This window comes from Nicotiana tomentosiformis, chromosome 4 (genome assembly GCF_000390325.3).
Source record: "Nicotiana tomentosiformis chromosome 4, ASM39032v3, whole genome shotgun sequence".
Taxonomy (NCBI): domain Eukaryota; kingdom Viridiplantae; phylum Streptophyta; class Magnoliopsida; order Solanales; family Solanaceae; genus Nicotiana; species Nicotiana tomentosiformis.
This window is the reverse complement of record NC_090815.1, coordinates 80,715,698-80,787,786: the sequence shown is the minus strand read 5'-3', so window position 1 is coordinate 80,787,786 and position 72,089 is coordinate 80,715,698. Positions and strand designations below refer to the sequence as shown.

The window sequence follows — 72,089 nt, the reverse complement described above, 5'->3', positions numbered from 1 at the left end:
TGTTTGGCGTCCGTTGACCTTGTCTCTCTTTCCTTCAGTTATTGTACTGTTCTTTATTTTCAGACAGTGGTTTTTATCAGTCAATCATTGTACTCATATTAGATGCTCATGTACTCAGTGACACCGAATTTTGGGAGTGTTATATTTGAAATTGTGAGATTTTTTCCGCTGAATTTAATTATTTTATTTTCAAATTTAAAAGAAATGGTGGTTTATTGAGATTTTCGGCTTGCCTAGTATTGAGATAGGCGCCATCACGACAGGTGAGATTTTGGGTCGTCACAAGTAAGAACCTGAATCTAAAGGCCTACAAAAAGTTCTTCACATTGCTCTCTGCATAAGACTGTAGGAGTATAAAAAGATAATAGGAGAACTACCTATAGCGTTTCATGAATTCTTGCAAGGTATACGTTATAATTCTGACGTTGTCTGTTAACAGACCATTTCTACTTTTACTACAAGTCAATCTCCTCGCTCAGTTTCTCTCATCTCTAATGTAGTTATTTGAAATTTAATTTTGCAAAATTACATATATTTTTTTATTGAATGATGTGACAAAGCGAATGTCTTCAAATGTGTCAAATGACATGATTTTTCGGGCTCAAATGATGTTATTTCTAGTCGTTGCTCGGAGAGATCGGAGCAGTTTGAGAAAAATAAATACAGGTTTCTCATTGAACTTATAATTTATTTTTATATTAATATTTACCATTTGTTATTTATGAAATTTATTTTGTACAAGTGCTATAGTATATATTTATTATGTTATGATTTTGAAATATATTAATTTGCAGGCATGTGATGACTGGAAATAACATATGTTTATAAATTAATTTCGTTTTTCTTCTGCCAAATAAAATTGATTAATTAATATATAATTTGTAATCATGCATAAAATATTATGGATGATTATTTTCAAGGTTGAATATATAAATTAAGCTTAAATTAATATTTAAAAATATTCTTGAGATCATGAGAAAAATTAAAGTTTACATAAATATTATTTATCAATTAGTGACCTGTTATCATAAATTTGATGTTTCTTGAGAGAAGCATAACATATGAATATTTAATGTATTATGCTCGACAACAAAAAATAAGAACAATTTAAAATTTGTGATCCACATTGATCATTTAAAACTATTGAATTTTAGTCTTATTTAGTTAAATATGTCGCATTTAGTTAAATGGAATGAAAAAGGAAATCACCTTACCATGTTAAACTAATGTGAAGAAAGGGGTTTGATAACCAGTGGAAGATATAAAGCTCTAAGAGTTTATTTAAGAAGACGAAATTGAATACTTTTGAATAGTACATAGAATATAGAATTTTGCCCTTAATTGTATCTTACTTGATTATGTAACAATCCGACCGGTCATTTTGTGTAATTGCGCTCCGTTACCCCTTTTATGCTTCACACGTGTATTTATGATTTTATGACTTGCGGGACTGGTTAGTTTCGTTCCGGAAAGCTTTCGGGTTGATTTGGGCCCTTTAATTCTTGACATAGAAGCCTAAGTTAGAAATGTTGACCAAACTTTGAATTTTATGAAAATGATCCGGAACGGTATTTTGATGGCTCTGATAGCTTTGTATCGTGATTTCGGACTTGAGCGTATGCCCGAAATTGATTTCGGAAGTCCGTAGGTAGATTTGAGTAGTTTTGCCAAATTTTGGCAATTTGAAGTTGAAAAATTTGACTGTAGGTTGACTTTTAGCTATCGAGCTCGGAATTTAATTTTGGAACTTGGAATAGGTCTTTTATGCTATTTAGAACTTATCTGCAAAATTTGATATCATTTGGAGTTGATTTTATAGATTCGGACGTTTAGTTGTAATTTTTGAGATTCTTCAACTTTACTTTGAAACTTATGTGTTTTAGTGTTCGATTCGTAGTTTTAGATATTATTTTTTTGTTTTGATTGAGCGAGCGAGTTCGTATAATTTTTTAGACTTGTGTGGATGTTTGGTTTGGAGCCCGAGGGCTCGGATGAGTTTCGGTCATGTTTCTGAATGGATTGAATTGAAATTGAATTGATGGTGTTCCTGGTGCTCAGTTATCGCAATTGCGAAGGTGACAGTGGGGGCAAAGATGTCGCAATTGCTACTTCCCCAGTAGGATTTTGGTTTGGTTCGCATTTGCGAACATTTGTTCGCTTTTGCGAGGTTTCCAGCTTCGCAATTGCGATGATGATTGAGGTTGTCATGGTTCGCAAATGCGAACCATGGTCTACAATTGCGAGGGTTCGCAAATGCGAACCCTGTGTCGCAAATGCGACAACTGCAGCTGGTACAACGGGTTGGGAGAGGGATTTTTCAACACATTCTCTCACTTTAGAACCCTAGACTCGGTAGGAGGCGATTTGGAGACAAAATTTTCATCTACAAACTTTGGGTAAGTGATTCTAATCTACTTCTTATCATATTCTATCAATATATCTTAGATTTTAACATCAAAATCATGTGAATCAAAGTGAAAAATTGTGAAACCTTGTCAAGTTTTTGAAAAATAAAAAATTGAGTTTTATGAGTCGATTTAGACTCAGATTTTGAAACTAATCATATAAATGAACTTGTGGGATCATGGGTAGTTGGAATCTACCATTGGACCCGAATTTTGATAGGGCGGGCCCTGGGTTAAACTTTGGTGACTTTTTGAGAAAAATATAAAGATCATACCTTTATCTATTGTAATTAATTTTCCTTGAATTGTTTGATGATTTTAAGTCGATTTTTATTAGATTTGAGCTGTGTGGAGGCGAATTTTAGGGGAAACGCTATTTTCGAGGGTTGAATTGGCCTAGTTGAGGTAAGTATCTTGCCTATCTTTGTGTGGGGGAGCTACCCCTTAGGATTTGGGATCGATTATGTCATTGTGTTATGTGCAAGCCGTGTACGCAAGGTGACGAGTGGGTACACGGGTTGTATGTAGTAATTGAATGGTTTTGGCTACTTAGACTCTTTTTAATACTTTAATTGAATTGTTATATCATGTTCTAAGTTCTTATAGTCAATCTATTCTTACTTGTGTTGGTCTATCTTTACATGCCTTAAATAACTTGTTTAACACTTGTTCTACCTCCTACTTGATCCTTTCATGCTTAAGTTGAATTTGTTGCTCCTTTTATTGTACATGTTATCTCTTTCATTGTTGATATCATTATTTGAAGTCGTTGTACATGTTATCTCTTTCATCGTTGATATCATTATTTGAAGTCATTGTACATATTATCTCTTTCATTGTTGATTACCATTATTTGAAGTCATTGTTACACGTTATCTCTTTCATTGTGAGTTATTCTTATTTAATATCATGGTCACACATTACTTTTCTCATAGTTGAGTTATTAGTGTTGAAGTTGTGAAAGACGTTATCATGTTGAGGCAAAGTTATTATTTGTTGAGATATCTTTCTTGTTGAGAATTTACATTCATTGTCATTATTGATATTCTTGCGCACGTTGTGGTGGAGCATGGGCTATTATTGTGGAAATATTGATATTGTTGATTATTGGCAAGCTATAACATATGGACACTTGTGGTGCGAATTGTTATTGTGATGTGACATTGATGTTACACCCCATATTTTCATAAATGCGATGTTGCATCCCGCATTTTCGTACGTTAAAGTTTCATCGTAAGTTAATCGACGTAAGTTCGGGAATGAGATTATTTTGAGATTATAAGTATTGTGCTATTTCAAACAAGTGATAAGTAAATTCGTGAAGGTGAGAGGGTGAGCGAATCGAAGAAAATGAGTTTCGTCGAAGTTTGACATTTTGGGATATTTTGCACCCTATGGTTTCTAGGTATCGAGAAATCTAATTAAGAGAGTAAAGAAGAGTTAGAGACGATGTGATGTCACGCTTGATGTTCCGGGATGACACAAGGAAATCTATGATGCAAGTAAGTTGAAGGAAGGTTGCGAGTAGTATAAATAGATATGTGTAGGTCGCAAGCTAAAGTATGGTAAAGTGACAAGGTTTTAGGAAGACATGAGTAAGGATAAGAAAGGGCGAGTGAGAAGGTAACGAGAATGGATAATTCCTCGTGGTTAAGCCCATGAAAACAAGAGAGCTGATGGTTTCTCTAAGTTATAGAAAGCTCAGTATAGCCTGAATGAAATCAAATGAGTCTAAGACTAATAGCATTTAGAAGAGATGGGATGCTGCCCTGGTAATAGAATAAGGGTATAATTGTGATAGATAAAGAATGTCGTTCGGGCCTTCGATTGAGTAATGATTTGAAGAAAAAAAAGGGACTTCATGGACGGCACATGATTAAAATACCCATGTAAAATAAATCACATTGGGATGTTATGAAATACGGTTATGAAAGTATGGTATCGCTCCCAGGTGGATCAGGAAAATTACTTCAAATGTTCCTCGATGCAACGTGAGCCCTAGTGATTACGTAAGAAGTTTTAAGTTATCAGTGGTAAATTGTAGATCAACATTGAGGTGAATCAACAATGGATGGATAAAAGTTACAAAGCATGAGATGAGATTAGGCCGTCATTCTTAAGATGAACAGTAATGAGAAAGCATTAAAGGATTTAGATTTATACATATGGGATAAGCAACGAGAGTAACCTAGAGTTTGGTAGCAGACCTCAGTAACAATAAACCTAAGTAAGAGTTATGGTATAGTGTGACCTATTTAGATGTAGTAAAGCCATACACGCTCAGAGGTACAACTTGTCATAATTCTGTTTATGTTCACAAAGTGAGGTTAGAGATTAGCTAAAAGCTGGATGAAAAATGAGAGAAGAGTCGTATAGGCGCACATACAAGAATAAAGTCGTACATACTGCATGATAGAAGGTAGCAACAGTTACGAGATTGGAAACATTCCGACCACAAGTCGTGGTGTGAGAAAGAGACCTAAAGGGGGAAATGCCCTGGCCTTTGGATTTATTCACAGAACAGTTGCCTAGATGGCAAGGAGAGTACTAAAGTATTCGCAAGAGCTATAGATTATGATTATGATAAGTGCATCAGTCAACATTTGAGGATGAATGTTCCAAGGGGGAAATGATATTACATCCCATGTTTTCGTAAATGCGATGTTGCATCCCACATTTTCGTACGTTAAAGTTTCGTTGTAAGTTAATCGACTTAAGTTCGGAATGAGATTATTTTGAGATTATAAGTATTTTGCTATTTCACACAAGTGATAAGTAAATTCGTGAAGGTGAGAGGGTGAACGAATCGAAGAAAATGAGTTTCGTCGAAGTTTGACATTTTAGGATAAAATACGGTCTAAGCTATAATACCCGGTATTTATGGACTAGTGCCATACAAGGTACCACATGACCATGATAGTAAGGTATATAAAGTGTGTTAAAAGTGAGTAGTATTTTAAGTAATTTGAGATAATTCTTAATTATGTAGATAATTGATTAATTGTGGGGGATAATTATGATATTAAACTATAAGTTTGTGGATAATTATTAAGTGAGATTTTGGATAATCATTAGGGAACAACACATGCACGTGGGATTGTAGAATTGTGGCAGCAAATTGCCATCTAATTAGGTGCTTAAGGAGGTGGTGACAAGAATTTAAAGATATGTGCACCTTATCTAATTCTTGTTGAAGAATTCTATTAAAAGACCTCTCTTTAGGTCACAAAATGGAAGGGAGATGTTTTACATCTACTAAGTAACGGGTGAGGCTTCAGCAAAGAATTCATACGAGATTATCATGTAAATTGCTTAAGCAACTTATACAAAATGATAGCAACGTGAATTGCTACAAATTTCATACGAGACTACTTAATATTATAGCAGCGTGAAATTGAGATTCTAAGGGAGTACGGTACAATCTTTCTCAAGAATATCATACGGATTTTCCCCTACCTCGATCTGCTGTTACATGTGTTGTCGCTATTAACGTGTGTAAGAGGGATTGTCAAGAGAATCGGTTCAGGTATGTTAAGGCTATCCCTTCTTTCCTTTTGGCATGGTCTATATGATACAAATGAAACGAGCAAATGTGCAACTTTCATAAATGACTCTATTCATAGAAGTACTAGAAGTTCCTATGTTCTTGATTTCCCATGTGTCCTATTATTCTATCATCTGTTCATGGGTCTCAGAAAATACGTAAGTTGATAAAGTTTATTTTCTGATATTAATCAAAGGCATATTGATCTTATGACATTCTGAGAAATCTTATTAACGCACTTCTTATGCATTTCATGCATTTATACATGTACATTGACCCATGAACAGATTGAGTTATATACACGTATATTATATGTATATGGGATATTTTAAAAGGTTATGGCGTTATATACACATCACCACCTGATCAGCTGGTATACGTTGATGATTTGCCCACAGTGGCCGATATGATATGATGGGATGCCCTCAGAGGCTTGATGATGTTATGAACGCATATACCTATGCATGGTATGACATTTATATGCATATGCATGACATTATAAATATAAAATGATTCACAGAGCTATTCAGACTTACATGTTAAGTATTTTACTCCATGTTTCTCTATGTCTTTTATTTACTGATTTTCATTCCTTACATACTCGGTACATTATTGGTACTGACATCCCTTTTGCCTGGGGATGCTGCGTTTCATGCTCGCATATCCCGATAGACAGGCTGAGAGTCCTCCAAGTAGGCTATCAGCTCAGCGAAAGATGTTGGTGCACTCCATTTGCTCCGGAGTTGCTTATTTGGTAAGTATAATTTGGTCGTGTATTGATTAGTATGGCGGGGCCCTGTCCCGACCTTTATGATATTTATATACTCTTAGAGGCTTGTAGACATATGTTATTTACGTGAAAGATTGTATGGCCTTGTCGGCCTATGTTCAGTGTACGAGTGATCATTTTGGTCTTATAGGTTTGTATGTCATATGTATAAGTTTGTATTACATGTTGGGTCGTCCAATGTTGAGTAGTTCCTCATGCTTTATTCTACTTATCTCACGGTAGCCTTTCCATCTCATTTACCTATAATAGTATGATACGAAAAGATATGTTACGTTGGTACTCGGTTGAGTAAGGTACCGGGTGCCCGTCGCGGCCCATCAGCTTGGGTCGTGACAAAAGTGATATCAGAGCAGTTCTGTCCTAAGGAGTCTACAAGCCGTGTCAAGTATAGTCTTGTTTATGGGTGTGTTGTGTACCACACTTATAAGCAGGAGGCTACAGGGCATTTAGTATTGTCACTCTTTCTTCTTACTCTTGATCGTGTGGTAGAGCTTAGTTATAAGAACTCAATTTCCTAAACTCTATCTTATTCGTAATACAACGATACATACAACCAAAAGACAGTTGGTAAAAGGTTGCATGTATCGGTGAAAGAGTTGAGTCAGAGGAACTCGATTTTGCATGATGCTTATGATGAGTAAATGTAAGGTCTTCAGCAGATCATGTGTGTACTAAGACGTATAAGCTTCTCTTGATAAGGAGCCGTAAGGCATGAATATCTATCCACCCTTATGGTAAAAAGCAATGAGAGAATTAGAAGGTAGATATAAGTTTCAACAACTAAAAGAAGCAAGGTAAAGAAAGGTACGAGGCGCCCAGTTAATGAAGATTATCAGTATTTACAATTCAGGAAGATAAATATAAGCCTTTTGAGTTACCTTCAACAATAACAGATGTATGTACAATCGGCCACACCTATCTCAGTTATGCCCTACGGGAGCTAACATATATGGTTTAAGAGAAGAACGGGATATCAGGATCCGGCTGGGGTTAGAGTAACCCAAAATGGTGGACGATTGTCTGCGTTAGTTGACATTTCCGAAGGATATTGTAAATGTGCTAATAGATCTCCTTGTGAGACACCCAGATGGTGACTCTAGAATAGTATAACTAGATATGAATACTAGAATGTTCATAAAAATACAAATATAGGCACTGGAATCCTGGAAGGGATAAATATTACCTTAGTGTGGCTCCCGTCCCTAGTAGAGAAAGAATGTTAGGCAACCCGAAGAGCCAATAGATGGAGCAAGGGGAGCTAAAAGCAAAAGAATGTTTTGTTGAAGTTTTCAGAATAAAGTGATAGACGGAAATGTTAGCAGGGAAATAAGAAGAGAGTTAATGAAGCATTATGAGTAAGATGTGATACATGGATGACAACGGTAGATAAAAAAAATGACAGTATTACAGAGTCTATAGTCAAGTGAAGGAAAAGATAAGAGGTGTCAGGCCTTGAGACAACAAAAGAGTATAGGCCATAAAGTCATACCCTCATTTCGAGAAATAAGTTCGTAACTATAACGTGATTACCAGAAGGAACATTTAGACCCCAGAGTAATACAAATCAGTATGGGCTGGTGAATAAGGTAAACTAAACATGAATTAGGGACTAAGTAACGTGATAATAGTTGGCATCATGAGAATTTCAGATTGCGTTCTGACGATAATAGAATGGACGACAGAAGAATAACCTTTAAAGGTCATTCAGGAAGACGCTTCCCTAAAGCAAGCAGTGTGAGCAAAGTTAAGCTTAAGGGACTATGTGTGCCAGTTATACCAGGTGTCACCCTCGTGAGTAAGGAATTTTGTTATCCTTGGTACGGAAGGATTTCCGCAAGGCAAGTAAGGGTCATCGATGATGTGAAAACACGCCAAAGATGAAGCGGTAAAACATCTATACGTAGATTGTCGTAGCACTAAATCTTAGTACTCCCCTAAAGAGAGAATATGAAGTGATGTGGCATTAAGTCAGAATTAAGCGGTTCTAGTAACTATGGAATGGTAAAGGAAGAATGTGATAAAAATGAAAAGGGGATGAGATTGTACTTATTCAAATCTTATAGATATGCTACGATTCCAGAACATTATACAAACACGACGTCAAGGAGAGGAAGTAAGGGTTCCGGCCCGGGATGTTATTGATAGATAAGGAGCCAGTACAAGACGTAAGTTAAGACAAAGAAAATGACCCAAGAAAGATTACACGGAATATTGATATGAGAATGGGTGAACGAGTAGTTAGTAGTTGATTCGGGAAGATCCTAGTTATGGCTAGACAAGAGGATACAGACAAATCAACAGATCGTGTAGGATAAACATAGTGAACCCCAACATGGGGGATTCGGTCTCGCAGATATAACATCATGACCCTTGAGAAATATTCAGATAGGAGTTGGGATAGTTAAAAGTACCGTATGAATTTTACGGAAATAAAAGAGAGTGCCACTAGAAGAAAGTCAAAATAACAGTTCAGAAGCAACCCTACAAATACAAGGACGTGGAGGGTAAAGGATAGTTATAGGCGAGGAAGGACATCAAAAAATCCGTTGAGTATACGATACAATAAGCTCGCAGCTTTACAAAAGTCAGAAGGTCTTCCCTAAGTACTACAAGGAAAGACTAGCTGAGGAAATAAGGAAGAAGATTTCAACCTAAGCACAATAACCTAAAGAGAAAATGGTCTTGTAACAACAGTCTCACAACAACAATGTATGCACTCCATAAGAAAGTGGCAGCTATCGTGGCTAATGAACGGGAAGAAGAAAAAAAAAATCAAAAGGTGATATTCAAGATCATATGGGTTGTATGGAATTCCAATATGTGTGGACACTAAGATAAGACAAGTATTCGTGCAACAAGTGGCAAAACGACTAGGAAAAGTAATTACTTACATTTAAAGGAAGTTGAGAAGGAACGAAAGGAATTATTCGATCAATGATCCAGAGTTAGTTACGTTATGGACGCACTTAAGATTTCAGAGTATTATCCATGCAGCATATATGTTGATAAAAGTGGTTGTAGAAGACTCCGGTATAAGTTAAAAGAAAGAATTGAGTCCAGGTCATATATAAAGGATTGAATTGTTAGAAGATTGTATCATGGATATTCCATAGCGCCCATGAAAAGCTAAAGTAATAACTAATACCAGGAGCCGCAGATTGGAAGATAGTTTAAGCTTACATGAAGGTTGATCAGAAGGAAGAGGAAACTAAAGAGTTACATCAACGAAGTAAACCAGGAGTCAGATTATTGGACCCAAAAAATTATAGAAATCGTGATTGAGAACATTGCAGGATCACTCTTAATATCAGAGGTACAAGAGAGATAGTACAATAACCATATTCTATAACGGCTCTACAATAAAGCCAGTTAGAAGAGTACCGACCTCATAAGAAGTCAGTATGAAGCTCCTACCGGAATGTGTACATAATAGAGGTGAAAGTATTATAATAGAGCTTCAAGATGTGGTTGTGAATAATACTTATGTGGAAGGGATGTCATGAAAGGGATAGAAGATGTGATGCGAGATTTTAAGGTAAGTAAGGTAAAGGAGAACAACGTACGATATACTCAAATGCAGAAGGTTGTGAATAGTCCATAATTTAGATAGAAGTCTAGAAGCGCTGAGATTCAGTATTCAGGAATGATAGCGTCGTCGTCAATGGCATATTTTCCAGCCTATGGTTTCTAGGTATCGAGAAGTCTAATTAAGAAAGTAAAGAAGAGTTAGAGACGATGTGATGTCTCGCTTGATGTTCCAGGATGACACAAGGAAATCTATGATGCAAGCAAGTTAAAGGAAGGTTGCGAGTAGTATAAATAGATATGTGTAGGTCGCAAGCTAAAGTATGGTAAAGTGATAAGGTTTTAGGAAGACATGAGTAAGGATAAGAAAGGGCGAGTGAGAAGGTGACGAGAATGGATAAGTTCTCGGGATTAAGCCCATGAAAACAAGAGAGCTGATGGTTTCTCTAAGTTATAGAAAGCTGAGTATAGCCTGAATGAACTCAAATGAGTCTAAGACTAATAGCATTTAGAAGAGATGGAATGCTGCCATGTTAATTGAATAAGGGTGTAATTGTGATAGATAAAGGATGACGTTCAGGCCTTCGATTGAGTAATGATTTGAAGAAAAAAAGGGGATTTCACGGACGACACATGATTAAAACACCCACGTAAGGTAAATCACATTGGGATGTTATGAAATATGGTTATGGAAGTATGGTATCGCCCCCAGGTGGATCAGGAAAATCACTTCAAATGTTCCTCGATGCAACATGAGCCCTAGTGATTATGTAAGAAGTTCCAAGTTATCAGTGGTAAATTATAGATCAACATTAAGGTGAATCAACAATGGATGGATAAAAGTTACAAAGCATGAGATGAGATTAGGCCGTCATTCTTAAGATGAACAGTAATGAGGAAGCATTAAAGGACTTAGATTTATACATATGGGATAAGCAATGAGAGTAACCTGGAGTTTGGTAGCAGACCTTAGTAACATTAAACCGAAGTAAGAGTTATAGTATAGTATGACCTATTTAGATGTAGTAAAGCCATACACGCTCAGAGGTACAACTTGTCATAATTTTGTATATATTCACAAAGTGAGGCTTAGAGATTAGCTAAAAGCTGGATGAAAAATGAGAGAAGAGTCGCATAGGCGCACATACAAGGACAAAGTCATACATACTGCATGATAGAAGGTAGCAACAGTTACGAGATTGGAAAATTTCTGACCACAAGTTGTGGTGTGAGAAAGAGACCTAAAGGGGGAAATGCCCTGGCCTTTGAATTTACTCACAGAATAGTTGCCTTGATGGCAAGGTGAGTACTAAAGTATTCGCAAGGGCTATAGGTTATGATTATGATAAGTGCATCAGTCAACATTCGAGGAACATTCGAGGACGGATGTTCCAAAGGGGGGAATGATATTACACCCCATGTTTTCGTAAATGCGATGTTGCATCCCACATTTTCGTACGTTAAAGTTTCGTCATAAGTTAATCTACTTAAGTTCGGAATGAGATTATTTTGAGATTATAAGTATTTTGCTATTTCACACAAGTGATAAGTAAATTCGTGAAGGTGAGAGGGTGAGCGAATTGAAAAAAATAGGTTTCGTCGAAGTTTGACATTTTGGGATAAAATACGCTCTAATCTATAATACCCAGTATTTATGGACTAATGACATACAAGATACCACATGACCATGATAGTAAGGTATATAAAGTATGTTAAAAGTGAGTAGTATTTTAAGTAATTTGAGATAATTCTTAATTATGTGGATAATTGATTAATTGTGGGGGATAATTATGATATTAAATTATAAGTTTGTGGATAATTATTAAGTGAGATTTTTTATAATTATTACGTTGGTACTCGGTTGAGTAAGGTAACGGGTGCCCATCGCGGCCCATCAGTTTGGGTCGTGACAATTGACGCGCATGCGGAGGTATCGGGCTAGGGGTTAATGTGCATGCGACGGCATAAGGTGGGACTTAGGTGCGTGTTACTTGTAAGGGAATTACGTGAAGCCACACGGCGTCATAAGGTGGGCTAAAGTGCGAGTAGCTATTTCGAAAAAACTGTTTTCAAAAACTATTTAAATGTAAGGCTCACGTGGCAGTATAAGAAATGATTGTGATTGAGATTGTGAATTGTGAATACGAGGCGGTACCTCGGTTGTGATTCTTATTATACACGAGGCGGTACCTCATTGTGATTCTTGTTGTTTATCTCATGTTGCAAAGAGTTTTGGTAGGAACACTTCTTGTTGTTTTGTTCTTCCTTGTTCTATCAGCCATTGTCTGTATATGATCATTGTGGTTCTCTTTAATTGATTTCTTTATGTTATTTCCATGCTTACAATTCTGATATTAGTTCATGCTATTAACTTGTTTCGTATCAGTTATTTCTCCGCCTTCCATTATTTATCCTTATTATATTTTCATACTCTTTATTTATATCCTAGTAGGTGTCTGACCTTGCCTCGTCACTATTCTACCGAGGTTAGGCTTGATACTTACTGGGTACCGTTGTGGTGTACTCATACTATGCTTCCACACATCTTTTTTTAGATCCAGGTACGTCTATTCGTGCCGGACGTTAGTGATCGACTATTAGCTGCTTACGGAGACTTCAAGGTATGCCTGCTTGACGTACGCAGGCCTCGGAGTCACATTCCTTTACCTTTACTCATGTAGCATTTTTCTTTCAAACAATGATGTAGTAGACATTTTAGCTTACTCAGTAGAGATTATGACTCAATTCTACTGGTTTTGGGGGAAAGTGTTTGTTGAATTATGTTTCAGGAGATTTTATGAGTTTATTAGACTTATTTTAGTATTTTTGTTAATTATTTCTGTCAAGCTATTATTGAATGTTAGGCTTACCTAGTCGTAGAGCTTAAGTGCTATCATGAAATCATATAGAGGGAAATTGGGGTCGTGACAAGTTGGTATCAGAGATCTAGGTTCATAGGTGTTACGAGTCATAAGTAGATTTAGTAGAGTCTTGCGGATCGGTACGGAGACATCTGTAATTATCTTCGAGAGGTTACAGAACTATTAGGAAATTTCACTCCTTTGGTTCCTTATCGTGCGAATTGGTTGACTTTGAAAACTGAATCTTTGACTATCTATTCTCTCACAGATGGTGAGGACACACATTGCTGGATCCGACGATCAGACACCCGTGCCCCCTGCTAGATCCACGAGAGGTCGGGACCATGGCAAAGACCAGGGAGGGGCACGTGGTGCAGCTAGAGCACCTGCCCGAGCTGCATCAGAAGAGCCACTAGTAGCTCTAGGTTGGGGCAGGCACCCGAGGCGCATGCACCCCTGCACTTCAGGAGACCCTCGCACAGCTCTTGAGCATGTTTGGTACTCTAGCTCAGGCATGGTTGATTCCACTTGCACCAGCCATATCTCAAGCTGGGGGAGGAGCTCATACTCCTGTGGCCCATACCCCAGAGCAGCGGGTCTATGTTGATCAGGTCCTAGAGGTTATACTAGTACAACCTATTATTCCGGTTCAGCCCGAGGCTAGGGCAGCAACATCTGAGGAGAATCATCTTAGACTTGAGAGGTTTAAGAAGTATCATCCTCCTATTTTTAGTGGTTTGGACTTAGAGGATACACATGATTTTCTACAGGAGTGCCACCGTATTATCCGCACCATGGATATTATGGAGGCGAGCAGAGTTGCTTTCACTACTTTTCAGCTGTCAGGAGCAACATATCAGTGGTGGCGGGTTTACAAGGAGGGTAGCCCAGTCGATGCAGCTTCACTTATATGGACTTGATTTTCAGAGTTGTTCTTGAGAGAGTTTGTTCCTCAAACCCTTAGGGATACATGGCACGTGGAGTTCGAACAGCTGCGCCAGGGTACTATGACAATGTTAGAGTATATTGTTCGATTCAATGATTTGTCCAGACATGCACCTGCCTTAGTTTCTACAGTTAAAGAGCTAGTCCGTCGATTTATCGAGGGGCTCAACTATGGTATTAGATTCAGTATGTCTTGAGAGTTGGATATAGATACCCCATATCAGTAGGTGGTAGAGATTGCATGGAGGTTGGAGGGTATGCGGGGCCGTGAGAAAGAGAGAGGACAAGGAGGCCAAGAGACCTCGAGGTACTGGAGGATTTAGGGGTTGTCATGCTGCAACTACAACCCGTCATGTCAAGAGATATGTGAGCCGTCCAGTTCACTCAACACTTCCAACTTCTAGTGGTGCTCCGGTTATTCTGAGGTCTCAGGTTGCACACTTTGCTCAGCCACTTTCTAGTGTGCCTCATGTATGGGGTGCCTTCGGTGATCAGTGCAGCCGACCAGGCTCGAGCCAGTCTCAACAGCCATGCCCACCGAGAGCTTGCTTTGAGTGTGGTGATACCCACCACATGGTTAAAGACTGCCCCAAACTCAGGAGGGGTGCACCTCTAAAGATTACTCAGGCTCCATAAATTCAGTCAAGTCCACAGACTTCTCAGGCCATGATTGCTTCCCCAGTTGCTGCTACACCGCACATCCAGCTAGGGGTGGGAGATGGGCGGGTAGAGGTCACCCTAGAGGGGGAGGCTAGGTGAGATTCTATGCTTTTTGGGATAGGACAAAAGCAGTCGCTTAAGACGCAGTCATTATAGGTGTGGTTCAGGTTTTCCATAGAGATGTATCAATCTTATTTGATCCGTGATCCACTTATTCATATGTGTCATCTTACTTTTCCCATATTTGGATATATCTCGTGATTCTTTGAGTTCTCTTATTTATGTGTCCACGCCTGTGGGAGATTCTATTATTGTGGACCATATGTATCGGTCGTGTTTAGTTGTTATTGGGGGTTTTGAGACCAGAGTTGATCTGTTGTTACTTAGTATGGTAGACTTTGATGTTATTTTGGGCATGGATTGGTTGTCGCCCTATCATTCTATTCTAGATTGTTATGCCAAGACTGTGACGTTAGCTATGCCAGGTTTGCCACGGTTAAAGTGGAGGGGTGCATTGGATTATGTTCCTAGCAGGTTTATGTCATTTCTAAAGGCTCACCAGATGGTTGAGAAGGAGTGTGATACTTATCTAGCCTTTGTGAGAGATGTCAGTGCTGATACTCTTACCGTTGAGTTAGTTCTAATAGTGAGAGACTTCTCAGATGTATTTCCAGTGGATCTTCCGGGCATGCCGCCCGATAGGGATATCGATTTTGGTATTGACTTGTTGCAGGACACTCAACCCATTTCTATTTCACCATATCGTATGGCCCTAGCGGAGTTGAAGGAGTTAAAGGATCAATTGCAAGAGTTGCTTGATAAGGGTTTCATTCGGCCTAGTGTGTCGTCATGGGGTGCTCCGGTCTTGTTTGTGAAGAAGAAGGATGGTTCTATGCACATGTGTATTGATTATCGGGAGTTGAACATGGTTATAGTGAAGAACAGGTATCCATTGCCGCGCATTGATGACTTATTTGATCAACTACAGAGTGTCATAGTGTTCTCAAAGATTGATTTGCAGTCTAGTTACCATCAGCTAAAGATTCGGGATCTGGATATCCCGAAGATTGCCTTTAGGACTCGGTATGGTCACTACGAGTTCCTTGTGATGTTATTTGGGCTGACCAATGCCCCAACAATATTTATGCACCTGATGAAGTGTATTCCAGCCATATATTGATTCATTCGTCATTATGTTTATTGACGATATCTTGGTGTACTCCCGCAGCTGGGAAAATCATGAGCAGCACCTGAGGATTGTGCTTCAGACCTTGAGAGAGAAGAAGTTGTATGCAAAATTCTCAAAGTGTGAATTCTAGCTTGATTCAATGGTGTTTTTAGGTCATGTGGTATCGAGTGAGGGGATCAAGGTAGATCCGAAGAAGATTGAAGCAGTGTAGAGTTGGACTAGATCGTCCTCAACTACTAAGATTCGGCATTTCCTTGGTTTGACCGGGTATTATCATTATTTCATAGAAGGTTTCTCATCTATTACTGCACTTATGACCAGATTGACCCAGAAGGGTGCTCCTTTCAGGTGGCCCTATGAGTGTGAGTCAAGCTTTCAAAAGCTCAAGACTACTTTTACTACAGCCCCAGTGTTGGTGTTGCCTACATGTTTGGGGTCTTACACTGTGTACTATGATGTGCCACGTGTTGGTCTTGGCGCGGTGTTGATGTAAAAAGGTAGGGTGATTGCCTACGCGTCTCGGCAGTTGAAGACCCATGAGAAGAATCATCCGATCCACGACTTAGAGTTGACAACCATTGTTCATGCATTGAAGATTTGGAGACACTATTTTTACGGTGTCCCTTGTGAGGTCCTTACCGACCACCGGAGTCTACAACATCTGTTCAAATAGAAAGATCTTAACTTGCATCATCGGAAATTGTTAGAGTTACTTAAGGACTATGATATCACTATTCTATATCATCCTGAGAAGGCCAATGTGGTGGCCGATGCCTTGAGTCGAAAGGCAAAGAGTTTGGGTAGTTTAGCATATCTACCGGCAACAGATAGGCCACTAGCCATGGATGTTCAGGCCTTGGTCAACCAGTTTGTTAGATTGGATGTTTCGGAGCCCAGTCAAGTTCTTGCGTGGTTTCTCAGTCTTCTCTATATGATCGTATCAGAGAGCGTCAGTATCACAACCCTCATTTGCTTGTCCTTAGGGACACGGTTCAGCATGGCAATGCCAAAGAGGTTTCTATTAGAGATGACAGTGTGTTGTGGATGCAGGTCCGATTATGCGTGCCCAATGTGGATGGGTTGCGTGAGTTGATTCTTGAGGAGGCCCACAGTTCACGGTACTCCATTCATCCGGGTGCCGCTAAGATGTATCAGGATTTGAGGCAACACTATTGGCGGAGGAGAATAAAGAAAGACATAGTGGGGTATATAGCTCGGTGCCTAAATGTTTTAGCATGTGAAGTATGAGCATCAGCGGTCGGGTGTTTTTGCTTCAGAGACTTGAGATTTCTGAGTGGAAATGGGAGCGTGTTACCATGGATTTTGTTGTTGGGATGCCACAGACTTAGAAGAAATTTGACGCGGTATAGGTGATTGTGGATAGGTTAACCAAGTTGGCTCATTTCATTCCGGTAGTGACTACCTACTCTTTAGAGCAGCTAGCTCAGATCTATACCCTTGAGATTGTCAGACTTCATGGCGTGCCGATATCCATCATCTCTGACCGGGGTACGTAGTTCACATCGTATTTTTGGAGAGTTGTACAACGTGAGTTAGGCACATGGGTTGAATTGAGTACAACATTTCACCCCCAGAAGGACGGACAATCTGAGCGCACCATTCAGATATTGGAGGATATGCTTCATTCCTGTGTTATAGATTTCGGGGGTTCTTGGGATCAGTTCTTGCCGCTTGCGAAGTTTGCCTACAACAACAGTTACCAATCGAGTATTCAGATGGCTCCTTATGAGGCCCTATATGGGAGACGGTGTCGTTCTCCACTTGGTTGGTTTGAGCTGGGAGAGTCTAAGTTATTAGGCACAGATTTGGTTCGAGATGCTTGGAGAAGGTTAAGTTGATCCATGATCGGCTTCGTACAACCCAATATAGACAGAAGAGTTATGAGGATCGAAAGATTCGTGATGTTGCATTCATGGTTGGAGAGCGAGTCTTGCTCTGGGTTTCACCCATGAAGTGTGTGATGAGGTTCGGGAAGAAGGGCAAGTTGAGCCTTAGGTATATCAGACCTTTTGAGATCCTTGAGAGGATTGGTGAGGTGGCCTACAAGCTTGCATTGCTACCTAGTTTTTCTACGGTTCATCTGGTGTTCCATGTTTCTATGCTTCGGAAGTATTATGGTGATCCGTCTCATATTTTAGACTTCAGCTCTGTCCAATTGGATAAAGATTTGACTTATATTGAAGAGTCGATGGTTATCTTGGATAGACAGGTCCAAAAGTTGAGATCAAAGAACATTGCTTCAGTGAAGGTTCAATGCAGGGGTTATCTGGTCTAAGAGGCGACCCGGGAGACCGAGCACGACATGCAGAGTCGTTATCCTCATCTATTCATCACTTCAGGTATGTCCTTATATATGTTCGAGGATGAACGTTTATTTTAAGAAGGGGAGAATATAACGATCCGACTGGTCGTTTTGTGTAATTGCGCTCTGTTACCCCTTTTATGCTTCACACATGTGTGTTTATGATTTTATGACTTGCGGGGTTAGTTAGTTTCGTTCTGGGAAGCTTTCGGGGTTGATTTGGACCCTTTGATTCTTGACTTAGAAGCTTAAGTTGAAAATATTGACCAAACTTTGACTTTTGTGAAAAACGACCCCAGAACGGTATTTTGATGGGTTCTATAGCTTCGTATCGTGATTTTGGACTAGGGCGTATGCCCAAAATTGATTTCGAAAGTCCGTAGTTTGATTTATATTGTTTTGCCAAAATTTAGCAATTTGAAGTTGAAAAGTTTGACTGTAAGTTGACTTTTAGCTATAGAGCTTGGAATTTGATTTTGGGACTTAGAATAGGTCCGTCAGGCTATTTAGAACTTGTCTGCAAAATTTTATGTCATTTGGAGTTAGTTTGATAGAATTCAGACGTTTAGTTGTAATTTTAGAGATTCTTCAGCTTTACTTTGAAACTTGAGCATTTTAGTGTTCGATTCGTAGTTTTAGATGTTATTTTTTTATTTTGATTGAGCAAGCGAGTTTGTATGATTTTTTAAACTTGTGTGGATATTTGGTTTGGAGCCCCGAGGGCTCGGATGAGTTTCGATCAAGTTTCGGAATGGATTGAATTGAAATTGAATTGCTGGTGTTGCTGGTGCCCAATTATTGCAATTGCGAGCACCAGCCTCGCAATCGTGAAGGTGACAGTGGGGGCATATATGTCGCAATTGCGACTTCCCCTTCGCATTTGCGAAGTCAGTAGGATTTTGGCTTGGTTCGCATTTGCGAACATTTGTTCGCTTTCACGAGGTTCCTAGCTTCGTAATTGTGAAGCCTTTTGTCGCAATTGCGATGATGATTGAGGCTACAGGGTTCACAAATGCGAGCCTAGTCCGCAATTGCGAATGTCGCAAATGCGACAACTGCAACTGGTACAAAGGGCTGGGAGAAGGGATTTTTCAACACATTCTCTCACTTTAGAACCGTAGACTCGGTATGAGGCGATTTGGAGAGGGAATTTTCATCTACAAACTTTGGGTAAGTGATTCTATTCTACTTCTAATCATATTCCATCAAATATATCTTCGATTTTAATATCAAAATCATGTGAATCAAAGTGAAAAATTGTGAAACCTTGTCAAGTTTTTTAGAAATAAGAAAATGAGTTTTGAGAGTCGATTTGGACTCGGATTTTGAAACCAATCACATATATAAACTCGTGGGGTCATGGGTAGTCGGAATCTACCATTAGACCCGGATTTTGACCGGGCGGGCCCCGGGTTGAACTTTATTGACTTTTTGAGAAAAGTGTAAAGATCATAGCTTTATCTATTATAATTAATTTCCTTTGCATTGTTCGATAATATTAAATCGATTTTGGTTAGATTTGAGTTGTTGGAGGCGAATTTTTGGGGAAAAGATATTTTCGAGGCTTGAATTGGCCTAGTTGAGATAAATATCTTGCCTAACTTTATGTGGGAAAACTACCCCTTAGGATTTGGGATCGATTCTGTCATTGTGTAATGTGAAAGTCGTGTATGCAAGGTGACGAGTGGGTACACAGTTTGTACGTGGTAATTGACCGGTTTTAAGACTACTTAGACTCTTTCCATGCTTTAATTGAATTGTCATATCATGTTCTAAGTTCTTATAGTCAATCTATTCTTACTTTATTCTATCCTTACATGCCTTAAATGACTTGTTTAACACTTATTCTACCTCCTACTTGATCCTTTCATGCTTTAGCTGAACTTTGTGCTGCTTTCATTTTACATGTTATCTCTTTCATTGTTGATATCATTATTTGAAGTCGTTGTACATGTTATCTCTTTCATCGTTGATATCATTATTTGAAGTCATTGTACATGTTATCTCTTTCATTCTTGATTACCATTATTTGAAGTCATTGTTATACACTATCTCTTTCATTGTAGTTATTCTTATTTAATGTCGTAGTCACATATTACTTTTCTCATTATTGAGTTATTAGTGTTGAAGTTGTAAAAGTCGTTATCACGTTGAGGCGAAGTTGTATTTGTTGAGACATCTTTCTTGTTGAGAATTTACATTCATTGTCATTATTGATATTCTTGCACACGTTGTGGTGGAGCCATGGCTATTGTTGTGGAAATATTGATATTGTTGATTATTAGCAAATTGTGACATATGGGCACTTGTGGTGCGAGTTGTTATTGTGATGTGATATTGACGCGCATGCGGCAGTATAAGGCTAGGGGTAATGTTCATGCGGCGACATAAGGTGGGATTTAGGTGCGTGTTGCTTGTAAGGGAATTACGTGAAGCCACGCGACGTCATAAGGTGGACTAAAGTGCGTGTAGCTATTTCGAAAAAATTATTTTCAAAAACTATTTAAATGTAAGGCTCACGCGGCGGTATAAGGAAAGATTGTGATTTGGATTATGAATTGTGAATACGAGGTGGTACCTCAGTTGTGATTCTTGATATATACACGAGGCGATACCTCGGTTGTGATTCTTATTGTACTCAAGGTGGTACCTCGTTGTGATTCTTGTGGTTTATGTCATGTTGCAAAGAGTTTTGGTAGGAACACTTCTTGTTGTTTTGTTCTTCCTTGTTCTATAAGTCATTGTCCGTATATGATCATTGTGGTTCTCTTTAATTGATTTCTTTTTGTTATTTCCATGCTTACAATTCCGATATTAGTTCATGCTATTAACTTATTTCATATCAGTTATTTCTCCACCTTCCATTATTTATCCTTATTATATTTTCATACTGTTTATTTATATCCTAGTAGGTGTCTTGGCCTTGCCTCGTCACTATTCTACCGAGGTTAAGCTTGATACTTATTGGGTACCGTTGTGGTGTACTCATACTACGCTTCTATACATCTTTTTATGCAGATCCAGGTACGTCTGCTCGTGCCAGACATTAGTGATCGACTGTTAGTTGCTTACAGAGACTTCAAGGTATGCCTGTTTGGCGTCCGCTGGCCTCAGAGTCACCTTCCTTTACCTTTATTCTTATTTTTCATTCGGACAATGATGTAATATATATTTTAGCTTACTCAGTAGATCTTATGACTCAGTTCTACCGGTTTTGGGAAAAGTATTTGTTGAATTCTGTTTCGGGTGATTTTATGAGTTTATTAGACTTGTTTTAGTATTTCTGTTAATTATTCTGTCAAGCTATTATTGAATGTTAGGCTTACCTAGTGGTAGAGACTAGGTGCCATCACGATATCTTACGGAGAAAAATTAGGATCGTGGTAGATTACCTAATTTTCAATATGCAATTCATTTTTTAATATCCACCAATGATATTATTTGGATTCTAACACTTACTCATGTATAAATAAATATTACTTATAGGTGTATATGTTGAAATTGATTTTGTTTGCATGACATATAAATTAAAACAAGAATAGTGAGGCTTAAAATATTGCAGAAAAGAGAAATCAACCTTGAAAAGACAATTATGCCAAGCCAATTGATATTAGTATGGATGAAGGATATGAAAAATATCACAAATGGCTAGACCAATATAAATAGAGTTAGTCGAAAAATATGTTTCATTGACTTTAATTTATTCTTAAAAGATCTTAAGATTACATGAGAATGCTAGCTTTTGGTACATTTAAATTTATAATTTATAATTAAATTAAATTAAATTAAGTATTTTCAAATATATATGCATTAACTATTTTTTAGTATATATATTCTAAAAAAATTATATAGAGTTCACGTGCAACACACGTGTAGAGAGACTAGTTTTTAGAAAAATAGGATTTGAGTTTGTCTTTTGAAGAAAGTATCATCTAAATGTCAAGTCATTTTTTAAGAATTTCATCCTAGTAAAAAAACTCAAAGAGCCAAACTATAATTTTGAAGAGTATAAAGGGTCAAATTTGTTCTTCTATTATGCGAAACTCGTGGTCTAATATTACTCCTCATTAGGAGAACATCTTTTTTTCTTTTCTTAATTCCTAACTAAGCTCCAAATTGGATAATTTTTAAATCATAATCAAAAGTTAAAAGTAAATTCAATTATTTATTAAATATTTTTTCTCGAAATATATAGATACTAGTAAAGGATAGCCCGTGTTACGCACGGGCCCAAAAAACATATATTAGATATTAAATTATAATTTTTGGTATCTTCATATAAATAAACGGTCGGATTCATTAATTATTTTCTTTAGTTGGTATACATAAATTATATACTAATGATACATGATTATACATAAAAGATCATATATATATATATATATATATATATATATATATATATATATATATAGTCTTTTTTTTTGTTAAGAGTTCGTCTTCGAAGAATCCTAAAGTTAATCTTAAATCAGCTAAAATAACTTAAAAAGAAAAAAAATATACTATAATTTTTTTGGTCCCAACTATTACCTGAAAAAATAAATTTTAAAAGGAGCTTGCTTGATGTTCATATTGTGCTAATCTTGGTACTAAAGATTCCTTTTTATAACATAAAATATTTGTTGCCACCTTAAATACAAAATTCATTTAGAGCAATTTTAATATATTTTCAAGATAAATATTTCTTTTATCCATAGCATAAAAGATTTGGCGACATCTTTAGGCAAGGAATTTATTTAAATTTTTTTGTCAAACTCTTATTAAGCTTCATATTCCCATATTTTAGAGCTGAATTATGATTCTAATATAAAAAAATTCAATCCCCTTTCAGGTACAAGATATGTACTTTCCAAGAACTAAAACTCAATCACATAAATTTACAAGTTTTATTGAACAATTCACTTTAGCTATTTGGTTCTCCAATTGTCCTAGTAAGAATGAACACAAGTTATTTAACAAACATATTCATTCCCAATGATTGAAAAGAAGAATGGCCATATACAGTTGCATTTATATTTCTTCATTTGTGAATTAATAGAATTTATTTGCAACCTATTCTTCTTCTAGTGGTAAGTGAAAAATATAGTGATAGTATATAATCCTTTGTTGAATCCTTTTTCTATCATAATAATAATTAACACAATTTAGTTAGGACCCCTTATTTTTTTTATAGTTATTGAAAAGCTTAGTAAAATACTATATAGTTGTTTCTTTATTTGTTCATTTTTCATAGTAATGGATAGTGCTTGTTTTTCTTTGTTACCTTAGATTGACTCTATTACTCTGACCAAAATTTTTTACCCAAATTTTTTTTTTACTATTATTTTCGTAAGAATTTAGAGTTGAGTATGCTGAAGTTAGATTGATTTTAATTTATAATGATGAAAATAAAAAATTTAATTTAATTTACAAAATGAGCTTATTTTGTTTATGCAAAAACGGGACCTACTATTATTTATTTATAAGATTTTACTAACAAATATGCTAAAGTTGGAAAAAATTTAATTTACAATGAAGAAAAGAATGATCAAGTTTACAGACAATGAGTTTTTTTTGTGTATAAGTACTACTAATATAAAGTTCACGGCGAAAAAGAAAACATTTGAAAGTGTGCCAAAAGATAAAGTTGGACACACGTGAATTTGTGAGCATGTCACCACTTTCATGTGACATCAGCAACATTATACTATGTTTTTGGGCATTGAAAGAAGACTGTATTATCCATTAGATTTACACAAATATGCAAGTGTATTTATCGTAAAAAGGTGGAAAAGTAGGGGCAAAATGAGACCTTTAAAAAGTACCGCAATTCAGATCCATTAACTGTATAAGAATGCCATGGGATTTAGAGAAAATAATGCTGGTTTTTCAGTCAACACAGCAAAAGGTCAAGTCGCTGAAGCAGACGGTGCAATACAGCTGAGCAAGGAAAACTATAAATTCTAAAATTACCCCTATGTCATGACCATGAGCTGCCTGGTTATCCTCACTTATAGTATAGAAATAGATTTAGAGTTTTTTCATATCATGTTAGAGTTTCAAGAACAAATACAAATGTAAAAGTATAATACATGACCAAAATATAACAGAGAATAAATTTACTGATATGTTAAAGTATAAATAATGTAACAGAGGAATAAATTGTACAATGCTGAACAATACACGACCAAAATTAGACCCTTTGGTTTTGGAAAAAAATCTAAGTATGCATTTGGATTTTGGAGAATATTTATGCCCAAAACGTTTTCAATTAAAAAGTGCCGAAAAGGTAAGTTTTGCCCGGCGCGGAATCCACCGTTTTTCAGCAAAAGAAAACACGAGTTTTGTGTTTTTTTGATTTTGCTTTCTGGAAAAACACACTGTTCTAATTTCTAAATAAAAAAAACAATATCGAATAAACAAATCAGTTCGATCTCCCTCTCATCTCCCACATCTACACTCCACACTATTCCGGTGAGACAAAATCTCCACTGCCCCCAAAAAATCCTCTGTACATTCTGTCCCTAACAAAACCCCATAATTCCCAATCACTCCCCACACTTCTATGTAATACGAAGCTTCTCTTTGTGCACAATGCTCCAATGGCTCAGTACAGACAATCAGGTGGTGGTTTAGGTTTTAGCAATAACAGTGGAGTTGTTCGAAACGGCGTCGCATCGGATCATCATGTATCTATTGGGATTCGTTCGAATAAGCAGCATCAATCGCGAAATCAGCACCGTCGACTGAAGTCCACTGCCCGCAAGATCTCGATTGGTGCTATCATCGTTATTCTTTTCGTCGCCTTTGTTGTTTCTGTCTCTGCTTTCTTCTATTTCACTTCTCAAAATAGAGGTATAGTTTGCTTTTATATTCGCACATTTGACTACCAAAAGATACTGGTTTTTTCTGGTTGGTGGTGTGTAATTGTAAATATTTTCTTAACTTATAACAAAATAAAAGGAAAATGAAAAATAGTAATTTCAGAGGATTTTTGCAGAACCAGGAATCATTGAATGTTGAAGTGATCAACCAAAAAAAAAGGTAGAAGAGCTGGTAAAATGTTGCAGCAAAGCGTAATTCTGAAATTGAGAGTTGACTAGTTGGGTGATATTTCATATCTTATTTGTTACCAGATTTGGATGGTTAATGACTTATGTGGGAGTGGGAATGATTATAAATGTGGCCTCTTCAAAACTTCTAAGTAGTTTGGTTTTTGGGTAGTTGTAATTGAGTTAAACTGAAGTAAGAAGATCAGGCTTATTGGATATAGTTGCTTAGATTAGACTACCATTAAGTATACGGAGTTATGGAATATCATGTTATGACCTTGTTATGAGGTTGAAAGTTCACAACCGACCAGAATAATGAAAGAATGTTGGTGATTTGGTAAGTAATTGTACGCACTTAATTAACAAACAATGGGCTTATTAGGTTTATGCCACGTGTTACTTTGTAGATGATAATGTGTAAATTTAAAAAATCGCGAGTCAACCAAATGAGTGCTGGACCTAGGAGAAGCACTTTAGAGAGTAATGGGTTTTAGGTAAGTTAAGTAAGGGACAATATATGCACTGCAAATTTAGTCTCACAAGAAAAATGTAGGTGAAGTAAGAGTAGACCGATTGTGGTACCTAAGTACTAGCATGTAGGCTCAACCTTTAGGAAGAATGACATGATAGATGAAGATCTAATGCATAGATTTAGAATAGGATGGTTCATTGAGGAGTGTTACACGAGTGCTTTGCGATATAGATATACCTAACGAAGTGAAAGGCGAGTACTATAGAGTTGATGTGAGAGCAGCAACATTATGTGGTAGTTAAATGCCCAACATGTCCACAAGATAAATTAGCTTCTGGGATGCCTTCCAAATTGGGCGAGTCACTTTGTTCAAATACCCTGTGTTCCAAGTATAATTGAGTTTTTAGGCAGAGTTTGAATTATCTGTGAATTTGGGCTCATTATCTGAATTTTTTTGTATCTCTTTGTACGTTTCTTATCCATTTTTAGAAATTTTGGATTAATGACAATAATAAGTGTAAAACTAGATGCTCCGATCAACTTTTAAAAGTCAAGAATTCAAAGGAGGTTGACTATTGATATCAATTTAAAGAAACAGCGCGAACAAGGAAATTTTTCATATGATGTTCTGGTGTGTCCAGCTGGAATTGTTTTCTATATTTTTGGATTATTAGGCTAAATGTTCACTGAGTTGTATTATAGAAATATATCCTCCGGTATTTAGACATTTTCCATGTTTGCTGTTGCAGAATTGGATAATAATCACTTTCAAGATGATGTTGATGTAGAAAACGATTCAGATTTCCTTACAAATGTGACACGGACACAAGGGAAAGTTCTCCAATTTGGACATGGATCAGTAACTCATGGCCGGGATTCTCGTTATTGGGACAAGGATGACAGGAGAAGGGATGATGATTACAATGAGGAGGACTTGGAGCGGGTTACTGATGGTGACTTGGATAAGAATCAAAGTCCTCCAGATGGGAAGAGAAGCGATAAGAAGTCTCTTTCAAAAGGATTGGATCATGATGGCAATGGTTTATACAACGAAGCTGGACGTGATGAGTTGAAAAAATATGAAGCCAAATATCAAGCTTCCTTGGAGAATGCTGGGCACTCACAAGACGGACATCATTTAACAGACCAGCAATCTGATGATGCTGACAAGGGAAGGAAAAGTGAGACTATGGATGCTGATGATGGATATGATGATGGCATTGACTTAGAAGATGCACATACAGACGGATATGATGATGTTGGACATGAAGATTGGGACCATACTGTTGCTGCCGAATCTCAGGACATAAATGAGAGACATTCGTTAGATACACATGGTGCTGGAAATAAAAATCAAAATCATGCCAAAGAGGCTGGTAAAACATCCAAGGACTTTTCCAATAAGGAATCCTCTTCAAGTTCTCATCACCCTAAAAAGTCTTCATCAGAAAAGCGTCCAGTACCCAGAAGAAAGCCAAGGAAGCATGGTAATATTCTCTCCTATTTTAATTGGTGCCCTATGCCTTTATTTTATGATTATTTTGGCTTCAGGCCACGCTTCAATGTTGCATTCCTTGGGTCAACTTGATTTTGAACTGATTTTAATATGGACAAAGAGAAATGTGCTTGGGGACATTGGGATATTCTATTATGGGAATTTGCTGTTACTTAGTAATAGCTTTTTTAGATGCTAGAACTATTATTGAGTCTATTCCTTTTGATGCTGCAGCTGTCTTTAGTAAGCTTTCATCCTTCTCATCTCTTTAATTGGATAGTAGCTGCTATTATTTAGTTCTGTACAGTCGAGGAAAAGAAAAGGAAAAAAGAAACAGCTGCTACTTTGCATCTTGATAAGCATTGTATTGTGCTGCTAATGATAGACGGAGGTAATCAGCACTTCAGTTTTTGTTAGTTATTGGAATAATAATCAAGAAGTTAGGTACTAGAGTAGAATTTTTCTATGATAAATCTCATCAAAGAAGTAGATCAACATTGCTCAAAAATCTTTTATTTAAGCCATCTCACTGTGGAAACGCACTTTCTAGCCTGCTGAATTTGCTAGCTAGATGTGTGATTTCACCCTTGCCTGTCACAGTCATCGTGGTTTGTTCTGCAGTGTATTAGTGGTCTTTTGTGTATATTTTGGATCTTAACAAGGCAGCAAACGAGGATTCAAGCCGTTTTTGTCATTTTATGGAACATCTTCTTCAGATTTCTGGATTGAACATGTGGAATTTCTGTATTTCTTGCACTTAATAGAATCGGTTAATTGAGTTAAATCTTGGACATTAGCTCCCCACTCCCTTTCACTTGGACTTAAATAATCGTGCTTTTCATTTACAGCTTGTGAGATGAAAATTTTGAACGCTAGTGCTCTTATTGTGGAACCTTTGGAAAGTCGAAAGTTTGGAAGATTCTCATTGCAGTATACAGAAACAGAGGATAGGCCTGTTGACACTGCAAACTGGGAACCAAGATTTGCTGGGCATCAAAGTCTGGAAGAACGGGAAGAATCTTTTCTTGCACGCAATCAGAAAATAAACTGTGGCTTCGTTGGAGGTCCTGAAGGAACGCCAAGTACCGGTTTTGACTTGGCAGAAGATGATGCAAAATACATTAGCAGTTGCCACATTGCTGTAGTTTCATGCATCTTTGGAAATTCAGATCGCTTGAGAATACCAGTGGGCAAAATGGTATTGAACAAATTCCTTTTCCTTTTTAACTCTTACTCATTTTAGTTCTCAACATGTTGTTTTCCAGGATACTAACTCATGAAACTATGCCTGTGTATATGGGTACACACGTATACCAAACATATTTTCATGTTGATTACTAGGAGGACACACGTATACCAAACATATTTTCATGTTGATTACTAGGAGGACCTCATGCACACACTTGTTAATCTGGCAAAAAGTTTTCATGCATATGAAGCTGACAGGATAAAGAGAAGATTTACTAGTGGAATAGTGCTTAATCTCCTAAAAGTCTTTGGATACACCCTATTGAGATGTACTTACATAAGATGTTCATCTGCTTGAAGAAAAAACATAGTGAAGCTCCTAATTCCTATTCTACAAATAAAAGAGATAGAGAGCCATTTTTGGCAGTTGACTAGCAAGGGATTTGGCACAGTATCCCTGCATCAAAAAGAAAAAGAAAATGTTTAAGGAAAACATATAAGAATCCAATCAAATGGTCTGGACAGTAAGGGATAGCAGAAAACATTCATTGCCTTAAGATTAGAGCTTTTACTTTGCTAGCTTTTTGGTGCCATTCGGCTTTTGTTCAGGACATAGATGCCATGGTAGACACAATCGACGATTATACAATTTGTAATTATGTTTTGCAGCACTAGCTTAGTGCCCATCCTACTTCAAGAAAATTCTCATTACTTATAAAAAGAACATAAGAATCCAATCAATACGGTCAATTTTTTTATTTAGTAGGCATTTCTACTTTTGGTATACTTCCTGTATACATTGTTACTTTTCTTAGTTTATCTGAAAAGGAAAATCCAAACTAATGCTCATATAAGAAAATTGTAAGTTTTTTACCACCCTTATACCGGTAGCAATCATAGTCCAACTATTTGCAACTATCATTTAAGATATTTCTGGACTAGTAGGCTGTATTGAGGAGGTGATTGCAGAATAGTATGGCATTCTGAAAGGGTGACGGGGGACTAATTATCACTTTTCAATTGGGGTGCGAACTATGGAGGAGTGTTATGAAGGGATAGGAAGAGTTCAGCAGCTACACTACATTTAAGGTGGGAGATGGCAGTAGGATTAGTTTTGGGGTCACAGTTGGGGTGGAAAAAATGTGTTAGCTTTCCTTTCCTTTTATTCAAAATTTCGAGCCAGAGATAGATGACTTTACAGCAGATTCGACGGAACATGAGTGGTGGTGAATTCATTGGAAGTTGAGTTTTTAAGAAAAATCTGCAGGACTAGGGGATTGACAAATTACAGCTTGTTAATACTATGAGCAAAACATATTATGTACTAGTGGGGACTCATGGAGATGGGGAGCAAGGAGAGATAACTTGTTCTTAGTTTAACTTGTAGCACCATAAAAGATCAAATTTTCCGCACTTATTCCGTTTGGATAACTGGTATGCTTCTTCGCTTGTTGGCAACAAAGAGAGCTATATTGACAATTGAGAACCTAAAAAAGAGAATGAATTGCTATGGAGTGTTGATAAAGCAGTCAGGACAGTGGGAAGCTTCTTGGTCCTGGAAGATGATATGGAAGAGAGATACTGTTTTTCCACCAGGTGGAAATACAACGTGTGAACCCATCAAACTGTGTCCTTTTTTCTGTCTCCCCCTTTTCTTTCACTCAATCATTTCCCATTTCAACTTCATCACCCCCACCGAATTCTATCTCCGTCATCCCTATCCTTGAACTCTTTATATGTAACTGTGAGAAAATCAGAATCAAATAACTTCAGTTGCCAAACTAGCTTTCAAGCAATATTTGACCAATAGAGCTGAGAATCTTGAGGTCTTATACTCTTGCAGCATTCTTTAGCACACCGTAAGCAGCTTTCTCCTGGCTTATTTTCTCTTTCTAATTCTCCTTCAAGATAGAGTAATTTCCTAGCCATGTTACATTTGTATTTGATTTGGATCAGTCTTTTTGCTCAAGAATGAAACTCAAAACTGAAGGGAAGAACATGAAAAGCTCAGAGTCACAGCTAGTTCAGTCTTGGCTCTACAGGTTTTCTAATTCTTTTGGTTTGACCAATTTTTTCATTGTGAAAAAAATGGATATGTAAGACCAGTGGCATGACAACTTCTTTGTTAAACCGGTTGAACTGGTTTGTCCGCACCAGTTTTAAAAGCTTTGCTCATATTTTTTTCCGGTTAGGTTTATAAAGCATTTAGGAAAGGAAGGTGTTTTATAGAATGTAGAGTCTATTGTGGTTGGTCTACTCAACAAGAAAAAATGAAATAGGAAGAAATTCTATTGTGATTCACCTGTTTCATGTTCTGTCAGTAGCTTTTTTAGTTGTGTATACGAGATTTAAATTATTTTACCTGAACTTATCGTTACCTGCATTGCATAACATCTTTATTTTAAATTTAAATTCCTTTTCCAGGTCTCCCGTGTATCAAAGAAAAATGTTTGCTTCGTTATGTTTGTGGATGAAGTTACTCTACAAACTCTTTCAGCTGAAGGTAAGATGCCCGACAGCATGGGATTTGTAGGTTTATGGAAGATCGTAGTGGTAAAAAATCTTCCTTATTCTGATATGCGGAGAGTGGGAAAGATACCGAAGTTATTGTCTCATCGGCTCTTTACTTCAGCCAGGTAACTGGAATTACATCTTGTTTATATTCTTTGTGGTATGTTGCTGCTTATATTCTTCTTGCTATAGCTTGTTAATCACTCGATTTTCACTTCCAACCAGGGGTTTATCAAATCGTAAAAGGAAGAAGATAAAATGAAAAAACAAATCCGGGCTTTAATGCTTCTAGCTTCTAATTGTCTGTACTGAGTTTAAAATATAACTTAAAGGCCATCATTTGGTCATTTGGTGTTTGGTACCTTCTCAGCATTTGCTTCATGCTTCTTCCATAGCATCGAAGTACCAGCTTCATTGACAATTTTTCTTTTTGCTAGTCAAAAAATTGGCGAGTGCTTTTTCCTAATATTGGATTGATGAAAGCTTCTTTTAATGGGTATTATTTGAGCTAAAGAGGACGTAACATCAATAAAACATTAGTCTCGGTAGGGGCCGACCGTCAAGTCAGTAATGTCTCTTTTGGGTTTAGCCTGAATAGTTTTTCCACTTTGAAGTGGTGACGCAATGAGTTGTTTTCTCCATTTAAAAGATGTTGTATAGACTACTAGACTGAAGTCAATTGATAATTGCAAATGTACTAGTTTCTGCAAACTACGCACGTAGAGAATGCTGAGATGGTACTGAAAGAGAGGTAGAGATTGCATTGGAATTTGGTGTACTGTTGATCGGCTTTACTTGCCCTTCCTCTGTCTGCAGGAGGTTAAAATATGTTTAGAGAAGTCAGTTATGCGACTGCCAAGGTCACAACCATGAGTTTCAGTGGATTCGTGGTACTAATTTTCTATTACTTATTAGTGCTCTTAAGCCTTAGGTAGCTACTTTCAGGATCCTCACAATTTGACTGGATTCCTGCTTTTCCTTGTTTCTATGGATGGAGTTGGGAATGATATAACGTGGAAAATGTTAATAACGAAAACATTGCTCTTCTGATTTACTGCAAAATCATTTCTCGGCCTTCACACTTTTCTGCCCTTCCAAATTTGTCCAACCTGTAGTAAAGACTTGCATATATACTGTCTTATGTTTTAGACCCGCATCACCTGTAATAAAATGCAGTATCATCTGTGAATGGAGTAGCAAAAGGTGAACGATATGGTAATGTAACTCACAAGTGGCAACTGTACTCTGTGTTAGTGCGAGATGGATTTTTGATTTACTGTTTAAGGAAGCCTCTTGCTTGCTGGTTTTTTATCCTCGGTTTGGTCCCTCCATTTCTGTACGTGATTGTTTGCTCAAACTTTCTAAATTTCTGTTCGTTAATGAAAAACTTGAAATGCTTGTATGACTTGCTTATTAAAGACCCTCTCCCTGAAGAAAGAGGAGATAAAAGGGAGAATAATGTAGTAGCTTATGAATTGCTTATTAAATTATGCAGGTATTCAATATGGTTAGATAGCAAGCTTCGCCTGCAGCTTGACCCCCTACTCATCTTGGAGTACTTTCTGTGGCGAAAAGGTTATGAATATGCAATTTCCAATCACTATGACAGGCATTGTGTGTGGGAAGAAGTTGCGCAAAACAAGAAGCTTAACAAGTACAATCATACTGTCATAGATGAACAATTTGCATTTTACCAGGCTGATGGATTGCAAAGATTTAATGCATCTGATCCAAACAAGCTTCTTCACAGCAGTATGGTTTACTCTTCCATATTTAATTTCGTGCAATACCTTTCGGCTTTGAGTAATCATTGGCATAACATCATTACATGTTTCTGACAGATGTACCAGAAGGATCTTTTATTGTGCGGGCTCACACGCCAATGTCAAACTTGTTTTCTTGTTTATGGTTTAACGAGGTCGAGCGGTTTACTCCCCGTGATCAGCTTAGTTTTGCATATACATACTATAAATTGAGAAGAACAAACCCAGATAAACCTTTTTATCTCAACATGTTCAAGGTGAGAACTTTAATTTGCTTCCAAGCGCACTGGTGATAGACAACCTTCCTTTTTGTCTTACACTTTTTTGTGCCTTGTAGGATTGTGAAAGGCGAAAGATAGCTAAGTTGTTCCGTCACAGATCAGACGAGAAGAGGAATATCGCTCAACGTGGGACAGAGTAGACACAGAAAACTTCTGGTATTGGTGGATGATTCATTTTTTGTTATATGCATCGCTATATTGTACTTGCTTGCTGGAAAGAGGTCATTGTGCCATAGCCATTCTGATTGTATCTGTTGTACATTACCAAAATTTTCTCTAGAGAAAGCGATACACGTCCAACTGAATTGACTCAAAGCAAAGCAAGGTGGATCTGCTGGCTTTATCTCTGCTGGAAAGAACACACCAACAGCATTACAGTTTCCATTCTATTAATTTCATTGCCTTGACCAACTCCTAGTGTGAAGCATCCTATACCTTTTCACTTGTATCTACATGGGTTGGAACACCTGATACAATATGTATTCTTTTTCTATGAAGCAGGGTGCCAATTAATTGTTTTTAATTCTTTTTGTCAATCAATCGGGTGAGTTATTAAGTTTTCTTCTTTTTACGAATTGATACTATTATTCATATTCAATCAATTTATAAAATAGGCTTATTGTGATGAATTAACATTTACTGTGGGCAAAGAAACTCGCCCCTTGTGATTGGCCGACTAATAAGCATAAAAGGACTATCTAAACAAATCATGATGGGTGAATAAGTAAACTTGTGAATGATAAATAAGGGTTTATTAGCGCAACTTATTACCAATATATCGATGACAAAGTCATCAGTCTTTTCTTTTATAATAGTTTTACTCTTTCTCTATTTTAAAAAGAATGGAGGGGTTCGAAGTACAAAGGTTAGCCGTTCTAATTTTCGGTCTTAATTCATACATTGATTCTTAATTTTTTAAGTAAAATTCAAATATTTAAAATCTATATAAGATATTAGGTACAAACTACAACTTTTTATAATTTTAAATATTTACAATTATTGGAAAAAGTTATTTGACTCCTCAAATAGTGATAGTGTCTATAAAGGAAACAAATAACGTATTATCTTTATCAACCCAGCAAAAGATAAAAGAACAAATACACAAAACAATTAGAGTATGACTTAGCTAAATGCCATTGCCTTTATCGATGATGTGGAGCAGCTTATTCCTTCCTTTTAGCACTTGTTCAAAAACTTGATTTATTTGTGACTCAAACTTCTCCAAACCAGCCTTTAATGCTGCAGATTTCTGCAGAATAACTTCTTTATTTCTCTTTATATCTTCTTTATCTTCTGCATGTCCCCTTTTCAACTTAGCTTTTGCTTGCATTATTGCCTTCTCCATTTCTTCATACTCATGAAAACCTATCATCCACCTCTCTCCATCCCTGTAATATTTCCTGTGAAAATCAGTGACAAGGCCATTAACTGAGTCCCTGAATGACTTAATTCCAGGAGAGTTACATAAATTCTTATCATCAACTTCCACCTTACTAGTTGGATACAAAAAAACACTTATAAGAATAAAAAATAATAAACTCATTGCAACTGTAATTGCATAAAGCAGATCACTTGAACAATCCCTATTCATTTCTTGACAAATTCCACCATGAATTCTCTTGTTCTCCTTTTGTATTGATTGCATATTGGCAAAAGCTTCTCTCCGATAATTATTCAGATTCTTGATTGTAGTATCAACTCTTAAACGATACATATTGATCTTACAACTTGATGACTTCAACATGTTACATAGCTCCATGATGTTCAAACTCTCATTCATGTACAAGTTCATAATATTATTGAACACATTATTCCAAGTAAAAGGTACCTTTAATTTCTCCAATATCATGAGCAGAAATTCAGAGTGAAGTTTCTGTAGCAAAGTCATGGCTTCTATACACCATTGAAGAGTTAAAGAATTGTTTGCTAGTGATATCTGGAGATTCTTGATTTCAGTGGTTAAAGAAGCAAAAAGAGCCATAGTTTCATCATTGCTAACATGAAAGATACATTTCCTTTGGTGAAATGAAGAAAGACAAGCCATAAATGTTCTTTCCATGACTAATTCTAACTCAAAGGAAATATGCTAACTCTGGGAGATTCTTTAATAAGTAGGGGTGGAAAAGAAGAGAGGAGGTGAGTTAGTAGGGTGGGGGGGGGGGGGGGGGGAGTTGTGGACACTTGTGGTGGGTGAAAGATTGTTTAACATGCTTGTTCAAGATTTCCATCAAAACTAGCTTTATTATCTTGGTAAACTTTTTTATGCTTTTCCCCCTTTTTCTTTCGAGAATGTATATATATTGACATTGTAAAAACTTAATAACCTCTCAATTTAGTTTAATCAGTTATAGCAAATTATTACTTTATTTTTCAGGTTAATTATTAGACTTATAACATAGAATTACATTTTATTGTAGGATACTTTGACATGATGGTATAAGTTATCTATATATTATCGATGCACAGAATGTGAACTCATTAGAAAATAAGTGGATAATGCAGTTAAAAGGGGGAAAAGAAGAAGGAATGCTTGAAGAAAAATGAAAAGGCTTGGCAAATTCGTAAATTTTGGTTAAATAAGAAGGAGATGGGTATAACAAACACGAGGAGGAGAAGCCACGCAATATATTTTTGGGGAAAAGGAGGATTTACTGAGAAGAAGAATTTTTCTCAAAGTGACACATACGTAGAATATATCCTTTTCCACTTGAAAAGAATACGTCCCCTTTGCTTACTTAAACACATTTGTAAAATTTTAGTTAACTTTTACGTGGCTATTTGTCTAACTTGTGTCTTAATTGATTTTGATTGGGACTTGTCACCTTTTTTTCTTTTTTTTTTCTTTTGGAAAAAGCAATAGTCTTCGAGTTACAAGATTTCACATGGAATAAATAATAATTTTCATAACATTTTTTCTTATTTTCATTCTATCACTCAAGTTGAATTCCATAATTTAGGTTAAAGGAGTAAACAAAGAACAAATCATGATAACAACATTATATTTGATGAACTATGAGATGTTGTACTTTATTTTGAGAACTTGGTAGCTATTATTTGTGGCTTGAATTATTTTCTTGTATTTTTAGAAAATCCATAATTCTTTTAGGTTTAGGAAAACCCATTGTCCTAATAGATTTCGGAAAAGAAAACCTATTGTCCTTGTCAAATTGGGAAACCTTTCTCTTATAGGTTTGAGACTATTTGGGATCTATATATATAAGGGTTATAGTTGGGGATTCTATAGATTGTATTGTGCTTTTCTTCTCATTCATAGTGGAACGCTCTCTGCTTCTACCTCGAGGATTAGGATTAGCCGAACCTCGTTAAATCCTTTTGTTGATTTTTCTTCTCTATTTGCCTTGTGTGTGATTGTGTGCTACTTTACCCATGATCTTCCGCAACAATTAGTATCAGAGCAAGGTTCGGATTTCTACATATAATCTAGGGTTAAGATGTCTTCATCATCTTCAACAAAGTACGAAGTAGAGAAATTTGATGGGGGTTCTAGTTTTAGTCTATGAAAGATTAGGATGAAATCGTCTTTGGTATTACAAGGGTTATGGAAGGTAATTAATGAGGATTCTTGAAGAGATGAATGAGGCAGACCTGAAGGAAAGGGCTTTGAGTGCGACTTCATGAGTGTTACAGATCGCGTTCTTTAGGAAATTGCTGAAGAAACTTCTGCAGCAATGGCATGGAAGAAGCTGTAAGATCTTTATTCTAAGAAATCGCTGACAAACCGCCTCTACCTGAAAAAGAGGTTATACAATCTCCGTATGAACGAAGGTACACCTATCAAAACTCACATTGATCAGTTTAATTCAATTATAATGGACCTGAAGAACATGGATATCAAAATTGAGAGTGAGGATCAAGCCTTGATTGTGTTATGTTTACCATCGCCTTATGATACTTTTGCTGATACGCTGCTATATGGGAACAATATTTCACTGGAAGATGTTAGTAATGCACTAAAATCTAAAGAGTTGAAAAAGAGCTTTCGAGACAGCAGAACTGAGGGTGAGGGTCTTGCGATTAGAGGAAGAACACAACTAAAGAACTTTAAGCGGAAAAAGTCAACCGCTAGATCGATGTCTAAAGAAAGGAAGCAGAACTGTTATGAGCGCGGGGAGCAAGGTAACTACAAGAGAGATTGTTCCGAACTGAAAGAGACAAGAGGGAAGCAGATAGATAACTCGTCAAATATTGTTGAAAGTGGCAATAATTTTGATGATAGTGATTATGTAGGGGAAGTCTGTACCGTGAGTTCTAGTCTAGGGCAGAATTTCTGGGTTCTTGATTCTGGTGCTACTTTACATATGTGTTCAAACAAGAATTGGTTTGCAACTTACAAGAAGATAAGTGGGACCGTCTACATGGGAGATGATAATCCATTACCAGTAGAGGGAATTGGTAACATCATATTGAGAATGTTTGATGGAATTATCAGAAACATTGAGTGTTGGCATGTTCCTCAGATAAAGAGAAATTTGATTTCTCTTTTAACTTTGGATGATCAAGGGTATAAGTTTCACTCCGAGGATGGAATACTTAAAGTATGTAAAGGCTCCATGGTACTCATGAAGGGTAAATTGCATTCTAAATTGTATCATCTTCAGGCCAGTATAGTTGAAGGGGAAGTTGTTGTAGCTTCTGGGAAAATTGATCTGAATCAGTCTCAGTTGTGGCACTTGCGACTTGGTCATATGAGTGATAAGGGATTGTCTTTGTTGAGTAAGCAGAATTTGTTGGATGAGTACAAAAATCAAGTTTTGAATTTTTGTGAGCATTGCGTGTTTCATAAACAGACAAGGGTAAGGTTCAGCAAGAAGACCGAGCATAAGAGAAGAGATAAATTAGATTATATACATTCAGACTTATGGGGTCCAAACAGAGTTACCTCCAAAAGTGGTGCCAGGTATTTTATGACTTTGATTATGATTACTCAAGGATGGTGTGGGTGTATTTTCTGAAAACAAAAGATGAGGCATTTCCAACATTTGTTAAATGGAAGACGATGGTTGAGAGGTAGACCAAAAGAAAAGTTAAGCGTCTTCAGACTGATAATGGGTTGGAATTTTGAATTCTGAGTTCAATAATTTCTACAGCAGAGAGGGCATAGTAAGACACCGCACTTGTGTCGGAATACCACAACAGAATGGTATTGCAGAACGTATGAACATAATGCTTTTTGATAGGGCACAAAGCATGCGTTCACACTCATATGTTAGCAAGGATTATTGGGCTGAAATAATCAATACAACTTGTTATTTGGTCAACAGATCTCCATCCATAGCTATTGAGTTCAAAACTTCGTTTGAGGTATGGTTAGGTTCGCCTGCTGATTATTCTAATTTAAGGATATTTGGTTATCCTACTTATGCTCATGTGAGGGATGGAAAACTTGAGCCGAGGGAAAAGAAGTGCATATTTCTAGGGTATGAAACTGGAGGAAATGTTATAAGTTGTGGTGCACAGATCAAAAGGCTCCAAGGACAATTATCAGTAGGGATGTAACATTCAATGAATGTGCTTCACTGGACAGTCAGAGGGAGAAGGCAATAGCAGAAATAGATCGTGGTGTCAGTTTCACGCCAACTACACATTTTAACTTGATAGTATGATGAAAACAAGTTTAACAGTAAAAACTCTCATAAATAGCTGATATGAATAACTACGACTCGAATACAAAATTTCCAAAATCCGGGTGTCATTGAGTACATGAGCTACTAAATGTCAACACAGTCAAACTTCTAATACAATTATCTAGAAAGATAGAATAATGCTAAATAAACTGAAAAAAAGAAGAGTCGAGGTATGCGGACGTCAAAGCAACTACCTCAAAGTCTCCAAGCATATGAAGCTCCAAGTCTAGCAACCGCCATGTCCGGATTCACTCGGATCTGCACACGAAGTGCAGAGTGTAGTATGAGTACAACCGACCCAATGTACTCAATAAATAACAAGACTAACCTTGGGCTGAAAGCAATGACGACCTCAGGAAGGTACAGTCCAAATCCAGATAATAACAGTACAAATATGACAGGAAGATGACAGTAATAACTCAAAGAAAATCTCATAATCAGTTTGTAGACAGTACAGAAATGTAGACATGCTTTCAAGTTTTTAACATTTTGAGCTCAACATAGATAAAATATGCAAGTATGACTAATATAAGGTATGTTATATCCCGATATTTACATGTCAAATATGCATGTCAACTGTAATGCAACACAGTGATAAAGTCATATACTCATACTTTCGGAATACTCAACCTCACTCAGCACGCTTAATCACTCAGCACTCGCACCATCACTTAGCACTCATCGGTACATGCGCTCACTGCTGGTATGTCAGACTCTGGAGGGGCGAATCCTGCCCAAATGCTAATATAATCCAACCTGGCATGCTGTGGCGTGCATCCTGATCCCATCATGAATCAATAAATCCTGCTGCGGCGTGCAGCCCGATCCCATAATTATCACTCACAAATCAGGCCCTCGGCCTCACTCAGTCATCAATCTATCCAGTCTCTCGGGCTCACAATTCTCATGCTAATCAGCCCAAACAATGATACATGATGCAACAATAAATGGTAACAAAGATTGAGATTTGATATGCAAATGATGAATGTGACTGAATATATAATTGAAATTTAAGAAAATAACTCAACAACAGAAATGACCTCAGTGGATCCCAACAGAATAATCATATAGCCTAAACATGATTTCTAACATGGATAACAACTCAATTTCTCTAACACATGGAGATTTCATAAATAACAACAATATTGGGTAACTACACAGCTCTACAGAATCATCCAAGTCACAATTACTACGGTCCACGCCCACAAGCCCGTCACCTAACATGTGAGTCACCTCAACACTAACCACATAATACGTAGTTCGAGGATTCATACCCTCAGTATCAAGTTTAGAAGTATTACTTACCTCAAACCGCGCAAATTCCTACTCCAACAAGCCATTGCCTCACAAATCGGCCTCTGAACGACTCGAATTTGGCCACAAATAACTTAATACAATCAATACAAGCCATAGGAATCAATTCCATATGATAAAGCTAAGTTCTTTAATCGAAGTCAAAAAGTCAATCAAAAAAGTCAACCCCGGGTCCACGTCTCAGAATCCAACAAAATTTATAAAATGCTAACACCCATTCAATAACGAGTCCAACCATACCAAAATTACCTAATTCCGACCTCAAATCGCCACTCAAATCCCCAAATCTTACTCTCAAATACATGAGTCAAAAATCCCCAAATTTCACCTCAAAAACACCACCTGTATGGGGAAAATTCAATGGGTATTCAATATTAATAGATAAAAACGACTAAAATTTGCTTACCTCTTTTTAAATATAGTGAAAACCCTTTAAAATATCGCCTCAATCCGAGCTCCTAAGGTCCAAAAATAAAGAAATTACTCTAATCCTCGACTTTATACATTATGCCAGACATTTCGTATCTGTGGAGTCAGGAGCCACACCTGCGATTCCGATTTTGCGGAGAAATCTTCGCTTATGTGAAGACTATTTAAGCCCCCAACCTAGCGCACCTGCAGTCCCATCTTCGCACCTGCGTGACCACATCTGCGGTCACACCATCGCTTCTGTGATCCCCAGCCCTACTGTCAAAATTTGCTTTTGCGGAACACCTTAGCGTAGGAGTGCGTCCGCTTCTGCGGATTCACCTCCGCACCTGCGCTCCCATACTGACCTCTCAGTTCCCTCACCTGCATGCACCTAGCCGCTTCTGCGGCTCCGCACCTGCAGCCCATTTCTCGCAGGTGTGGTGCACCAGACCTGATCACACCAGCACTTCCACAAGTCTAAAATTCAATCTGTTTTCAATTGGAAACATTCCCGAGGCCCCCGGAACCCCATCCAAACATACAAACCCATCCTAAAATATCATAAGAACTTAGTCGAGGCCTCAAATCATATCAAACAACAACAAAAACACGAACCACACTCCAATTCCAGCCTAATGAAACTAATGGATTTTCCAACTTCTACAATCGATGCCGAAACCTATCAACCAACTCCGATTGACATCAAATTTCGCACACAAGTCAAAAATGACACAACGGACCTACTCCAACTTTCGAAATCAAAATTTGAGCCCGGTAATCACAAAGACAATTCTCGGTCAAACTTCTCAATTCTCCAAACTTTAATTTTTTTAACTTTTGTCAATTCAAGTCAAAATCATGTACAGACCTCCAAATCAATATCCGGACATGATCCTCTATCCAAAATCACAATACGGAGCTATCAGAACCATCAAAACTCTATTCTAAAGTCATTTACACATAAGTCAATATCCGATCAACTCTTTCAACTTAGGATTTCAACCTTGGGACTAAGTGTCCCAATTTATTTCGAAACATCCTCGTAACTAAACTAACCATCCCGGCAAGTCACGTAACAATAAAAGAATACATAATAAGCAATAAATGGGGGAACGAAGCCATAATACTCAAAACGATCGGCCGGATCGTTACAGTTAGTGACCGCATAGAGCTAAAAAATAAATCTCCACTAGCTCAGCCGTGTAATTATAAAGTAGGCGAAGTAGACGAGGTGCAAAATATTGATCAACATGATAATATTAATGTACCTATGCAACATCAACCATATATAATTTCAACAAGCAGAGAGAAAAGAGTGATCAATCGACCACAACGGTTGCAAACGTAGTTTATGGGAATCTTCTTGGATATATGAATCTTGTGGGATTTGATATGGTAGTTACAGAGACCGTTGATGTATTTGAGTGTTATAGCTATCCAGAAGTTACTCCGAGTACATAACCAAATCGACGGATTAGTACTATGGCTGAAGAGATTGAGTCTCTTAACAAGTTTAGGCATTGCCTAGACTTGGTTAATGTGTGCGGCAGTGAATAGAGACCTTGCGAGGGATGAGGGCAAGGTAGAGAGACGTTGTTCCTGTTGATAAAGAGAATTCAAGCCAAGGGGAAGATTTGTAATTTTGGATTGAATTATTTCCTTATATTTTTAGGAAACCCATAATCCTTATAGGTTTAGGAAAATCCATTGTCCTAAAAGATTTGGGAAAGAAAAACCTATTGTACTTGTCAAATTGGAACATCTTTCTCTTATATATTTGAGACTATTTGAGATATATATATAGGGGTTGTAATTGGAGATTCTATAGATTATATTGTGCTTTTCTTCTCATTCATAGTAGAAAACTCTCTCTGCTTATGCTCCGAGGATTAGGCTTAGCCGAACCTCGTTAAATCCTTGTATTGATTTTTCTTCTCTACTTCCTTTGTATGTGATTGTGTGCTAGTTAACCACGATCTTCCGCAACAGTAGCCTTCGAGAAAAATAGGAGGTAGTAAGAATACAATTTTTTTTTGGATTCATCCCTGAACTCATTCAAGAATTAGCTTCGTTAAGACAACTAGGGAAAGATGTTTGTTTGAATAGATGGTGTTTAAGAAGAAGTTCGTACTCAGAAATGGGCTAAATAAATCAATGACCAGGTCCTACTGTCTTGAAGAATGAGGGACAAAGAAATTGATCAATCACATACAATCTCCTACGAATAGATAGTTTTAATTTAAGAAAAAGTCGCCTGAATTTATCCATGGTTTCTTTGCTTAATCGGCAAAGGACCAAATATATCCCTGTACTATGAGAAAAGGTTTAAATATACCATTTGTTGTACTTTGGGTCCAAATATATCTCTGCCGTAATACTATCGGTTTAAATATACCCCTCTTTTGTTAAGTTTGTCCAAGGTGGACATCCAATCCTACTTGGCACCGATACTTGATGAGATGAATGCCACATGACATGCCACCTCAGCGCCCCTAATCCATATATAAAAGGCTGAAATTTGAAATACAATATTTTTCATGGTAACGGTAATTGTCGCAATAGTGGTGGAGGGGAAGTGAATTCTAGTGGTGAAAAAAAAATAGAAGGGAGGGGTAAAATGGGTTAGGGGTGCTGAGGTGGCAAGCCATATGACATCCACCTCATCAAATGTTAGTGCCACGTAGGATTGGATGTCCACTTTGGACAAACTTAACGAAAAAGGGGTATATCTGAATCAATAGTATAACGATAGAGGTATATTTGGACTCAAAGTATAACGAAGGGTATATTTAAACCTTTTCTGATAGTACATGGATATATTTGGCCCTTTTCCGTTGCTTAATTTATTACCTTTTCTGTTCCACTTTATGTGGCAATATGTTTTTACTATTCCCAAAAGAACGACGATTTTCTATATTTAGGCATAATTTAACTTTAAATTTCTCTTTTTATCCTGAATGAGATGATTTATGGCCACACAAATATCTATGGCTTGTTTTAGACCATACGTTTCAAAAATTTTATTTTCTTTATCAAACTCTGTGCACATTCAAATTTTGTTTTAAATAAATCTAAAATAATTTTATAAAATTCAACGAACAAAGAAAAATAATGAATGTCTAGTGGCTCTTATAATGGAAACAACAACAAGCGATAGGTGAAGTCCCAAAGAAATTGCAAAGAATAAATTTCTTAAAGTTAGAGTGTTATGTTGCTGAAATGAAATCACGGAATAAATCATACGATGTCGGAGTTCGAAACTTTTACGTATAAATGAAACTCCAGCACAATGTGTAAGAGTTCAAAAAATTCTTGGTGTTACAAATACAGTTTAAACTTGAGTTGTGACAATTCAAGCTCCAGCAGTTGTTCCTCGAGTTTAAACTAGCATAGTATAATTTCAAGAATTTTTCATGGAGTTTTAACTCATGAGGGTTCAAACTAGAGAGATATATTATGGAGTTTAAATAGGCATCATGAGTGCAATAATGTAAAAAGATTATTTCAACTCACGGTACTAATAGGTATAATGAATGAAATAATGATAAATAGACTTTTAAGTTTTAAAACAGGCATTATGAATGAAATAATAATAAAATATACTACTATAAGTTTTAAAATAGGTATCATGAGTAAAATAAGTACGTGAAATAATGTGAAAAGAATTATTTTACTCACGTTACCTCTTTTGAACTCTAAGACAATGTTCTCGAGTGTAACGATCCGGTCGTTTTGAGTAATTTAGTCCTGTTTTTCTATTTATTGACTCCTATATGTTATATTGTGGTTATGTGACTTTCCGGGGTGTTTGGTTCTGGTTCCGGGTGAGTTTCAGAGTGAAATGGGATACTTAGTCCCAAAGTTGGAAGTTTAAGTTGAAACAGTTGATCGGAGTTTGACTTTTGTGTAGATGACTCCAGAATAAAGTTTTGACGATTCCGATAGCTTCGTATGGTGATTTTGGACTTAGGAGTGTGTTCGGATATTGATTTGGAGGTCCGTAGGTCATTTTGGCTTGAATTGACGAAAGTTAGAAGGTTGAAGAAGGTCTAGAAGTTGATAAGTTTGACCGCAAATTGACTTTATTGTTATCGGATCGGATTCTGATTCCGGAAGTTGGAATAGGTCCATTGTGTCATTTATGACTTGTGTGCAAAATTTGAGGTCAATCGGAATTATTTTGGTATGAATCGGCGTTAGTTTTGGAAGTAGGATGTTCATAGTTTCAATAGGTTTGAATTGGGTTGAGATTCATAGAATCGATGTTGTTTGATGTGATTTTAGGCCTCGAGTAAGTCTGTTACGTGTGAATCAGATTGAAATCGGATCATTTTTGGACTTAATGGAATGCTGAAGCTGCTGAGGTTCTGGTGCAATCGCACCTACGCACTTAGGGCCGCAGAAGCGCTTGTGATCCGCATAAATGAAGATTGGTCTGGTCAGCTGGGGATGCAGGGTGCGGTCAGTTATCCGCAGGAGCGGACGCGCAGAAGCGGTTGGACTCCCGTAGAAGCGTAAGCGTAGATGCGCTTAGGGCTCCACATGGGCGATATTTCTGGGGCCTAAGTGAGGGCCGCACTTCCGATGGAAATTCTGTAGGTGCAGAGCCGTAGATACGGCTAAGGGCTAGCAGAAGCGAAAATCGCTCGGCAAAAATAGTTAATTCGAGGGTTTAATTTCATTCATCTTTTTACCTAGAGAGCTCGGTTTGTGATGATTTTGAGGGAGATTTTCAAGGCATTGATCAGGGTAAGCGATTCTAACTCGGATTTCGTTATTATACATGAATCCATCGTCATTTTTATCATTTAATTAGTGTTTTGAGTTAAAAAAAATTGGAAAAAATTGTGAAAACTTCATAGACTATATTTTGGGGATTTGGAGGTCGATTTGAGATCGAAATTAGTAATTTTAGTATGGTTGGACTCGTTATCGAATGGGTGTTCGAATTTTGTAAGTTTGGTCGGGTTCCGAGACGCGAGTCCGGGGTTGACTTTTTGAGTTGACTTTTTGATTCTCTTTAAAGATTGCAACCTTATTATTCATAATAGTTTTCTATGGTTTGTATTTATGGTATGAAATTATTTTGGCTAGATTCGAGCCATTCAGAGTTGAAAAACCATGGAAAAGGCTTACTAGTGGATTGAGTTAGCGTGTTTTGAGGTAAGTGTATTATCTAACTTTGTGTGGAGAAATTACCCCTTAAGATTGATGTTGTTTTGTGTTAATTGAGGTACATGAAGGCCGTGTACGCAAGGTGACGAGTGGGTACACGTGGTAAATGTGGTAATTGACCAGTTAAAGTTATGTAAATTCTCTTCATACCTTTAATTGAATTGTCATAACATGCTATATCTATCATCGTTAATCTATCCTTACGTGATTTACTTGACATTGTAATTACTTGTCTCATCTCTTACTTGTTATTTGTCTGTATGTGCATAGTTGAAGTTATTGTTCTCTCATTTCCTTGTCAATTATTTAACTGTTGCGTTACCTTACTTGAAGTTGTTATTTCTTGGAATATCTTATTGTTGAATTATGGTGTTGAAGTTAATAAGGCCGTGATTCGCATTGAGGCAAAGTTGTAAACTATGGAAATACCATTCTTGTTGAGATATTCAATTTCGGTTGCTATTTTGAGACTCTCGTGTATATTGTGGTTGAGCTATAGGCTATTTATTATGGAAACATCATTGTTGTTGACTTCTTTGGCAAGTTGTAATTTTGGACACTTGAGGTGCGATTTATGATATATTATGTTATTGATACGCGTGCAGTGGTATAAGGATTGTGGTTGATACGCATGCGGTGAGATAAGGTGGGCTTGATATGCGTGTTGCTAGTAGGGAAACTACTTAAATCCATGCGGTGTGATAAGGTGGGCTAAAACGTGGGTAGCTATTTCGAAAAAATAATTTTCAAAACTAAATACTAGGCTCCCACGGTAGTATAAGGAAAGACTGAGATTTGATTTGTGAAATGAGACTACGAGGCGGTACCTCAGTAGTGATTCTTGTTGATATCTTTTATTTACATCACTTGTGTTTTGTTTGCATTGTCTTCTTGGCATTCTAATTATGTGTTTTCTTCCGTGATGTCTTAATTGCCTTAGTTCAGTATAGCTATTCTTGTTATATTTCTTCATTGTATCATTTTCATTATTTTCATTATCACATACCGTATGATACCTGTTCAATTTTCTTATTTATTCTAGCAGGTGTCTTGACCAGACCTCATCACTACTCTATCGAGGTTAGGCTTGGTACTTACTGGATACCGTTGTGGTGTACTCATACTACGCTTCTGCACATTTTTATACAGATTCAGGTACTTCATACCGGCCTAGGCACCAGTGAGTCGAGCTTGGATCGGAGATTTAAAGGTATACCTGCCGGCGCTCGCTGGCCTCGGAGTCACCCTCTATCTAGTTTTTATTTCATCCTCCTATTATAGATTCTGTTGTATATGGATGTTTCAGTATACTCGTGTAGAGCTTGTGACTCGGTCTCACCAGATTTTTGGAGTTATATTCAGTTGTATTATAGAGTCCTTTTTATGATAGTTGTTGGTTTAACTGAAAGTTTAATTGTTATTTAAGTCAATTCTTTATGCATCTTAGGCTTACCTAGTCTTAGAGACTAGGTGCCATCACGACATCCTACTGAGGGAGTTTGGGGTCGTGATAAATTGGTATCAGAACTCTATATTCATAGGTGTTACTTGTCATAAGCAGGTTCAGTAGAGTCTTGCGGATCGGTACGTAGACGTATGTGCTTATCTTCGATAGGCTATGGAACTGTTAGGAAACTTCATTTCTTTGATTCCTTATCGTGTGAATTTATTGACTTCGAAATTCTGAATCTTTGTCTTTCTATTCTCTTACAGATGGTGAGGACACGTATCACTGGATCCGACGATCACACACCCGCGCCCCCGCTAGAGCCATGAAAGGCCGGGGCCGGGGTAGAGGCCGAGGAGGGGCACATGGTGAAGCTAGAGGACCTGACCGAGCTGCGACAGAGGAGCCACCAGTAGCTCCAGTTGGGGGGCAGGCACCTGAGGCGCCTGTTGCCACCGCTGCACTTCAGGAGACCTGGCATAGTTCTTGAGCATGTTTTGTACTCTAGCTCAGGCGAGGTTGATTCCACTTGTACCAGCCATATCTCAGGCCGGGGGAGGAGCTTAGACTCCCGTGTCCCATACCCAAGATCAGCGAGTCCATGTTGACCAGGTCCCAAAGGTTATACCAGTGAAGCCAGTTGTCCCAGTTCTGGCCGAGGTTAGGGCAGAAGCATCTGAGGAGGAGCAGCTCAGACTCGAGAGGTACAAGAAGTACCACCCTCCTACTTTTAGAAGCCTAGCTACAGAGGATGCAGAGTTTTCTAGAGAAGTTCCACCGTATTCTCCGTACCATAGGTATCGTGGAGATGAGCGGGGTTTATTTTTCTACATTCTAGCTGTCGGGACCAGCGTACCAGTGGCGGCGGGCTTATGAGGAGGGTAGCCCCGTCGACATAGCTTCACTCACATGAGATCAGTTCTCAAAGATGCTCTTAAGAGAGTTTGTTCCCTAGAGCTTTCGGGATGCGTGGCGCGCGGAGTTTGAGCAGTTGCGCTAGGGTGCTATGACCGTGTCAGAGTATGCTGTCAAGTTCAGCGAGTTGTTCGGACATGCACCTGCCTTAGTTTCCACAGTTAGAGAGTGAGTCCGTCGATTTATTGAGGGTCTCAACTATGTATTAGGTTTAACATGGCTTGAGAGTTGGAGACTAATAAGCCATATCAACAAGTGGTAGAGATCACACGAAGATGGGAGGGTATGCGAAGTCTAGAGAGAGGACAGGGAGGCCAAGAGGCCTTGAGATTCTGGCGGATATAGTGTCCGTGCCTCAGTTGCAGCTCGTCATGGTAGATGCTATGTGAGTCGTCTAGTTCATTCAGCAATTCCAACTTCTAGTGGTACTTCGGCTACTCCCAGGTCTCAGGTTGCCCATTATGCACCGCCACTGTCTAGTGCACCTCCTGTACGGGGTGCTTTCAGCGGTCAATACAACCGACCAGGACCGAGCCAGTTTCAACAACCACGTCCTCCGAGAGCTTGTTTTTAGTGTGGTGATACTCGTCATATGGTGAGGGACCCAGACTTAGGAGGGGTGCACCTCCACAAACTACTTAGGCTCTACGTATTCCATAGGGTCCCCAGACTTCTCAGGTCATGGTTACCGCACCAGTTGCCGCTCCATCTGCACAGGAAGCCAGGGGTGGAGTTTAGGCGGGCAGGGGTCGCCTTAGAGGGGGAGGCCAGACCAGATGTTGTGCTCTTCCGAGTAGGACGGAGGTGGTTGCATTAGATGCAGTTATCACATATATTGTTCCTGTTTGTCATAGAGATGCATCAGTCTTATTTGATCCAGGCTCTACTTATTCATATATATCATCTTACTTTTCCCAGTATTTGGGTATATCTCGTGATTATTTGAGTTCTCCTGTTTATGTATCCACACTTGTGGGAGATTCTGTTGTTGTTGACCGTATGTATCAGTCGTGTTTAGTTGTTATTGGTGGTTTTGAGACCAGAGTTTATCTATTGTTTCTCAGTATGATAGACTTTGATATTATTTTGGGCATGGACTTGTTGTCGCCCTATCATGGTATAATTTATTGTCACGCCAAGACGGTGACGCTGTCTATGCCAGGCTTATCGCGGTTGGAGTGGAGGGGTACCTTAGATTATGTTCCTAGCAGGGTTGTGTCCTTTCTTAAGGCACATCGGATGGTTGGGAAGGGGTGTGATGCATATCTAGCCTTTGTGAGAGATGTCAGTGTTGATACTCCTACCGTTGAGTCAATTTCGGTAGTGAGAGACAATCCAGATGTATTTTCGGTCGATCTTCCATGCATGCCGCCCGATTGGGATATCGATTTTGGTATTGACTTGTTGCCGTGCACTCAACCCATTTCTATTCCACCATATTGTATGGCCCCAATGGAGTTGAATGAGTTAAAGGATCAGTTGCAATAGTTGCTCGATAAGGGTTTCATTCGGCCTAATGAGTCGCCTTGGGGTGCTCCGGTCTTTTTTTTTGAAGAAGAAGGATGGTTCTATGCGCATATGTATTGATTATCGGCAGTTGAACAAGGTTACATTGAAGAACATGTATCCATTGCCACACACTTATGACTTATTTGAGCAGCAACAGGGTGCCAGAGTGTTCTCAAAAATTTATTTGCGGTCAGGGTATCATAAGCTGAAGATTCGGGATCCGAATATTCTGAAGACTGTCTTTAGGACTCGGTATGGTCATTACGAGTTTCTTGTGATGTCATTTGGGCTTACCAACGCCCCAAAAATGTTCATGCACTTGATGAACAGTGTATTCTAGCCCTATCTTGATTTATTCATCATTGTGTTTATTGATGACATATTGGTGTACTCCATAGCCCGTAGGATCATGAGTAGCCTTTGAGGATTGTGCTCCATATCTTGAGAGAAAAGAAGTTGTATGCGAAATTTTCCAAGTGTGAATTCTAGCTTGATTTGGTGGCATTTTTGGGTCATCTGTTGTCGAGTGAGGGGATCAAGATAGATCTGAAGAATATTGAAGTAGTGTAGAGTTGGCCCAGACCATCTTCAGCTACTGAGATCAGGAGTTTTCTTGGTTTGGTCGGGTATTATCATCGTTTCGTAGAGGATTTCTCATCTATTGCTGCACCTATGACCAGACTGACCCAGAAGGGTGCTCCGTTCAGATGGACTGATGAGTGTGAGAAGAGCTTTCAAAAGCTCAAGTCTACTTTGACTACAACCCCGGTGTTGGTGTTGCCTACAGGTTCAGGGTCTAACACTATGTACTATGATGCGTCACGTGTTGGCCTTGGCGCGGTGTTGATGCAAGACGGTAGGGTAATTTCCTGCACGTCTAGACAACTGAAGGATCATGAGAAGAATTATCTTATCCACGACTTGGAATTAGCAGCGATTGTTCATGCCTTGAAGATTATGCAGCACTATTTTTACAGTGTGCCTTGTGAGGTCTATACTGACCACTAGAGTCTACAACATCTGTTCAAATAAAAGGATCTTAACTTGCGGCAACGGAGATGGTTAGGTTGCTTAAGGACTATGATATCACTATTCTATATCATCCTGTAAAGGCCAATGTGGTGGCCGATGTCTTGAGCCGAAAGGCGGAGGGCTTGGGCAGTTTAGCATATCTACCGGCAACACAAAGGCCATTAGCATTGAATGTTCATGACTTGGCCAACTAGTTTGTTAGATTGGATGTTTCGGAGCCGAGTCGAGTTCTGGCTTGCGTGGTTTCTTTGTCTTCTCTATATGATCACATCAGAGAGCGTCCGTATGATGACCCCCATGTCCTTAAGGACACGGTACAACACGGCGATGCCAAGGAGGTTTCTATCGGAGATGACGGTGTGTTGCAGATGCAGGGCTGGCTATATGTCCCCAATGTGGATGGTTTGCATGAGTTGATTCTTCAGGAGGCCCATAGTTTACGGTACTTCATTCATCCGGGTGCCGCTAATATGTATTAGGATTTAAGGCAGCACTATTGGTGAAGGAGAATGAAGAAAGACATAGTGGAGTATGTAGCTCGGTGCCTAAATTGTCAGCATGTGAAGTATGAGCACCATAGGCCAAGTGGGTTGCTTTAGAGACTTGAGATTTCCGAGTGGAAATGGGAGCGAGTTACCATGGATTTTGTTGTTGGGCTCCCACGAACTCAGAAGAAATTTGACGCAGTATGGGTGATTATGGATAGGTTGACCAAGTTGGCTCATTTCATTCCAATGGTAACTACTTATTCTTTAGAGCAGCTGGCTCAGGTCTATATTCGCGAGATTGTTCAACTTTATAGTGTACCCCTCTGAACGGGGTACGTAGTTTACATCGTGAATCTGGAGAGTCATACAACATGAGTTAGGCATGCGGGTTGAGTTGAGTACAACATTCCACTCCCAGACGGACGGATAGTCCGAACGCACCATTCAGATTTTGGAGGATATGCTTCGTGCATGTATTATGGAGTTTGGAGGTTCTTGGGATCGGTTTTTGCCGCTTGCGGAGTTTGCCCACAACAACAGCTACCAATCGAGTATTCAGATCGCTCCTTATGAGGCCCTATATGGGAGATGGTGTCGTTCCCCAGTTGGTTAGTTTGATCCAGGAGAGACTAAGTAACTAGGCACGTATTTGGTTCGAGATGCCTTGGAGAAGGTCAAGTTGATCCAGGATCGGCTTCGTACAGTCCAATCTAGACAGAAGAGTTATGCGGATCGGAATGTTCGTGGCTTTGTATTCATGGTTGGAGAGTGGGTCTTGCTTCGTGTTTCTCCCATGAAGGGTGTTATGAGGTCCGGGAAGAAGGGCAAGTTGAGCCCTAGGTATATCAGACCTTTTGAGATTCTTGAGAGGATTGGTGAGGTGGTCTACAAGCTTGCCTTGAAACCTAGTCTAGCTGCAATTCATCCAGTATCCCATATTTTTATGCTCCGGAAGTATCACGGTGATCCGTCCCATGCGTTAAATTGCAGCCCAGTCCAATTGGAATCTTGGACAGGCAGGTTTGAAAGTTGAGATCAAAGAACATTGCTTCAGCGAAGGTTCAGTGGAGGGATCAACCAGTCAAGGAGGCCACTTGGGATACCGAGCATGATATGTGTAGCCGTTATCCTCATCTTTTCATCAATTCGAGTATGTCTCTATACTCGTTTGAGGACGAATGTTTGTTGGGGGGGGGGGGATGTAATGACCTAGCTGGTAGTTTGAGTAATTTAGCCCCGTTTCCCTATTTATTGCCTCTTCTATGTTATATTATGGTTATGTGACTTGCCAGGATGTTTGGTTCTAGTTCCGGGTGAGTTTTGGAGTGAAATAATACACTTAGTCCCAAAGTTAAAAGCTTAAGTTGAAAGAGTTGATCGGAGTTTGACTTTTATGTAGACGACTCTGGAATAGAGTTTTTACGGTTCCAGTAGCTTCCTATGGTGATTTTGGACTTAGGAGCGTGTTCGAATATTGATTTGGAGGTCCATAAGTCATTTTGGCTTGAATTGATGAAAGCTAAAAGGTTGAAGTTTGAAAGGTTGAGAAGTTTGACTGGGAGTTAACTTTATTGTTATCGGGTTGGATTCCGATTTCGGAAGTTGGAATAGGTCCGTTGTGTCATTTATGACTTGTGTGTAAAATTTGAGGTCAATCAAAGTTGTTTTGGTATGCATCAGCTTTAGTTTTGGAAGTCGAATGTTCATAGTTTCAATAGGTTTGAATTGGGTTGGGATTCATAGAATAGATGTTGTTTGATGTGATTTTAGGCCTCTAGTACTTTCGTTATGTGTTTTGGAACTTGTTGGTATATTCGGACGGGGTCCTGGGGGCCCCGAGTGTGAATCAGATTGAAATCAAATCATTTTTGGACTTAATGGATTGCTGAAGGTGCTGAGGTTCTGGTGCAATAGCACATGCACACTTAGGGCCGCATGTGCGGTACCGTAGAAGCACATATGATCCGTAGAAGCGAAGATTGGTCTGGTCAACTGGGGCCGCAGGTGCAGTCAATTATCCGTAGGAGCGGACGCGCAGAAAGTGACTGGACTCCCGCAGAAGCGCAAGCGTAGATGCGCTTAGGGCTCCACAAGTGCGATATTTCTGGGGCCTAACTGAGGGCCGCACCTGCGATGGAAATTCCGCAGGTGAGGAGCCGCAGATGTGGTTAAGGGCTCGTAGAAGCAAAAATCGCTAGGCAAAAATAGTTAATTCGAGGGTTTAATTTCATTCTTCATCTTTTGACCTACATAGCTCAGTTTGTGGAGATTTTGAGGGAGTTTTTCAAGGAATTGATCGGGGTAAGTGATTCTAATTCAGATTTCGCTATTATACATGAATCCATTATTGTTTTTATTTTTTAATTAGTGTTTTGATTTAGAAAAATTAAAAAAAATTGTGAAAACTTCATAGACTAAATTTTGGGGATTTGGAGGTCGACTTGAGATTGGAATTGAGTAATGTTAATATGGTTGTACTCGTTATCGAATGAGTGTTCGGATTTTATAAGTTTGGTCAGGTTCCGAGATGCGGGCCCATGGTTAACTTTTTGATTTGCTTTAAAGATTGCAACCTTATTATTCAGAATAGTTTCCTATGGTTTGTATTTATGGTATGAAGTTATTTTGGCTAGATTCGAGCCGTTCGGAGATGGATAACCGCGAAAAGGCTTACTAGTGGATTGAGTTAGCGTATTTTGAGATAAGTGTCTTGTCTAACTTTTTGTGGGAGAATTACCCCTTAGGATTAGTATTTGTTTGTGTTAATTAAGGTACGTGAAGGCCGTGTACGCAAGGTGACGAGTGGGTACACGTGATAAATGTAGTAATTGACCGGTTAAAGTTACGTAAATTCTTTTCATGCCTTTTATTGAATTGTTATAACATGCTATATCCATAATCTTTAATCTATCCTTACGTGATTTACTTAACATTATAATTACTTGTCTCCTCTCTTACTTGTTATTTGCCTTTATATGTTTAGTTGGAGTTATTGTTCTCTCATTTCCTTGTCAATTATTTAACTGTTGAGTTACCTTACTTGAAGTTGTTATTTCTTAGAATATCTTATTGTTGAATTATGGTGTTGAAGTTAATAAGGACGTGATTCAAATTAAGGCAAAGTTGTAAATTATTGAAATACCATTCTTATTGAGATATTCACTTTCGGTTGCTATTTTGAGACTCATGCATATTGTGGTTGATCCATAGTCTATTTATTGTGGAAACATCATTGTTGACTTCTTTGGCAAGTTGTGGTATTGGGCACTTGAGGTGCGATTTGTGATATGTTGTTTTATTGATACGCATGCAGTGGTATAAGGATTGTGGTTGATACGCATGCGGTGAGATAAGGTGGGCTTGATACACGTGTTGCTAGTAGGGGAACTATTTGAATCCACGTGGTGTGATAAGGTGGGCTAAAATACGGGTAGCTATTTCGAAAAAATAATTTTCAAAACTAAATACAAGGCTCTCGCGGTGGTATAAAGAAAGACTATGATTTGATTTGTGAAATGAGACTCTGAGGCAGTACCTCGGTAGTGATTCTTGTTGATACATTTCATTTACATCACTTGTGTTTTGTTTGCATTATTTCCTTGGCATTCTTATTATGTATTTTCTTTTGCGATGTCTTAATTGTCTTAGTTCAGTGTAGCTATTCTTGTTATATTTATTCATTATGTCATTTCCATTGTTTTCATTATCATACTATACTATACCTGTTCAGTTTTCTTATTTATTCTAGTAGGTGTCTTGACCTGACCTCGTCACTATTCTACTGAGGTTAGGCTTGATACTTACTGGGTACCGTTGTGGTGTACTCATACTATGCTTCTGCACACTTTTGTGTAGAACCAAGTACTTCATACCGGCCTAGGCACCAGTGAGTCGAGCTTGGATCGGAGACTTCAAGGTATATCTGTCGGCGCTGGCAGGCCTTGGAGTCACCCTCTATCTAGTTTTTATTTCATTCTCCTATTATTGATTTTGTTGTATAGGGATGTTTCAGTATACTCGTGTAGAGCTTGTGACTTTGTTTCATATGATTTTGGGCGTTATATTCAGTTGAATTATGGAGTCCTTTTTATGATAGTTGTTGGTTTAACTGAGAGTTTAATTGTTATTTCTGTCAATTCTTCATGCATGTTAGACTTACCTAATCTTAGAGACTAGTTGCCATTACGACATTCTATGGAGGGAGTTTGGGGTCGTAACATCGAGGTTCAACTTCATGAGTTTTAAATATGTATCATGAGGGAAATAAGTGCGTGAACTAATGTAAAATAAGTACGTGATATTATTACACTTAATTTCCTTATTTGTTTTGTTTTAACAAAACTGATTTTACAGGATAAAGATTCCATATATCCGAGGTTTACCCTTTGGTATCCTTAATTAGATTCTAAATTTTGTGACACAACTCTCTCATAAGAATTAGGTTTTTTGAAAAAAAAAGGAGGTTCTTCCTAAATTAACATGGGACGCTATTAACCATTCAGATTTATATTTTATAGACGTACTAATAAAAATAATGATATTAAATGCAGTATAATTATTTTTTGTTAATGATTGGTGGTGTCTAAAGTAACCAGTTCGTGCACACCAATACAATTTTCTAATTGTATATGTGTATGGATACCATGTCTAAGAAGTACTAGTAAGTTTTCGGGTTAGGAATTATCCATAACGCCAAAGTAAAGACTAGTGTCTAGTCATCGATTGACGTCTTCAAAGAAAAATGGGTGCGGAGGCCGCCATATTGAAAGTAAATGACGTCCATAGACAAATATTTTCAGCACAATGAGTTTACTCGTTATCTCTATGAATATGCTCTTTACCTTAAAATTCATACTAATTGAAATATCTTGTATGTTTGTTTTTATGTTGATGATCTTATTTTCATGGGTAATAACCCAAGTTTGTTTGAAACTTTTAAGAAAGATATGTCCGTTGAGTTCGAGATAACAGATATAGGGCTCATGTCATACTATTAGGGCCTAGAAGTGAAGCAAATGGAAGAAGACATTTTTATCTCTCAAGAAAGCTATACAAAGGAGATCTTGAAGAAGTTCAACAAGTTCGATTACAATCCCGTGAATTCATTAATGGAGTGTGCAATAAATTGTCAACTTTGATGAAGAAGAAAACGTGGATCCTACATTTTTCAAGAGTTTTGTGGGAAACTTAAGGTACTTGACTTGTACCAGGCCAGATATACTCTTTCCGATTGGAGTAGTAAGTCGCTTCATGAAAGCTCCTAACTCCAGTCACTTGAAAGTCGCTAGAAGAATTTTTCGTTTCCTAAGAGGTACGATTGACTTTAGGCTATATTATTCTTCCTTTAGTGATTTTAACCTTATGGGATTTTGTGATACTGATTATGCGGGAGATATTGATGATACAAGTATAATTAATTTTGTGTTTTTCTTGGGTAATACTGTTATTTCTTGGAGTTCAAAGAAACAATAACTTTTACTTTCTCGACTTGTGAAGATAAATATGTAGCAACAACATTCTATACGTGTCATTTTATTTGTCCGAGAAGATTATTGAAGGAGCTCAATTTGTCACAAATTGAAGTACAGTGATTTGTATTGACAACAAATTCGCACAAGCACTTGCTAAAAATCCAATGTATCATGATCGGAGCAAGCATGTTGACACAATGTATCACTTTATCAGAGAATGCATTGCTAAAAAGGAGGCTGAGCTCAAACATATGAAATTTTATGATCAAGTTACAGATATCTTTACAAAGCCTCTCAAGTTTGAAAATTTTCAAAAATTGAGATCAAGATTTAGAATGAAAAAAAATTAAAATTAAGATAGAGATTTGTGGAAGCCATTTAAATTTTTAAAAAAAGACTAAAAGTTGAGGACGACTGAAACAAGTTGTGCAAGTTGCAAATGCAAATTGCAAAGAGGCAAATCAGATTTAACAGAACCAGATCGATGCAAACTTGAAACCAATCCTTTTAATTGGTTTATTACGACGACAACTCACTCTATAAACATGAGTCTCGTTTCTTAATTTCAATCACACTAAAATGAGAGAAATACTAGAGCTATGAGAGTAATCCATACTCTTTTTTATAGTTCATGTGAGAATAGAGTGACAATAATATTGTAGTAAGATATCTAAAATAAAGAGTGCTATTTTTTTTGAAGGTGTAGTAGTTTCTTGACACTACTAAGTTATAATAAGTAGTATTATATTACTCTGCTCAGGTATTGTATGTTACCAGTTAAAAGATTTGGTGTCGTTATTATCCTCTTGTGTTAATATTGTTTACTATAAGTATTATTCCTGCACGGGATATTATTTTTTTCCAACACACTCATCTAAACTCTGTCTATGAAGTCTACAACAACACAACAATAACCCAGTATAATCCCATTAGTGAGGTCTGGGAAGGGTAGTGTGTACGCAGACCTTACCCCTACCCTGGGATAGAGAGGCTGTTTCCGATAGACTCATCTAAGCTCTGTCTATGAAGTCTACAACACACTCATCTAAACTCTGTCTATGAAGTCTACAACAACACAACAACAACCCAGTATAATCCCACTAGTGGGGTATGGGGAGGGTAGTGTGTACACAGACCTTACCTCTACCCTGGGGTAGAGAGGCTGTTTCCGATAGACCCTCGGCTCCCTCCCTCCAAGAACTCCCCACCTTTCTCTTGGAGTGACTCGAACTCACAATCTTTTAGTTGGAAGTGGAGGGTGCTTACCACTAGAGCAACCCACTCTTGTCTTCTGTTTATGAAGTCTGTTGTTGCAAATTGGTGATGTATATATATATATATATCTGCACACACTTTCTCATCCTCTCCAGATTTGAAGCCGCTTCTTTCGTCTCCTTAATTTGTTATATGGAACAACATCAGTTCTTTGGATAGGAAACCTTACGAATCATAAAGGAAATGCCAAATTCGTATAATTATGCACCAGCTTGTGTATGTATAATCGTGGTCATAGTAAAAGTCACATGACACTTCTCTTAAGCTAAGAAATTAAATAATTCTTACGGATCTTTCAGCAGAAGGGCACATTGCTTTCAGATAATTAGTTGTTAATGTCACTGGTTAAATATAACTGTATAAATGAAATTCTGTTTCAAAGCTTGGGGCTTTCTCTTCGATTGGTATGCAACATATTGGACGCTTCTTTCTTTTAGGATTTGATTTTTGGTGAAAGGCTATTTAAAACTTTTTAATTAGGCACCTTATTGGCTGCTAAAATTATGTGGAAGGCTTGTTTTTTGTTGGATCTCTTGAGTTGCGCTTACTCTTTTAATTAGGTTTCTTTATAAATAAGATTTATTTATTCTATAGGTAAGTCCAAAATAAAAATAAAAATATTATAATATTTAAAGATAAAGATTGATAATTTAAAAGTATTTGACCATCGGAAAGTTTGAGAAATATAATTGAGCGATCTTTTGAGTATTACAAACATAGTTATATGACTTTTCTGTTACAAATAAAAAGAAACATGACTTTAATTTCAAATCGTTAAATAACCATTTAAATAATGTGCTTGAGCACATTTTTTTTGCATATCTTTAGAGCGGTGACTTCACATTTTGCCGATATTGAGAAGAATGGAATCAAAGCAAAAAAGAAAACTGAAGGAAGAAAAAGAAACTAAAAACAATACTCCTATTAGAACAAAGCAAAAACTAAAATAAAGGATGATAGCTCGGTGTGATAAAGGTCATTTTCCTTTAGAAAGTTAAAGAAGAGGAAAGCAGAAAAGAAATATTCACTTCAACTTTTTATAGTACATTAAAATTAGACGACATGAGAAAGTTGTTTCTTTTATTTCTCTTGTTATGTCAAACAAGTAACAGAGTAAATTATGAATACTTTATGCGTAAAAATCAATAAATTAAATTCTCTCCTTCGTCTTACTCCGTTCCTTTGTGAAATCAGACATGGTGCACGAGAACGATAAGGTCAATACATAAGTGTATATAACCTATTTTTGTTATTTTTAATATTTGACTATTAGAAAATAAATAATTTAATAAATATAATGAGGTCTTTCACAAGCGTATGAAGCGTAGCAAATTTACTAATGTTTACATAATTAAGTGCACTATTTTTGGCTTTGTTGAGGACAAGAAAGAAATTGCATTGAAGACCTCTTGAAAACCCGAATGAAACAAATGGCCTTTAATTTTCTTTCACCACTATTTTTGGGCCCAAAAATTGCTAACACCAGATTGGGGCATTTGCAGCTGTACCCTATACTAGTGCCACATTTTAACTTGTACCTTATTTTTTAAAATTATTGATTTGGTAGCCAACTCACAAAAAACCGTAATAATATGACAATTACACCCCTGACAAAAGATATAAAACAATCTCTTCCTCTCCTCTCAGCAACTTTATAAAAAAAATCAGAAACTTGTCCAGATTCATCTTCAGAATCACACTTGCATGAAATTGTTTCACCTTGAAGCTAAAACTTCATGCTAATGTAGCATGAAGTTGTTTCATGTTGAAGCTAAAACTTCATGCTAATATAGCATGAAATTGTTTCACATTGAAGTTAAAACTTCATGCTAATGCATGCTGAAGTTATTTATTCCGCAGTCTACCATTTTGTCATGAATTTTATCCGAAATTTCAGTCTAAACATGCTGAAATTATTTAGTTCATTTGCTAAAACTCCAGACTAAACATACTTAAGTTATTTAGTTCATTTGCTAAAACTTCAGACTAAACATTATTTAGTTCATTTGCTAAAATTTCAGACTAAACATGCTTAAGTTATTTAGTTCATTTGCTAAAATTTGCTTAAGTTTTTTAGTTCATTTGCTAAAATTTCAGACTAAATATGCTTAAGTTTTTATTTTGTAGTATGTAATTTTCTAATGAGTTTTTGCTAATGCATGCTGAAGTTATTTAGTTCATTTGCTAAAATTTCAGACTAAACATGCTTAAGTTTTTGTCTTGCAGTATGTAATTTTATAAAGAGTTTTTGCTAATGCATGCTGAAGTTATTTAGTTCATTTGCTAAAACTTTTTATCAAAACACGCTGAAGTTTTGTAACGCAGTCTACAGTTTTGTCATGAGTTTTATCCGAAACTTCAGTCTAAACAAGCTGAAGTTTTTTAGTTTATTTGCTAAAACTTCAGCCTAAACATGCTTAAGTTTTTTTCCTGCAGTTTGTCAATAGTCTTTTATTAAAGAAGGACAAAATTATCTTTTTAAAATGCTTTTAACAAAAAAAAAAAAGGGTACAGATGCAAACGGAAAAATAATACAGGTATAAGTTAAAAAGTCATGTAATTTTTATCACCAGATTTAGGGGCTTAAGGTAGGGTTGAGAGCCGGTTTAACATTCGAAAAAGAGCCTAAAGTACCCCTGAAGTATTGAATTTGGTACAATAAATCCCTCATTCTACCTTTTTGAATAAAAAAGCACTTATCATTTATTTTCTGGATCAACTATGCCCTTATCTCTAACAACCTTCTATTAAATAATAAAAAAAATTAATTTTAATCCATGTGTTATATTTCCATTGGCCCAACTTAAAATCCAGCCCTAATCTCCCGCCCCACCCGTAACCCGCCACATTACTGACCCGCCCGCCTCACGAATTCATTAAACCCAAACTAAACAACACCCGACCACATTCAGACAAAAAATATTTAACCTTACTGTCTAAGAGCGAAAATGGTTGGCGATTAAAGAGGGTGAAATCTGATTCAAGTCTTGGGATTCTCTGCAAGGAAATACTTTACACTTGAAGATTTCTATTCTTCTACTCTTTCAAGTAAGTTTAAACTATTATTTTGGTGAATAATTTAGGGTTTAGGGTTTTTTTGAAATTTGCATTTTGTGTTGCTTTTCATGTATTTTCATATGCATTTTAGATTCTCTGTTTTCTTCCATGCTTTTGATGTCTTTTTTGTAGTCAATTTTGGGTTACATGTGGTCCATTTTTGTTTTTTCTTGTCTGAAGTTAGGGATTTATTGTTGGTTGTGGCTGGTTAAATTATTAGTATGTGGTCCTACTTTTTGTCGATTCCAGTTATTTAATTTTAGTTTGTCGATTCCAGACTATACTTTATACGGTCTGTGAAATGTATCATTGTTGTGTTACTTTTTATGAGTTTCCATGTGTTTTTTAGCTTCTTTGTTTTCTTCCATGCATCTAATGTCGTTTTTGTAGTTAAACTTTGGTTGCATGTGGTCCATTTTTGTTTGTCCTATGCAGAAGTTATGGTATACATTGTGGTTGGTGGCTAGTTAAATTATTGGGATGTGGGTCTTATTTTTTGTCCATTTCAGCTATTTAATTCATGTATGCTTTTATTTTTATCTGTACTTTATTGGTATGGGTTCCTTTATTCTTATTGAAAATTTAATTTTCTATTTTGATATGTCTAATGGATCCTTTTCCTTTTCTTTTAAGGCTTGCATTTGTCTTTTTGAAGAATGAATCACAAGGTAGACTTGGTATTTAACTATAGGGGCAAGTGGATTTTGAAACCTCAAGTTTTATATATTAAGAAACTGAGTCATGTACTGCAAGACTATGATGTGGATTTACTGTCTTATATAGATATATATTCATAATACACTGAAAATTATGGGTTTAGTAAGGTGGAACAACTGCTAGTCATTGGACCTTCTGGTAGGTACTTCATAGTTGAAGGTGACTCAGGAATTAGGACAATACAGTCTTTACTATCAAATAACTTTTTGTGTGCTTCAACTATTTGCTATTAATGAGGGTAAGGTACATGTCATAGTTCCTAGCATCATTCACTATAATGAACCCTATAATGTCTCTGTAGATGTTGGTACTGATTGTGAGTCTTCTAAAGATGATGAACCTTATGCTTATGTGATTAACTCTAGTGATTATGATACTCATGAGTTGGATCTATTTAGAAAGGAAAGGACTAGGGAAGTCAATGATAAATTGGACAAGTATAAGGAGTTGGAGATGGGTATGAGCTTTAAAGATTTAGCTGAAGCTAAAAGAGTGGTTGGCTACTATGCTGTTGTTAATAATAAGGGACTTAGAGTTGAGAAGAGTGACACTGGTAGAGTTAGATATAGTTGTGATGTTGGATGTCCTTTTGTATGCTTGATATCAAGGGATAATAGAGCTCAAGGTTTTAAAATCAAGACTCTAAAAAGTAAGCATAATTGTGTTCCAGCATATAAGAATAGAAGAGCTACTCCACAAGCATTGGCATACTACTTCAAGAATAAAGTACAAAACAATCCTAAGTATAAAGTGAAAGAAATGAGGGTTGACCTGGAGGATATATTCAGCCTTAATATTAGTTATTCAAAGATGAAGAGGGTTAAAAGACTTGTCTTAGAGAAATTAGAGGGTAGCTACATTGATAATTACAATAGGCTAGAGGCCTATGCTCAAGAATTGAGGGACAGTAACCCAGGATCTGATGTGATTATAAATATCTCTAAAGATGCTTTGGCAGAAGGAAAAAGAAGATTTCTTAGAATGTATGTGTGCTTCCAAGCTTTGAAGAGTGGCTGGAAAGCTGGTTTGAGACCCTTAATAGATCTGGATGGCACATTTTTGAAAGGGAAGTGCAGGAGAATTCTAATGGTTGCTATGGCTCAAGATTTAGTGAAACACTTTTACCCACTTGCTTGGGCAGTGGTGGATAAAGAAACATCTAGAATATGAAAGTGGTTTATGGAGCTATTGAGATCTTCATTAGAGCTAGGAGATGGTGAAGGAGTGACATTTATGTCAGATATGCAGAAGGTACTTCTAATTTTTATTATTCATTTCCAATGTTAAGTTTACATTATGTATTAATAAACTTTCTTTAATATTGCAGGGTTTTTTGGATGCTGTATCTACTGTGGTACCTAAATCACATCATAGATGGTGTGTTAGGCATCTTGAAGCTAATTGGAGCAAGAATTGGAGGGGTGTAGAGATAAAAAATTGCTATAGTGGTATGCTTGGAGCACTTATGAAGAAGAATTCAAAGATCATTTAAAGACAATGGGTGATATTAATAAAAATGCTGCTAAAAATCTCATATGGTACCCACCCAAAACTAGTGTAGGGCTTACTTTGATACCACATGCAAGAACTACATGGTTGATAACAACTTTACAGAATCATTCAACAAATAGATTCTTGAGGCTAGACAAAAGCCTATTATCAAGATGTTGGAAGATATTAGAGTGAAGGTAAATTTCTAAGAGCCTTTTACTTCATTGTTTCTAAAGCAGAATCATTCCCCTTTTTCCTAATGTGGTACCACTATTTGACTATGATTTTTTCTTGTTTGGAAGGTCATGACTATGTTGAAAGATCGTGAAGAGGAATGTAGAACTTGGAGAGGAGAATTTAGTCCTTATGCCATGGAGTTGCTGAATGATTTCACACAGAATACACAAGGGTGTGAAGTTATTTTTAATGGAGACAATGGATATGAAGTTGTTAAAGGTGCAGACAGGTATACAGTCAATCTTCTACTTAAGAAGTGTACATATAGGACATGGGACTTATCAGGAATACCATGTCCTCATGCCATCAAAACTTTAGATAATAACAAAGAAGATCTATTGAGTGAAGTGCATTGGTGGTATTCAAAGAAAGCCTACATGTTGGTGTACATGCATAAACTATAACCAGTAAGAGGTGATAAATTCTGGAAATTTGAGCCAACACATGCAATGGATCCACCAGAAGTACATAGAATGGTTGGTAGGCCAAAAGTAAAGAGAAAGAGAGAAAACGATGAGGCAAGAAAGAGAGAAGGAGTTTGGTCAGCTTCAAGAAAGGGGCTTGTGATGACATGTGGGCACTGTGGCAATAGAAATTACAATATCAGAAAAGGTCCTTTGGTAAGTACAATATTCTTCTTAACTGTCTTAACAATCTTTTTACTGCTATATTCTCCCTGTCCTAACAGTCTTCTTACTGCTATTGTAGGTTGGGGGATGTTCTCATGATGTGCAAGATGTGCCTCAGACAACACCTCAGGACAGTCAAAATTCAGAGTATGCATTTATGCCTACTCCTGGACTGAGGATGTTTACTAGTCCAGTCCATGAATCAACTCAAGCATCATCCTCTATTTTACCAGAAAACAAGCAGAGAAAAAAGTCTGCTGCACCTAAAGTCTGCTATCAACAGTTTGATGTATCCCAAGGAACACTTCAACAGTCTGTTGCATCTCAAGGCATACTTCAATAGTTTGCTCCATGTTTAGATATTGCTGATGATGAAAGTGAATATGAAAATGGAGATGAAGACGATGAAGAGCCAATTCTGAGGCCTAAAGTAATATCTTAAGCTAAGACTAGGCTTCAACAAAAGAAGTTGTTACAAAAACCAACTGGAATTAGAAAGATCAACTTTAAAGGAGATGAGACTGGTGCGAATATACCTACTAACTTGCCATATTCCCCAAAAAAAGTTACTTGAAAAGACAAAACAGCAATGACCTCTAACCAGTTGGTGACAGAAAAGGAAAACAGAGTTGGTAAATTGAAGGCTAAGAAGGCCAAGTGTTAAGGAAGATTATAATGATTTTTTTGTAATGACTGATTCAAGTACTAGTATTTTGCTATTTTTTTTGGTGAATTAGTTGGGAAAATTGCTGTATTGATTCACCCGAAAAAATCTTTTGTTGTGCTTAATGTAGGGTGAAACACTATGTTGACAGTTTAGTTATATTTATGGTTTGGTATTTAGTTATCTTTTGGTGGTATTTATGACAGAGCAGTTTTAGTTATGCTTATGATTCAAGAAGTAGTGCAGGCATTCAGTTATGGTTTGGTGTTTATGGTTTGGTATTCAAGAGTATGAACAGATTTGTTTGGATGCAGTGGTGAACAATCACAGTGCTATTCATATCTTTATCGTCTCCCATTTTGAGCAACAAAACGACCAGTTAGTCCAAACAGTTTTATGATAGAGGGACTATTGTGTTACCTTCAACACTAACAGTTAACAAACTACTTCATGTTACATAAAAACTGCAGGACTATAAATTAATAAATAATTAACCAACACTACATGTTACATAAAAACTACATATTACATTAACCACTTCAACACTAATAGTTAAAACTCCAACTATTATGGAGTACATTACATAAAAATTGTATATTACATTAAACAATGTTAGCACTAATCCGCAAACTAGCTAGAAACATTAATCTGCAAATTACCTATTAACCAACGTTAATAACCAACGCAACAACAACTACTTGACATAAAGTAAAGTAGAAAGACACAAAATCTTCAAATACTTCTCAATCCATCATCTTCACCGCGGCAAAAAATACAAAAGTAGCCCATGACCATAGCAATACTCTTCTCAATTGATTAACTTTTAATTCTAAATTGGAACCTTTCTCATTCAAGGCAGATACTTTATTCAAATCTGCAGCTTTGCTACGAACCATATCAGCCACAGTCTGCTTCAACTTGTTCCTTTCTTGACGAAGGGCATCTAATGAATTTTTTTGATTATGGATAAACATTGACACATGAGGCGGAAATTATTCATCGCGCCATTCCCAATAACGACAACCGTTCTTCTGAGAATGACAATATTTGTAGAATCTACGATCACCATTCATAGGTGTCGTAGCAGTAAAATGGTTAAAAACTAATCCGCAATAACATATACGGGAATCACCTTGGTCAAGAGAAGAAGCAGAAGAAGATTCGGACATTTTAACCAACCGGAAAAATAGTTATGAATGTAAATTCAAAAAGAAGAAACAAACTTGGGAGGTAGGAGATGGGAGATGGAGAATTTGAAGGACCCTAATGAAAAGAGGAAGAAGAAGATGCTGCTGAGTCTTTAAAGATTTGTTTAGTTTGGGTTTAATGAATTCGTGGGGGCGGGCGGGTCAATAATGGGGCGGGTTACGGGTGGGGCAGAAGATTAGGGCTGGATTTTAAGTTGGGCCAATGGAAATATAACATGTGGATTAAAATTATTTTTTTTATTTAATAAAAGACTGTTAGAAATAAGGGCATAGTTAATCGAGAAAATAAACAATAAGTGCTTTTTTATTCAAAAAGATGGAAGGAGGACTTTATTATACCAAATTCAATACTTTAGGGGTTAGGCCCTTTTCCATTTAACACTTTAAAGAGTTATGGGCAAGTTAACATAACATGTGCATCATCTCTCTCCCTCCCTCTTTCTTTCTCACTCTCCTCTCAAGAATTCATCGTTGACCCACTTCATCACGCCAATTTTGTCTTTTCTAGTGGCGGTTTTCGGACCAAAATCAGGCCACGATTGACTCTCTCTTATCTATATTGACCCTTTAACATTGTGTATTTGTTCCTAATTCGATAATTTTGGGTATATTATTTATTTCTCTTTTTCTTTTCTTAAGTTGTGATTATCTCTTATGAAGAATGATTTTTCTTTAGAAGTGAAGTACATGTGTCGTTGCTATTTATATTTGGTTGTGTACAACCAGATATTATATGGCCAGGGTGGTTATTGTTTCAAATTCAACTACATTTGAGCTTTGTTTGCCGGAACTGGAGTTTGTTTTTTTATTCCAAGTTTATGTTTTAAATTGTTAACTGTGACATTAACATTTTAGGTTTTTGAACTGTGATATTGGTTTATGTGAAAATTCCTCTTTTGTTTTTTCTTAAAAATCTTTGTGATTTTGGAAGTGAAATACATGTGGATCTGCTATTTGTAATTAGTTTTATAAAACCAAATCTTCAATGAAAAGGGTAGATACTGTTTCCAATTGATCTACTGTCACGACTCAAATCCCACCATAGGAATCATGATGACACATAACCTCCAAGATTAGGTAAGCCAATCACTTAATAAAATTAAATCAATAAAATGTGATATAATAAGACAAAACTTAATATAAAAGCAGAAATAGAGGTAACACAAGCTAACATAGCAATACCCAACACAACTTCCGAGAACTAGGGAGTATAGAGTCATGAGATCTAACTGAATATATAAGGGTGTCTCAAAATACAATATTGTTCGGATATGAAATAACAGTATCAATATAAGGATGGGACTCTAAGGGACTGCGACGATCATGCTGCTCTGCCTTGAATCCTCGCGACCAGTGTAAGCACTCACTCTCTACAAGGATAATTCCCTCTTACAAGATTAGGCTAGAGACATACCTCGTTTTCAAGTTCTTTTCCCGGTCTGCAATTCAAACAAAAGCCTCAAGTCGGTGCCACGCAATTCGAAAATAGCCAAATATTGCATAAATTAATCACTATATGCTCAAAAATTTATATTTTAACTATTAGAGTAATTACCCAACCCAAATTGGAAGATTCCTAAAATTTACCCCCATGCCCACGTGTCCGAATCCGGAAATTTTGTAAATAAAAGTTACCCATAACCTCACGAACCCAAACATATAATTTCTACTCAATTCCATAATCATTTTCGTGGTCTAATCCCGTTTTTATCAAAACCTAAATTTTTTAACAAACTCCTAAAATTTTCACATTGTACATGTAAATATCTACCCATAATCTATGTATTAAACTCACATTGGGTAGAAAGTACTTACCTTCAATAGCTAGGTGAAAACCCCTCTCCAAGAAGCTCCAAAATCGGCCAAGGGAAATGAAAATGAGAGAAAATGGCCTACGTCCCATTTTTAAAACAAGTCTCTGCCCAGACATTCCTTCTTCGCGATCACGAAACGAGCTCCCGCAATCGCGAAGGTAAAATTCTGCCACACCCAGAAAATGTTTTTCGCGAACGCGACAAGAGCCTTGTGAATGCGAAGGCTTTCCTGGCCTTCCCTATGCGAACGTGAGGGCTTCTTCGCGAACACGAATACCAACAGTGTTCCATCCTAGCCCCAACTTCTTCTACGCGAACGCGGGCCCTTTCATGCGACGCGAAGGCCACATGTCCCAGACCTTTGCGAACGCGGACTGGGTATCGCAAACGCGAAGAAAACTTTTCTAGTCCCCCAAATTCCTTCTCCGCGAACGCGACACAACCTCCGCGATCATGAAGAAGGAAACTAGAACCAATAGTGACAGATTTTTGGACTTAGCTCCGGGTGGTCCGAAACTCACCTGAGCTACCCGGGACCGTCCAATTGCATCACCAAGCCCATAAATATAATACGGACCTGCTCAAACCCTCGGAACGCGTAAACAACATCAAAACTAAGAATTGCATTCCAAAACCAAATTGAATCAATTTATGAATTTCAAGCTTTTCAACTTACTTCGAACGCGCCGAATCATACTTAGACTACTAGGAATGACACCAAATTTTGCATACAATTCATAAATCACTATAAGGAACTATTCCTAGGCTCGGAATCCCAAATGGACCTCGATAACACAAAAGTCTACTCCAAACCAATTTTAAAGAACTTGAAAACCTTCAATGCGCCAACTTTTAACATTAAGCGCCAAAACGCTCCCAGATTATTCGAAATCCGATCCGAACACACGCCCAAGTCCAAAATAATCATACAAACCTATTGGAACCATCAAATCCCGGTTCCGAGGTCATTTACTAAGAACGTTGACTCAAGTCATACTTAGCTATCATAGGCCACTATTAAAGAACCAAGTGTTCCGATTTCAACTCGAACCCTTCCAAACCCAGGTCAACCACCCCCGCAAGTCATAACTATAAAAGCACCTACAGTGAGTCTTAATTAGGGGAACGAGGATCTAGAAAGTAAAATGACCGGTCGGGTTGTTATATTCTCCACCTCTTAAATAAATGTTTGTCCTCGAACGAGTCTAGAATCATACCTGGAGTGCTGAATAGGTGTGGATATCTGCTCCGCATGTCCTCCTCGATCTCCCAAATCGCTTTCTCGACTGGTTGACCCCTCCATTGGACCTTTTGCTGCAGAAATATTCTTGGATATTAATTGGCAAACCTGCATGTCAACAATGGTAAGTGGCTCCTCCTCATAACCCAAACTCTCATCTAGCTGAACCGTGCTGTAATTTAACACATGTGACCTGTTGGCATGTTACCTCCTGAGCATAGTCACATGGAAGACCGGATGAACTCCCGATAGATTGGGAGGCAAAGTAAGCTCATAAGAAACCTCCCCAAATCGCCTCAATACCTCAAATGGGCTAATAAATCTTGGGCTCAGCTTGCCCATCTTCCCATACCTCATGATTCCCTTCTTCGGCGAGACTTTCAAGAGAACCTTCTCGCCTATCATAAATGATAAATCATGCGCCTTCTGATTCGCGTAACTCTTCTGTCTAGACTGTGCTGTGCGGAGTCGCTCCTGAATCAACTTTACCTTCTCCAAGGCATCCTTCACTAAATCAGTTCCATATAACCTAGCCTTGCTGGGCTCAAACCATCCGATGGGCGACAACATAGCCGACCATATAAGTCCTCAAATGGATCCATCTCAATGCTGGACTGATAACTGTTGTTATAAGCAAACTCGGCTAATGGTAAGAATCGATCAAACTGCCCTCCGAAGTCAATCGCACATGCTCTGAGCATATCCTCCAGGATCTGAACTGTCCGCTCTAATTGCCCGTCGGTCTGCAGATGAAAGGCTGTGCTAAGCTCTACCCGGGTACCCAACTCGCTCTATATTGCTCTCCAGAAATGCGAAGCGAATTGAGGGTCCGCATTTGAAATGATGGAAACGGGCACACCATGCAACTGGATAATCTCCTGAATGTAAATCTGGGCCAACCTTTCTGAAGAGTACGTAGTCATCACTGGAATAAAGTGTGCCGACTTGGTCAGCTTGTCGACAATGACCCAAACAACATCAAATTTCCTCAACGTCCGCGTCAACCCAACTACAAAATCTATAGTGATGGGATCCCATTTCTACTCCGGTATAACCATCTTCTGAAGTAGACCACCTGGCCTCTGGTGCTCATACTTAACCTGCTGGAAATTTAGGCATCTCGCTACATATTCAACTATGTCCTTCTTCATCCGCTGCCACCAATAATGTTGCCTCAGGTCGCAATACATCTTTGTAGCACCTGGATGAATAGAATACCGAGAACTGTGTGCCTCCTCTAGAATCTTCTCTCTCAATCCATCAACATTAGGAACACATAGACGACCCTGGAGTCGCAGAATACCATCCTCACCGACAGTAACCTCCTTGGCACCACCCTGTAGTACCATCTGCCTAAGAACCAACAAGTGCGGATCATCGTACTGACGAGCCTTGATCCGCTCAAATAATGAAGACTGAGCCACAACGCATGTAAGAACTCGACTGGGCTCGGAAATATCCAACCTTACAATTCTATTAGCCAAGGACTGAATGTCCAAAGCCAATGGCCTCTCCTTCTCTGAAATGAATGCCAAACTACCCATGCTCTCGCCTTTCTACTCAAGGAATCTGCAACCATATTCGCCTTGTCCGGATGATAAAAGATGGTAATACCATAGCCCTTTAGTAACTCAAGCAACATGCACTACCTCAAATTGGGATCCCTCTACCTGAGCAAATACTGCAAGATGCGATGATTGGTGTAAACCTTACAGGGCACCCCATAAAAATAATGCCGCAAGATCTTGAGAGCATGAACTATCGCGGCCAACTTCAAATCATGTACGGGATAATTCTTCTTGTGGGCTTCAGTTGACGTGAAGCATATGCAATAACTTTCCCCTCCTGCATCAATACACAACACAGTCCAACGCATAAAGCGTCGCAATACACAGTATACATTCCTGAACTGGAAGGCAACACTAACACTAGTGTTGTAGTCAATGCAATCTTAAGCTTCTGAAAGCTCGCCTCGCAATTATCAGACCATCGGAACAGAGTACCCTTATAGGTCAATCTAGTCAAAGGTGCCGTAATAGACGAGAAGCCCTCCAAGAACCGACAATAATAACGTGCTATCCCCAAGAAGCTCCTGATCTCGGTCGCTGTGGTAGGACGAGGCCAACTCTGGACTACCTCGATCTTCTTGGGATCCACATTAATACCCTCGCCTGACACCTCATGCCCTAGGAATGCGATATAATCTAACCAGAACCCACACTTGGAGAACTTAGCATATAGCTTATGTTCTCACAAGGTCTGGAGCACAACTCTCAAATGTTGCTCGTGCTCCTCCATACTACGCGAGTAGATCAATATGTCATCAATGAAGACAATGACAAATGAGTCAATATATGGCCTGAACACCCAGTTCATCAAATCCATAAATTCTGTGGGGGCGTTGGACAAGCCAAAGGACATCACTAGAAACTCATAGTGGCCATATCTAGCCCGAAAAGTCATCTTCGGAACATTCGAAGCATGAATCTTCAGCTGATGTTACCCAGATCTCAAGTTGATCTTAGAGAACACCCTTGCACCCTACAACTGGTCAAACAAATCATCAATACGCGGAAACAAGTAGTTATTATTAATGGTAACTTTTTTCAACTGGCGGTAATCAATGCACATCCGTATAGTCCCATCCTTCTTTTTCACAAACAACACCGGTGTACCCCAAGGCGACACACTCGGTCTAACAAACCTCTTCACTAACAACTCCTCAAGCTGTTCTTTCAACTCATTCAACTCTTTTGGACCCATGCGATATGGTGGAATCGAGATAGGTTGGGTACCTGGCGCCAAATCAATACAGAAATCAATATCACAATCTAGTGGCATGCCTAGTAGATCAGAAGGAAACATATCGTAGAACTCCCGCACCTCGGGCACTGAATCAATCGCGGGAGTCTCTGCAACAGTATCCCGAGCATAAGCCAAATAAGTGAAACAACCATTCTCGACCATATGTTGAGCCTTCAAGAAAGAAATAACCTGGCCGGATGTACTGTTAGATGAACCCTTCCACTCCAATCTTGGCAATGTTGGCATCCTCAAGGTAACAGTCTTAGAATGGCAATCAAGAATGACATGGTATGGAGATAACCAGTCCATGCCAAGGATCACCTCAAAGTCGGTCATGTCAAGCAACAGAAGATCCACTCTGGTCTTATAACCACAAAAAGTCACAACATAGGACCGGTAAACCCAATTCACGACAACAGAATCGCCCTCTAGCGTGGACATATATATAGGAGCACCCAAGTACTCACGAGAGACACCCAAAGAATGAGCAAATAGAGATGAAACATATGAATACGTACACTCTGGATCAAATAGTACTGAAGCATCTCTACCGCAGACAGAA

At 37.7% G+C, this 72,089-nt stretch overlaps 2 protein-coding genes across 3 annotated transcripts; one reads left to right on the top strand and one right to left on the bottom strand.

The window, feature by feature from the left end:
* Positions 1–24,499: 24,499 nt before the first annotated feature.
* LOC104102965 (probable hexosyltransferase MUCI70) lies at positions 24,500–33,506 on the top strand. 2 transcript variants are annotated; one of them, XM_009610824.4, is made up of 8 exons: positions 24,500–25,076; positions 26,495–27,232; positions 28,089–28,438; positions 30,853–31,064; positions 32,435–32,691; positions 32,781–32,959; positions 33,040–33,139; positions 33,264–33,506. In XM_009610824.4, exons 1-7 carry the CDS (start codon positions 24,824–24,826, stop codon positions 33,121–33,123), a joined length of 2,073 nt encoding a protein of 690 aa, XP_009609119.1. In that variant the 5' UTR covers positions 24,500–24,823; the 3' UTR covers positions 33,124–33,139; positions 33,264–33,506. The 2 variants fall into 2 exon arrangements, with proteins under 2 accessions (XP_009609119.1, XP_009609118.1); XM_009610823.4 differs by having other exon boundaries at positions 33,040–33,506.
* A 603-nt stretch (positions 33,507–34,109) lies between these two features.
* On the bottom strand, positions 34,110–35,042 carry LOC138910017 (uncharacterized). The gene has a single exon (XM_070201236.1). It carries the CDS (start codon positions 35,040–35,042, stop codon positions 34,110–34,112), a length of 933 nt encoding a protein of 310 aa, XP_070057337.1.
* Positions 35,043–72,089: the final 37,047 nt, after the last annotated feature.

What these genes read in the sequence shown, in the direction of transcription:
- LOC104102965 (XM_009610824.4), top strand. Translation starts at nt 24,824, where the DNA reads ATGGCTCAGTACAGACAATCAGGTGGTGGTTTAGGTTTTAGCAATAAC. An exon ending in TTTCACTTCTCAAAATAGAG is followed by an intron (nt 25,077 to 26,494) that starts GTATAGTTTGCT and finishes TTGCTGTTGCAG; the next exon opens with AATTGGATAATAATCACTTT. An exon ending in CGGCTCTTTACTTCAGCCAG is followed by an intron (nt 31,065 to 32,434) that starts GTAACTGGAATT and finishes TAAATTATGCAG; the next exon opens with GTATTCAATATGGTTAGATA.
- LOC138910017 (XM_070201236.1), bottom strand. Translation starts at nt 35,042, where the DNA reads ATGGAAAGAACATTTATGGCTTGTCTTTCTTCATTTCACCAAAGGAAA.